This window comes from Chamaea fasciata, unplaced genomic scaffold, assembly GCF_029207755.1.
Source record: "Chamaea fasciata isolate MVZ Bird 193981 ecotype frontalis unplaced genomic scaffold, bChaFas1.0.hap1 SCAF_13, whole genome shotgun sequence".
Taxonomy (NCBI): Eukaryota; Metazoa; Chordata; class Aves; order Passeriformes; family Sylviidae; genus Chamaea; species Chamaea fasciata.
The window spans coordinates 17491397-17562204 of NW_027094098.1; the positions used below are offsets into that span (position 1 = coordinate 17491397).

General features: G+C 42.7%; 3 protein-coding genes across 11 annotated transcripts in view; 2 read left to right on the forward strand and 1 right to left on the reverse strand.

The window, feature by feature from the left end:
- Positions 1-505: 505 nt before the first annotated feature.
- Positions 506-40231, reverse strand: SHQ1 (SHQ1, H/ACA ribonucleoprotein assembly factor). 6 transcript variants are annotated; one of them, XM_066195526.1, is made up of 12 exons: positions 40152-40231; positions 37644-37826; positions 37126-37190; positions 36544-36666; positions 35619-35761; positions 34793-34905; positions 32785-32912; positions 27396-27550; positions 26099-26152; positions 24145-24268; positions 21307-21427; positions 506-1685 (listed from the first exon to the last, which is right to left on the reverse strand). In XM_066195526.1, exons 2-12 carry the CDS (start codon positions 37784-37786, stop codon positions 1037-1039), a joined length of 1818 nt encoding a protein of 605 aa, XP_066051623.1. In that variant the 5' UTR covers positions 37787-37826; positions 40152-40231; the 3' UTR covers positions 506-1036. The 6 variants fall into 6 exon arrangements, with proteins under 6 accessions (XP_066051623.1, XP_066051625.1, XP_066051624.1 ...); XM_066195528.1 differs by lacking the exon at positions 40152-40231 and adding an exon at positions 40013-40030; XM_066195527.1 differs by lacking the exon at positions 40152-40231 and adding an exon at positions 39142-39205.
- A 2196-nt stretch (positions 40232-42427) lies between these two features.
- On the forward strand, positions 42428-66166 carry GXYLT2 (glucoside xylosyltransferase 2). Of its 4 annotated transcripts, XM_066195497.1 has the most exons (9): positions 42428-42508; positions 43668-43790; positions 49327-49469; positions 50776-50965; positions 51167-51298; positions 57042-57293; positions 58716-58839; positions 61067-61239; positions 61823-66166. In XM_066195497.1, exons 3-9 carry the CDS (start codon positions 49420-49422, stop codon positions 62003-62005), a joined length of 1104 nt encoding a protein of 367 aa, XP_066051594.1. In that variant the 5' UTR covers positions 42428-42508; positions 43668-43790; positions 49327-49419; the 3' UTR covers positions 62006-66166. The 4 variants fall into 4 exon arrangements, with proteins under 4 accessions (XP_066051594.1, XP_066051596.1, XP_066051593.1 ...); XM_066195499.1 differs by lacking the exons at positions 42428-42508; positions 49327-49469 and having other exon boundaries at positions 43773-43790; positions 61823-66165; XM_066195496.1 differs by lacking the exons at positions 42428-42508; positions 43668-43790; positions 49327-49469 and adding an exon at positions 44084-44265.
- A 2478-nt stretch (positions 66167-68644) lies between these two features.
- Positions 68645-70808, forward strand: part of PPP4R2 (protein phosphatase 4 regulatory subunit 2) — a 26378-nt gene continuing 24214 nt past the window's right edge. The window contains exons 1-2 of the mRNA XM_066195207.1: positions 68645-68817; positions 69499-69580. Of these exons, the coding sequence (XP_066051304.1) occupies positions 68784-68817; positions 69499-69580 (116 nt within the window). The 5' untranslated portion in view covers positions 68645-68783. The remainder of the gene's footprint in view (positions 68818-69498; positions 69581-70808) is intronic.

The following is a 70808-nucleotide window of genomic DNA, read 5'->3' on the forward strand; positions in this document are numbered from 1 at the left end:
ATCAGATGCTCCTGCTGAGTCAGATGTGGTGGTCCAGTTCCATCTTCCCAAATCCTTCTGCAGAAATTAGCTAACAAAAGAGCAGATAATTGGGAGCAGCCCCCTGATTTCAGTAACAGAAAGTAGCTAACAAGCCGCATGAAGCTGACTGGATTATTTGAACATTTTAAAGGCAAAAAAGGGATAAATAAGTTGGGAAAGCTGTCGGGTAGACTAACAAAGCCAGGACTACCCAGGCCAGGTTTGCTCTCAGCCCTGTTCCAAGATCCCCAAACTGTGTTGTTCCTTTACTCTGGTTAACACTGCTGTGGTGGAACTGAGACCAGCAGCAGAAAAACATTAAATAATTGGGATTTCTGTTCTTTAAACAGCAACAGAAGTGTCCACACACAGAAACATTTCAAATACAGCACGAAAGAATGAATACATGACAGAACTGCTGAAAGAACTTATGGAAGAACTGCAGAAATATAAACTTCTATCTCAGACATAAAAGACACAACCATTGGATTTTGTATTGATGGCATAGAAATTTCCTTTATTTTGTACAAAAAATATAGAATTTATATCATTTAAAATAATTTACCATCACTATTTAAACTTTTAAACTTGTAACCATTATTTGAAGTGGTTTGCTATGAAGCATTTTAAGAGAACAGTATAATGTCATAAACAAGTTTTTACAAACACAATGAGGATATTTTTCAAGTAAATCCCAACAGCTAAAGAAAATTAAAATGAGTCATTTCAGTTGTATTTGATTAGGACATCATTCTATTACTGAGTAAGCTTAATGAAAACTGTTTCTAGAAATTTATTGAAATTATATGTTCTCATATTAAATATGAGACTGTTGGAGAAAAATAAGAATTAACTGTGAAAGTATCACATAGTCCTATCATTTCTATTCAAAGCACTCTTGTCCTCCAACAACAAAAAAGAAAAACATCTTTGTGCAGCACAGGACAGCTTTGGGACAGCTCATTATAGAACAAGCTGGGAGCCTGTGGGTCACACTGTGCTCCTGCACAGCCCTTTAGTCTTCATCTTCATTTGTGCTGCAGAGAAAAAGCAACGGGTTTGGCTTGGGAGACACCTCCAAGAAATTTCCCTTCCCAGCAGCATCTTCTGAAAATCTGTCAGGCTCGGGTACAGGGTTTTCTTCTTGTTCCTGTGAAATGCAGCCTGCAGTAGCCAATCCTTCAGGCTGCTCTGAAAGTCTCATTGCAGAGCGGATTTGCATTTCTAATTCTTCCACCAGTTTTCCAGGAGGAGTAGGAGATTGCAGGGAAACCTTTGATTTTCCATCACTGACCTCCAGCGCCGAAGTGTTTGCGCCCTGCCTTAATCCATTACAGTCAATAAGTGGAGCTGTCCTCTCCTCCTGGAGCACGCCTTGGAAAGAATTTATTTCCCCATCTTCGCTGCTCGAGGACTCCTGCTCATCTGAATCAGAGCCTTCTGTCTCAGATGATGAAGTGCTGCTGGATTCTTCAGAGTCACTTGTCTCCGACTCAGAGCAAAGCAGCTGTTGCTTGGAAACTGTGCCAGCAGCTTTTAACGCCTTCTCTTCCTCCTGTACCAGCACTGCTGCTGCCTCCAGCTCCTCCAGCTCCAGCCCCATGTGGGACTTACTGAGCGTGGTTTTCTGCAAGGACTCACAGAGTGCAGCCAACTTTTTTGACCTTAAACAAAGAACAAGATAAGTTACTGAACCTGACAAACAGAACTTTCCCATTCGATAACGAGAACACAAACCTTAAACGTTTCTTCCATTTGTTTGGTATGCAAACAACTTTCTTCTTCAATCATGATTGTAAAAGTGGATGTTAGAGGAAGAAAAAAAATCAGAAGGATTCATAATTGCAATTATTTAGGGTAACTTCTCCCACGAGGTTAGGCAATATCCCACTGATAGGCTTTGAGGATCCCTTTCTGAATGACCCAGCTGCTGGATGCTCCAGCAGTGCACAGAGAGGAAGAAGAGATTTCAGAACAAACCTTTTCAGGTTTGATGTCTTTAACAGCTCACTCTGCAGCACAGGGTTGGCTGGCTGAAGTTTATGTGCAGCAAAACCATTTTGGTTTCCTACCCTCCCAGATATATCTGAAGTGCATCTGAAGCAAGAGAACAGGGCTGATTAGTGATCCGTGCTCCTCCTCTCCCACCCAGCCTGGTGCACCCACCATCACAGGAGATGTTCAATAACTCTGGCTGCTTCGCCCTTCACTTGGAGTTCAGCTGAAATGTAATTCAGCAGGAGGAACAGGATCATTTAGATAAATGCCCCTAATAAAGCAGACACACCACATTGGCTTCAAATCTCTGGTCCAGCCCCATCCATTTCCTCGAGTGTTGGAAGGCAGCACGTGCTTTACCAGAAAAGGGCACCGTGGATTTATAAATAGAGACTAAAAAGCAAGAGAGTGCCTCGAAATGGAGGGGGGGGGGGGGTGTGAGGGCAGAGGGGAAAATGGGTCTAAAAACCCCAACATACATCCTGTTTCTTGTTGTGGAGTTTTGCCTCAGACTATCAATCAGCTTCTCACCACTTCCTGCAGCAGCAGGTCTGCTATAAATCCTGCAGTAACTGACTGGGTTTCATTTCCTCTGCCGGAGCTGTGAACCTGCAAGGCACGACACACTGACACTGGAGCAAGGAGCTGGGGATGTAGCACACGGCTCCTGCCAGGCAGAAGTTAAAGCGCTCCTCCTCTCACTTGAATGATTTTAAAGATCTTTATATTCTATTTCCCAGGGGGCATAATTTCTCAGTATAACATAGATGCTTCCACTTTTTTTTTCTTTTGCTCCTAAAGGAATTGTATTTTTAAGTGGGGGAAGGGAAATTCAGTGCAGCTTCTTGCAGGTTTTACAGACAGTGCCACATTTAAACGCTTTAAAAACTTTGAATACAACACACTTGACTTCCTTAGTTCAACTCACAGACTGGGAAACTGAGAAAGAACTTTCCCAGAAGTAAAGCAACAGAAAACAATTTATATTTTGAGAATTTTCAAATCTGAAGCTAAGAATTAAATGCAACATGATGCTACCAGCCTCTAATAAAAAACGGGATACCAAATTTTAAAAACGTATTAGAATCATGTTTTCTTTCCGGCAACTTTTTTCCATTTTTTTTTTTTTGTCAAGGACTTGCATTTTTCTCAAAAATTATGGGGGATTTGAGAAATTGCCAACCTAATTGGGAACAAAGCAAGCATTCTCCCTGCTCCACCAGTAGAGAGAAAGGAAAAGAAGCCAAGTGATACATGGAGAGGTTCATGGAGCCTTGCAGGTAGGTGGGAACAGAGCAAGTGGCTGCAGGGAAATCTGCTTCCTGAGCACACTGGGGAGAGGCTGATTTATACCCCGAGTCACCAGAGTTTATATCCCTTTCAGAAAGCATTTTGCTTTGCTTTTCAAACAGCCTCTTTCCTTCCTTCTAACTCTGGCTGTGCACGTGCCTCCTTCCCCTGTGAGAGCTGCTCAGAACATGAAGGTTCAATTCCTTTTCCTCTCCTGTTCCCAGGCTGCCCACAGCCACAGGAGCTCCAAAGGTGGGTGTGCCCTGTCACAGAACCCTGCTTTGGCCCATTTACGTGGTTCCCTTGAATTTCACTGACACCATGAGCAGCTCACCACACACCCTCTGGCACAACAATTTCCCCCCAGTTCCCACTGCCTGTCTCATTCCCCCCGCCCCCCCATTTCACTGCTGCCATTATGGCAGAAAAGTAAATTTCAAAGTCCTGTTTCTCCCCACACTTTTATTATATCTGTCAATTTGTTTCCTAATTCTATTTCTTGGGGTTTTTTTTTTCTATTTTTGCCTATTTTTTCTACCTTTTCATGCCTATTTTCCCTGCTCCAGACTCTCAGCCCTTTAAATTCTCTCTCCACCTCCTTCACTACTCTCTTATAATGCAGTTTGTATAGTAAGATACAGAAACGTATCACAGAACTGCATCAAGTATTAAGGAGTTGTATGATCTAATGTGCTTTTTAGGCATTAATTAATACTTTGCTGGGTCCAGGTTACCTAATGCCAAATGTTAAGGAAGAAAATACACACTGATAAACTTGACTCAACACACATTATGCTACTAAATTCAAAGTACTGACAGATAAAAGAATGATCTCCCTAAAGCAATTAAGTTGGTTTTTTAGCTCTTGGCCACATCAGGTATTTGATGTCCCTGCTCATTGCAGGGGGGTTGGACTAGATGGCCTTTAAAGGTCCCTTCCAACCCCAAATATTCTGACTCTACAAAAAAGTCTTGTTTCAGTTCCCAGTAGGTCAAGTGCTTCTTCCCAACTTTCACTGTGCTCATCCAGTCTCTATCAAAATCTACAGAGCAAAACTTTTCAATATGAGACAAAACTGTCACCCCTTAACGATTTCATATACAAACCCAAAAAACTTCATTCCCCAACTCTGCAACCTTGTATTTAAAGAAAACAACAACAAAGAATACTTGAAGAACGGAGTTGTTTCTATTCTGCCCCCGTGCAAGGGACTAAGAGAATTACAATTAGCCATCAGTTCATCTCCTCTAAGGCAATTATCTAATTTGAAGGAGAACCAAGTTTCAGGAGAGCATTTTACATCAGCTTTAAGAACACTCCCTAGACAAAAAAACAAGCCAAACAGACTAAAAACCAGCATGGAAATGCTTTCAAAGGCAGACTGTTGGTCTCTGAGCTGATGGTTTCCCAAGGTGAAAGATAAGCAACAATTCAGGAAAACAAAAATGAGACACCAGAAACAAGAACTTGTGGATGAGAGACCTGCAGTAAACAGGCCCTGCTGTTTCCAGAATCTTTCGAGTAGTGTTTGAGAGATTAGACAGCAAATACTTTAATTTTTCAAGTATGATTAATGGAATCCATGATTACTTTAAGACATGCTCATTCAGTATGCACATTTGTGGTAATGATATCTTATTATTATGGTAATAGTGTTCTTACATAAACATGCATAATAGGTTTTAAAGGTGCTACACATGATAATTATTAGTTATCACGATGTCAGTTGCTTAAGGAAAATGTTTAATTACAGGTTAAATTGATCAGATGCATGTTTTGTTTAATGCATAGCTTTGAGGAACAGATAAGAGAAGCAGCTCGGGGCTTGTCCATGTAGTCTGGAATTAAAATTCCAAGACAGAACTACAGTAATCCTTGTCTAGGCACACAGGAGAGTTTCTTCAGGTGCTAGAAGAAGAAGAAAAAAATCTTGTTCTACAGATCTTAGATTATAAAGGAGTGAAACTGGGCTGAAAAGAACAAAGAATCAAAGGAGATTTAGCCAATAAAGGGAGATGGATAGAACTCTGAGAAAAATAAAAAGAGGATTATGGCAACAGGAAAGGGAAATCATTAGAGGTTTACAGCAAAGGCCACCTGTGACAACATAAAGAGAAGAGATGGGGATGGGACTGGCTGCAGGACTGGGACACGAGTGACAACCAGGGTGGGAGCAGAGCAGGACACAACTCCAGGTAAAGCCAAACTCCCACAAGCTCCAGTTCTGTTCTCTGTTCCAGGGAGTACAGAGAGCACCAGGACCTGAGGAGTCAAGATAGCTGTTATCTCCAGAACATGGAGCTATGAGGAGAACTCTCACTGCAGACAGACATCAGGGATTTGATTGTTTCCAAGGAACATTTCACGTAAGCTGGAAGGGAGAACAAAAATCAACCCAGCCACTGACAGTAAAAAACAAATGCAGGACTTGGGTGAGGGGGGTACATCCAAACACAAAATCCTCTCATTTTTCCCAAATGATGAAGAAAAAAAATTAATATACTTCTGTAACACTATGTCTATCAGTCAGCACTACATAAGGAAAAAGGTTTAAAGAAAGGGTGTCAATAGCTCAGACCTTCCCATCTGCCTGGTACTTCCCATATACGCAGTACTCTTGTTTTAGCAGTTGTGTTAAAAAAGACCAAACAACTCAAAGAGAACTTGAAAATACAAAAATCAGCAGTCTGCTCTTCATTCTGAATGATGGTGGCACTGCATACTCAATCATGGCAGAGGAATTACAGATCTAAAACACTCTGCAAATTATTTGTAAACATGGGAGTGAATGTCACTGCCCAGAGCAGCTGTGACTGCCCCTGGATCCCTGGCAGTGTCCAAGGCCAGGCTGGACAGGGCTTGGAAAACTGTGGAAGGTGTCACTGGTTCAAACTGGCTGATCTTTAAGGTCCCTTCCAACCTAAACCATTCCATGGTTCTATGAAAGATTCACACTGGCAGCACAGCCTCCCAAAGCTGGAGTCAGTAACATCCTGCTGTGGAATGGAAAGTGACTTTTCCTGCACAGGCACAAGCTCCAGCTTGCTTTTGTTGCTGTAAACAATAGAAGGATTATTTCGACTGGCTCATCAATTTGGCTTTGCATTCACAGCTGTATACAAACATCCCCTGTTCTGAGTACTCTGTGTAAACAAGGTGTAAGACATGGCACAACGCTGCAGAGTCTCCCTGGTCTCTCCCCTGGCTCAGTCCTGGCCAAGTGATGGCTCAGAGCTGCCAGGGCACATCAAGCTGCTCCTGCCCCAGCAGGAGAGGAAAGGAACCAAGCACAGGCCCCTCAGTATCACAAACACTGACAGCAGCTCTGCTGGCCAGCCTGGTGTTTGAATAGGACCTAACTGATCTAGGAATTAACTAAAAATTATGTTGCTTGCATGTGGTTAGGGCCCACTCAGTGCTCCAGTGGGAATCAGTCCTCCGTGCTGGCAGGACTCAGCTCCACAGGGCTGACAAGCCCTGTTTGAGAGTGTGAAACACTTTACATTAATTATCTTTAGGCCTTGCAGGCAAGATAAACAAGTCTCAGAGGCAGCAGAGCCGTCAAGCGCAGACGTGCCTTTGGAGCGGCTCCGTGTCCCTGCCAGCAGCTCCTGGGGATGGATCCACACACACAGCCCAGCAGCCTGCTGTGCCCCCAGCAGGCCTGACACACACTGAAAGGGCACTTAGTTAACTTATCTCCACCCAGCAGGAGCTCTGGACACGCAGGATCCATCTCATAGCAAAGCTGCTGCATTAAGCTTCCGGTCTGCTGCATCACAAGAGCCTTAATTTTATATCTCTAACATACAAAAAGTTACAAAGTTTAAAGGGAAAGCATCAGGCTATATTTACATTACCTTTCTCCACAAAGCTTGGCAAAACTCAGACTTGAGAGAAAGTTTCACAGACAGCCTCTTTCTTTGATAAAACAGATAAGATACCAAGCAATACAACCAGACCAGTATCCCCACTTTAAATGTGTTCCAAATTACATACCTGGCAGCACTGCTTACAATTTCCCCCAATTATTCATTTAGCCAGAGGCACTGCGAGTATTAAGACAATTCTAGAGTTAATATTATCTCAGACATCACCAGATATTATCCCAGAGTCTCAGCAGTTCAGATACAGAGCATGTGCAAATTTATTATCTGCAAGACATTGAAATGTCAGTTAAACTATAAGGAAAAATGAAATTTTCTGTCTTGCCACCAGACTGGTTGAGGACAGGCTGCAATAGGACATCACTGGTGCTTCTGCAGGGTCTGTCACTAGTGAACAAAAGGGCGCCTGCAAAGGGACAGGCTCTCCACACCCTCCCAATGGTCTCATCTTCTCCCTGCCCACAGTGGTTCTTGTTGGATTCCATCACTGCCCTCCAGCCCAAGCCTCATCTGCCCAGACATCAGGGTATGAAGAGACACTGTTCAACATCCAGTCTCCCGATAATGCCAAATGAACTTCCCGCAGGAACTCTGTCACAATCCTGATGGAAATTAATATCCCCATGGCAGTAAGTCTACAGCCTAAGTTCTCTCAAAGCAGAAGGCTCAACAAGTTACAGCCAAACACAAAAGTAGAAGATAAGAAAGTGAGCTCACACAAGAATGACACAGCTGACAAAGCACCCAACTAGTCCCTCAAGAAGAAAACAAACTGTTCTTTGCTCTAAAATTCAGATGCAGCTTCTGTCTAGTCCAGAACAGCTACTGGAGCAACCAAATTGGTGATCCTTGGGGAAAGCTTGAAGCTGATAACTGAGATTATCACCCTGGTCACCAATCAGCATGTTCTGAGAGCCAGGGTTGGAGGATAAAGCAGGAAGGAAATGCACACTCTCAAATGGCTGTAACAGAACGTAAACTTCAGCGGTTTAGCCCAAAAGTAGCACGATTCCTTCAGAAAGGCAACCAACAATGAGAAACATCCCTCCATACCTGACATGCACTTTCAGGCAGCTTGAAAGAAAAAAAAAATTGAATTCTTATGATATAGAATTGACAGACAATTTGATTTTAATAAAATATTCAAGACATGAAAGAGTCTCGGTTTGATCAGCCCTGACTGGTAAGACACAGGAGCAATAACGATGATGGTGTTGAATACTAAAGCAGAATTCATTAATGCAGAAACAGCTCGAGTCAACAGGCACAAAATTGCATAAATGGTCCAACAATGAGGTTAGATCACAAAACCCCTCCAGTTCAGGCAAACAACCCTTACAAATGGACATTTAGGTGCAATAATAAGAAAGTCATCACTCTAAAGGCACCATCCATTTGCCCAAACCACTCTTTAAAAAGTCATGGGTTACAAGAGAACTTGAGCCTCAGAATCTGCCCGGAGACAAGAGAGTAAGGCTCAATTACACCTTTTAGAGTGTGTTTTATAGCATCTCACATATTTCCCCATTTAGTATTTCACTTTCAAGGTTATTTATAATGAGTGCTTCAATTATACACTAGTCAGTGACCTCCAATCATTGTGAAATAGCTTTGAAAAAGCAAGTTCAGGATCAGGGAACAGAAATACTCCAAAGGAAGTTCTGAAGGAAATTCAGAGCAGAAAGTAATCTTGGAAAGTGTTAATAGTGCCACCCACTTTGCCTGTCATGCACACTGCTGACACGTGCATGGCTTACAAACCATGACAACAACTAACTTTACACTGGTTTTATTGCTCAAGTACCTTACTACACATTTTTTACATCAACTCTCCACAAGTTTGGGCAATCCGTGCACAGATTTTATTTCATCCAGATCTGGGAACACAACCATTCCTTTTAAGTGCTAAAACTTAAAGCACAACAATACTGCCATGAAGTTTGAGGCATGAACTGAAAAACACACAAAGCACCTGAACCCTTTCATGGCAGCAAAAGGCCCTCACGCAGAAGAGCATAGAAAATATTTTATAATCATCAGAAAGATAAATCAGTAACATCTACTAAGCTTTTTCCAGCCTTTATTAGCTGGTTGGCTCATCATACCCTGCCTGACTTAGGGGATCTGAAAGAATCACAGAAGAGGTCGTACAATTAACAGAGATAAAAACAAACAGCACCATCCAACAGTTTCATGTGCTCAGTTTATTATACACTTTTATAGTAAGAGGGAGAAGCCATAAATAACTCCATTAAAATCTCATTAGCTCTGATCAATGAGTACAGAAGATAATGGAAGAATGTTAGTGAAGGAAAAACAGGACCATTTTCTTCAGGACTTAGGTAAAAATTGACCTAAACTTTAACTAATTTTCTACCTTATCTGCAACAAAAGACAGATGAGTGTAAACACAACAGCAAAAACACAGCATTTGTTCACAGGAATTAGTCCTGGATTAATCACTGTTTTCATAGGAAAGAAACAAACCATCTCCCCAACACATCAGAGACTACTTAATCTCTAAACTTCAAGTCAGTACTAAAAAGAAATAAGTGCGCAATCTGTGCAAGATCTTTTACGCAACTGCAGGTATGGAATTCATGCTTTCTGTCTCTCAAGATGATGGACTCTGATTTTTAGCCTAAATAACCGAGATTTACACAGTTACACTGTCCATGTCCGCACTGACCGTTAATGATTTCCTTTCTAACAACTCCTGGAAACAGCAGGCAACTTCATCAAATTTAAGAGCAACTAGAATTTAAAGATCTCTGAATTCCTGAATATTTCATGAAAATAAGCAGAGGGATGAACAATGAGCCTCCTGGGACAAGGGTGGCAGGACACAGCAATTGTGTCTTGACTTGGTGGAGGCCAGGGCAGGCACCCACCAGCCAATCCATGCTAATTCCAGCTGTGGATATGCCTCGTGCCTGGTGGAGGTGCCAAAGGATGTGGGGAAGGGACAAAGAGCACAAGGCTTGGGTTGGGAAGTTTATGAAGTAATTTTTTCTCCTTTCCTCACAGACACCAGAAAAAGAGACTGGAAAAGCATTCCCTGCACAGCAAATCTTCACTGCAAACAGGAAAACCACACTGGAAAATGAGCACTGGGTTCAAAAAAGTCGGGAAAATGCATCTCACTGTGAACAAGATGCCCCCACTTCAAATGGAGAGGAGGAGAACACCAAGAGACTTCTCTGGGCATGAGAAACTCCCCCCTTCTGTGCAGGTGACAAAACACAGCCCTGCCCCATAAACAACCGCTGATGGGGAGAATCCAGCAGGCTTAAGGGCAACATAAAACGCTTTAATCTTGGAATTCTGGCTTTCAAAGGGCATTAGGTGGATTCTGAAACCAAGAGAGTGATGTACTTACACTGCAATCCAACTGGCAGTCTTGTAAACATGAACTGCTATCTACATAGCTTAAAGTATTACAGTTTGTTAACCATAAATCAAATATAAAACGTAGCACCATCATTTCAATTTAAGTGACTTCTTTTATGTTAATAAGTCTGAATGTTTCAAGTGACTTTCCCCCCATATTTATTCTGAAATTCCACAGTGCTTCTTTCATAATGAATCTAAATACTGCATGAGCTGAACTTCACATTTATAAATATTTTAAAAAAAGATGAAGCTTTCCAATATAACATCTTACTTTCATTACTTGGTCTTTTTGATAAGTTGAAACCAAACAGATCATGGATTATAAAAGAAATCAAGTACAGCTTACTTATGTAGATGATATTATGAAAATATTCATAAGAGAAAACAGACTTGGAATTAATATTGGACTATAAAAAGAAACTGAAGAGTATTTATATGTTTTAAGAACAGTTTAACGGAGCTCTGTTGCCAAAATAGCTCCAGTAAGTTGCAGCCAGTCCAAACATCTAATAATGGCACAGCTTCCAAAGTCATAGATGATGAACACAAATAATGAAAGATGAACAGATAACTCACCCTAAAACAGATGCAGAGTGAGATTTTTATAAAATGATAGTAATACTGGCTGTGTTACAGAAATGGAACACTGACAACTGTTCAGTATTAGCCCAATCTCCCTCAAGTTTCTGTGCTGCCATCACCCAGAACTTGGTCTTCACCATCACTGCTGGTGATCTAGGAGAAAGCTCTTCTCATGCTGCAAATCTGCCAATTTGTGTGACAGTATGGGAATGAAAAGTACTCACACAGCAGGGCAGAAAATGTCAATTTTAGTGTCAGGATAATGCCAGCAAAGTCCTGTATTAGAGAAATAACAACAATGGCAGGGAACAGGCTTAAAGGCACAACTACAAACATTACTCCAACGTGATCCTTCCCCTTTACAATGGAATTTATCCACCAAACAACACAGTGGGGTTGATCAGAGTTTAATTCTTCCACTGCTCCATCAACTGTGACTGACACCCAGAACACTTGAGGGGAAAACACCACCTGCAGCCTTCTCATTCTCAGTCCATCCTCAACTAACAGTCTAAACAGGAAAAAATACCAAACCCCAGCATCTTGCAAACTCCTGGCAGGAAAGCAGATTTTTGCAAGGGCCTGAAGAGAACAGCCTGCTGCCAGCTCCTCCCACATCCCCTGCTGTGTTTGGGCACCTGTTCCCAGCTGCTCTGGGGCACCACTGAACAAGGGGATGGTTTGAAACTGCAGCAGGGTCCAGTTAGGTTAGATAAATGAACAGTTTTTAACAATGAGGGTGATGAAACACTGGAAAAGGTTGCCCTGAGAAGCTGTGGCTGCCCCATCCCTGGAAATATTCAAGGCCAGGTTGGGCAGGGCTTGGAACAACCTGACTGAGTTGAAGATGTCCCAGCTCATTGCAGGAGGGTTGAACTGGGTGGCTGTGAAGGTCCCTCCCAACCCAAACTGTTCCGTGATTCTATGATCATAGAAATTATATTATTATTATTATTATTATTATTATTATTATTATTATTAAGGTAGCTAGCTGCTGAGCAGGCTGGAAACAAAGCAGGGAGATGTTCCCAGCCTGGAGCTCAGCTTCCCCCTTGGACCAGAGCTGCACATTGCACCTACTCAGAAAGGCAACACTGCACGAGCTCATCCTTCCCCTCATCAAACCAGAAATCCACTCAGCTGAGCTGTGCTGCCTGAAAAAAGACATGACACAGGTCACTGACCCTTCTGCAGGCACACAGGAGCTGCCTCCCAACAACTTTGGAAAATCAAAGCAGTAGCCTGAGGGGGGGGAAAAAAGGCTTTCTTCTTTGCCTTCTCTGCCCACAGCAAGGTGCATTCAGACACAGCCTGAAGGAATCTGAGCTATAGAAAAGTGATGGAATAAATAGGAAAAAACAACAGAGGGCAGGAGAGCAAAAACATCAAAGGGAACTGCAGCAAGCAGCTGGAAGGAGAGATTAAATCCCTTGTTAAAAATCCATGTTTCTACAGGGCTTGCTAAAACATACATGAGGGGGAATTTCTGGTATTATACACACCTGTCTATCACCTTTCTGAGCCCTCAGGGCAGTGTTCTGCCTTAAGGCTCTTCAGTCAGTGTACTGTATTAGTTGGGTATTGTTATTTACAAGTGCTCTGTGTGCACCTCCTGCTTTACAGACACCTGAAGTGACAGCTCAGGCTTTAAACAAGATGCAGGACCTAAGGAGAGACAGTGGCAGCAAACAAACAGAAATTGTATTAAAAACATGCATCAAAACACTGAAAGAAAAGACACAGAATGTGCCTGCAAATTATTCGTTACTATTTTTACATCCAAGAACTGTGATCTAAGCTGTAAGAGCAGATGATTTGGGATGAAAATAAATAAATTAGGGAGTTTTACCTACAGTCAACATACTCTTTGATGAACTGGTAAAGTCCTACCTAAGTTTTGAGGAAAATGATTTTGTAGCATAGTAAGTTGCTCAGAATCTCCAATACTTTCTGCATCAGACCCAGAGCTTTGGGTTTGAACTAAAAGGTGTTTACCTGAGCTGTGCAATTCTGATAGAAACAAGTAAGACTCTACAGAATTACCCAACAACACAGGGAGAATGAGTCAACTTAATTACTTTTCACTAGGAAAACGTGAAAGCTTATTGCTGTCTGAATTTTTCCTGTTCAAATAGACCATGTGATTTATATTTTTACAACTCAATGGCTAAAACCTGAAATTGCTGTCCCATATACTTGTAGACAAGTCCTAATCAACCTTTAATTTTCTTACCAAAGCACTCCTGAGTTTATTTGTTGTCTTGGCTTAACACAGGTCACTCAGCCATTTACACTCATGAAGTATTTTAGCCCCTAATCCACTCCATTTTTCAACATCTTTTTGAACAAGCACTAGAATCAGTGTTTTAACACAGTCTTACAAATGATGCATTTTAAGGTCATGCCACTTCCTTCTTCTAAATGATACTACTCTGCTTCTTCAGCTGAAGTGCACTCACCCTCTCACCTGCTCAGGGTCAAACTGTTCTCAAGCATCACCCAGCCTATTTTTCTGAAGCTGTTGCCCTCAAGTCTCTTTCATTCTCCAATCCATAACTGTGCTCTACAAGCTTTTACAGAGTGTCATTTTACACTCGCTTGGATTAAAATGCACATTGTTCAAATGAGCACTTGTGGCCAGTCTGGGGCAGCCTGTGCAATTCATTTTATACCTTTAAATAAATAACATTTAATGCTGCCAAAAAACCAAATTCTAACAGGATATATTATGTATTTTCTTACAGATTTTCAAATATTCATTAAATTAATTTCAAAGACCATCTGAAGTAGCCACTCTCATCATTGGTAAGAGCAGCTGGGACAGCTCAAAGTTAATTCAGCACTCCAGGCCACCAAGGAAGTGAACGGGAAGCAAAGCCAGCACAGCACGAGTACTCCAGGCAGGCAGCAAACAGTGCTGCACACTCAACTGCCTGCCAGCAGCAGTAATGCCAGCTTGTAAAACCTGCTAAGAAGGAATTACAATAATTGGGGATTGTAGTCCTGAGCTACAATAATTAGGGATTGTAGTCCTGAGCTCCTGCAACAAGTCCTCACAGGACAGTCAGGGTGCAGCCTGAGGAACCCCAGCTGCCTCACCGTGTTCCAGGTGTGACCACGAGCAGCACCAAGGCTTTGGGGTTTGTCCATGTACCTGCATGGCTCTTATCAAAGCAAAACAGCAAAGGAAAGAATAGCCTTCAAATTAAAAATCTTCTAAACAGGAGGTTTTTTGTTTTGCAGGGAGTGGGGGCAGAGAATTACGTGGCTTCAGTGCATCCACAATGACATTACCATTAAAAAGCTAGATTCAAAAATATAATCCTCTCACTACAAAACAGATCAAGTTAAGGGGTTTTGTGATGGGGTTGTTGCACTACCTGATAAGTGAACACAACTGGCTACAGCAGAACATAAGCTAAAAACACATGCTAATGGCAAAGCTGCTTTCAAAGCAGCACCATGAAAGCAATTTGGCTTTTCTCTGCACCACACACTCTGAAAACTGGAGTTTTTATCCAACCTAAAACTACTGGAGCCTCCACTAAAGTCAGGCTGACAGGGGCAGCAATGAAGGTAAAGTCAAACCCAGGCAGAGCAGGGAACAGCTGCCCACGACCCTGTAACACACGTCAAACACAGCACCAGGAGGGGCATTTTCCCTCACGCCTCAACTGGATGAAGTGCTTTAAACGTGCTGTACAAATCAGATTAATCCCACAGAGCCAAGAGGCAGGATTTTCATCCAGAATATATTACTGCTTATGCCTTTGTTCTTTGGAATCACGGCTGCTGGATCCAGGAGGTTAACAGCTGAAAATTAGCATATTTCTCTAACATTTGAGAATGCTTTAAAGCACCAATTCATTTTTATTATGTGTTAACACATTCCCTCTTCCCCCCATCACAAACCAAAGATTTATTAAACTAACATTAGCAGTGCACCATTTGAGAACCTTTCAGGGCAGTTTTGTTCCTGAATGCTCTTATCTGAACTCAGTATTTTCACAGTAGAGGTGCTGAGGCTACAAGAGTAACTCCATTCACTCCTCATTTAGTAGGACAGTCCTGAGTTTCAAAGGTTACAATTAAACCCCATCCTAGGAACATGAAAATGCCATAAAGGTGAAATCAGACTTCATGAGTATAGGCAGGTTTAGATGGGATATTGAGAAGAAATTCCTCCCTGTGAGGGTGGCACAGTCTCCCAGAGAGGCTGTGGCTGTCCCCGGATCCCTGGAAGGGTCCAAGGCCAGGCTGGAAGGGGCTTGGAGCAGCCTGGGACAGTGGAAGGTGTCCCTGCCATGGCAGGGGTGGAATGGGAAAACCTTTAAGGACCCTTCCAGCCCAAACCATTCTATTAATCTATGACTATCAACCCTACAAGCAGCCAAAAAGCAAATACCAAAAGACTTTTAAAAGCCTGGCTTGTGTCTTTTCAAGTATTATGAGCTTTTCAAAACCCCAAAACACTTAAGAAAACAAAAATGCCGAGAAGAAACAGCTGCAAGAGCGGTACAATCAAGATCTTTTCTACATACTTTGAAACAGTTATCAAAGTTTTTCAGATTTTAGCAAGTAGTAACCAAATCAAATTTCTTCAGTTTGCAGATAAATGATCCATTTCACAAATTATTTTAACATGCCATTGGAATGTATGTTAAAATTCTATTTACATTCCTTGAAAGATGTATTTGCCTACAGAAGCTCAAGGGTATTTATATGTTACAAAGTATTTTCCCAAATCTACCAAAAGCCTGAGGTAAAACCAATGCAATGGACTGAAACTACAATACTTAAATTTAAGTTCTTTACTCACTTGTGCACTTTAGGATCTGCTGTGACACAGGCAGTAAAAGCCCTGTATCTCACAAATCTTTTTTTCCCCACCAAGTCCTGGACTCCTTCATGCCTTTGCAGCATCAGGCCTTAAACATTTCAGGGCAACATTACACTGTATTGATTAAACAAGGGAGTCAGAAAACCTGGGGAAAAGAAAAGGGGGCCTGAACAATCACAGTCGATCTCATCACCTCCGTGACATGCTGTGAATGTAATTAATCCTACAGTTATTTAGGAGAAATTCACATCCTACACATCAAGCAGTAACTCCCTGCTGGCTTCAGACTGGGTAATTACAGTGTAACAAGGACAAGGCTTCGATTGTAAGGAAGAGATGAAAAGGAGAACAGACCTATGAGGCCAACCCACCTTTCAGGGGCTGTCTCACCTCCAAACCATGAGAAGCAAATATGACACGCTCAGGAGTATCTGATTTTAATTTAGTTAGTTCCAATAAAGACAGCAGCTTCTACAGAGACTGTACAAATGCCACCAGGAATCCTGATTTTTACTTTAAATCAAGGAGTCCATGCTTGAACTGGCTTGTTACACCTACAGTCACCAAAATTAGCAACATCACATTTGTCTCAGGGTGCAGAGCACGTATTTGTGAGGGATAACAAATCAAGTTGCAGATACAGTTCCACAGAACACAGCAAGGCAATTTAACAGCTCAGCTGTCCTAGCTCACAGCTCTCCTTCACTGCACATCTCGAAGCTACTACAAAACACAACATAAACAATGATCTTTAGAATTTTACGCTAAGTTAAAAAAGTAGAAAAACAGTGATAATGAAAAATATACATGGGATCAAACATTGTCCTGCACACCTCAAACCCATTAAACAATAAAACTATGAGAAGCAAACAACTGTACAACAGGCAGGCTGGATGGATGGAAGAGTAACCCGGTCTTGTGGAAGTGTCCCTTTCCATGGCAAAAGGTTGGAACTGAATGATCTGTACAGTCCCTTCCAATCCAAACCATTCTGTGATTCTAGACTGAGAGCACTAAACCCTGGAAAACAGCCAGGAACACTCACAGCTTCACCTCCAATTCAGGAACACAGAAAATACACATTTACAAATATTAGAAGTGGTACATGTTTAAAGCTAAATATGCATGCAAATATTAGGTAAAAATACTTTAAACTGCCATGGGCTGGAACTGTTCCCTTAAGCAGAGATGCAGAACTGCCTGTACTGCCTGCCTGGCCAAGGACTGGAGGAAGCTGTTCAGCCTCCCACCCATGTCATGGCCAGCAGGCACATATGTACAACAGCAGCCAAAATCCACCATGTGAATAGAGCCTGGCACAAAGAGGAACACAAAACACTGGAGAAAGACATCAGGCCACACAAAGGAACCTCAGCACAGCAAGAGACACTGGGTAAACGATTCTGACTTCTCTAAAGGACACAGCTCTTGTGGGGTCACAGACAGACTCCTGACAGGAGGCAGAAAAAGCTCTCCTGCAGTAAATGCACACCTGGATTACCCTGTCTCAGCTGCCCACATTGCAGCCATCAACCCACAAGTGGTTTCCCCAAAATCCTTCTCCTCTCCCCTCATCCCCTTCTGCTAAAGGCAGGTGTGAAAGACGGAGAAAACCCCAGACTTAGAACACAAATTCAGCTCTAATTTCACCTCGGAGAGGCTGCCATATGTATCAGAGTGGCTTGTAAAAGCTCGGACCTAAAGAACAAAAGCATGCAAACCAGGCAAATTAAATTTAATTTTATTATGGAAATGAAAGCAATAACAGAAGTGACAGCAGGGTGGATGATAAGCTCACTTAGCAGGGGGATCAAATGAAGTGATGACATGTCATTATGACCTCAGGGGTTAAAGATGCAATTTTCCATCTGGCTGCATCTGGCTTTTCAACAGAAATGTTGACACCACCTGCTGAGATTTACCACAAGCTGCCTCCATAGGTCTTTGTCAAGCTTTTGTTACCCAGGTTAACATTTACTTTTCCCTCTTTTCTGATAGGTTTGGCTGAGCAACATGCTCCCTTTTCTTCAAAACCTAACAACACTTAAAAGGATTTACATGCCACTTTACACAATGGATGGAATTATTAATAGTCACTTCACAAGCAGCTTAAGGGAAATACTAGGAACCTAGAAAGCAGGTGAAACTGTCTTTAAGATTGCAAGCAGAAAGATGGAATTTTAGCTACACTTGCTAATATCTTCCATTGTCTAACACATTTGGGAATCTACTTTTCTCTTAGTAACAGGCACCTAAATAAAGCAATTTTTCTGAAAGAAAAAAAAACAACCCAAACCCTTAGAATTCCAGACCTAGCTTGTACTCCCCATCTCCAACTATTAGCCACCTGTGTTTTATTCAGCATCTTCATCATTTCCAATTCCGGATACACTGTGCTTAAAATAAATCAGCTTTTGCCAGCCCAGTGACACATTCACTTATTCATCTAATTTACCCACAGCCAAACTATGATCTCAAACCAAATTTGTAATCAGCTATTGACACACTGCTGGCTACAAGGATTTTGTTTCCACATGGAATACTTAAAAGTTAGTACCTACAGGGGTGTTTCTCTTCATCTGGAGTGGGGCTGTGTGCTCGCTCTCACTGGATTTATCCATTACGGTTTTTGCCTGTGTCAAACTTTCTTCCCAAACCCAGAGGTCTGTGCCAGCACAGGTGAGCTGAAGAGCTTGTTTCCAGCCGGTTTTAAAGTGCCCAGATTCTTCACTAAAAAGAACCTGCAGCCTGTTTTAACTGTTTAAACAGAGGCCCCAGCCTCCACCAGGAGTTTGTTGCTTACAGGGAAAGGAGAAAAGGAAAACACTCCATGGATTTTGAGAGTATCCTCAGCCACAAAAAGACAGGGGGAAATGGAGACAAAGGAAGTTAATGAAGCCTGTATGGAGCAAATAACAGTTAAGAAACAAAACAGGGAAGTATCCAGACTGACTGGTGATGGAAAGAACTACAACACTGAAAGACCACCACAGTAACACCTAAAAATACCTTCCCCTCCCAAAACTCTTCCACCACAATGGCAATTATAGACTCACAGAATGGTAATTCTATAATCACCCTTCCCTCTGAGTGGGAAGGGACCTTAAAGCTCATCTCAATCCACCTCCCTGCCATGGGCAGGGACACCTTCCACTATCCCAGGTTGCTCCAAGCCCAGTCCAACCCAGCCTCGGACACTTCAGGGAACCAGGGGCAGCCACAGCCTCTCTGGGAGGCTGTGCCAGTGCTTCAGAGGGAATTACTAGAGGGATGTCACATTTTTTCCCCTGGAAGGGAAAATGCAGCACCTTCCTCTGCAGGTGCCTCACCTTGGGGAGCTGGGACCCCTTGCCTTGAACAGACAAATCACCACCTTGTCAAGATAGGTCCTGAATGACAAGTGAGCTTAGCTGTTCCCTTCAACACAAAGGAACAAAACCAAGTGTTCCCATTCCCTTTGCACTTGCTGAACTTCAAACACTGCAGAACTGCACAGCAATGACTGCAGCATATGCTTAAATGCTGTCCTGATTCAGGCCTAAAAATAGGACTGGGTTCTGCAGCTCCTCTCTCTCTCTCTCTTGCTCTCCTAATGACAGACAGCCATTGTGCCGTGTCACTCTGACAATAAGATAGCTTAATTGCCCTCTTTCCAGCAGCTGTCAGTTCTGCTTAACTGGGACATAATGTGAGAGTCTGGGAGGAAATGTGTTAATCTATCAGTCACTTATAGCTACTGTGCATTTTCCTGGGCTGGGTTTAAAGAAAACTGGGTTTTATGACTGACTTGCTAGACATTATATTCATTGATATGGGCAGCAGAGGTATTACTGCTTAATGACTCATTTCTTTGTGAAAGACCCATGAAATAACTTTCTCCTTTATTTACTGCACTTTTTCTACCCAACTTCAACCTGAATTTCCCACACGTTCAAGGTGTGGTTGAAAAAGGCCTCCTCAAATATGACTGTAAAATGAACTGGCTGTTTCAGGAATTAAGCAGGATTGATGAATCAAAATGTTTGGAAACCTCTGTAATTGTTTTAAAGTGTTTTATATATTGTTACCTATAGGAACAGAGTCACTGAAAGCACACAGAGACTAAGAATCAACATCTAGAAACCAGCATGAACAGCTATGAGCTGAGGGCCTTTAATTCTCCAAGAAATACTCCTAAGGTCACACCTAAACATAACAGCCTGCGCAGGCTGCTGCAATTCTGTCTCATTCCCCCTTCTGATCACAATTATTACCAAATTCCCTCTCTATCCCGTTCAGGTCTTGTGCACTTGAGATATTTTATCCCCCACAGCTTCCTGTGAAATACAAAGGCTATTTTAGCCACTGGTTTAGGAGGCTGCATTGCTGTATTAACAAATAAAACAATGACATTTTTTGTGTGTCTATTAGTCATGCCTGTTCCAACTCACACCTTTTGTGGGCTTTCAGAGAAGGCTGTGAAGATATAAAAAGGAAGGAAAAATACAAAAGCTGTATGAAAACCAGAATAAATCTGACAAGAACAATATAAAGCTTAGTAATATTTGAACATGCAGCTTGCTTTAATCATTTAATCCACTTCCCACTGTTTTCCTACTGACACTTTTGGTTTTAAGCCATTAAAACATGGTGGTATTCCAACCAAACTCTGGAAATGAGCCATGCTCACTCCATGAAAAGAGCACAGGTGAGACACAAGTGCAGGGGTTTTGTCTGGAGGTGGCAGAGTCCCTCTTTTCTCTCAAGTAATGGAAGCCAAAGCTTCCCACAGTGCTAGGGAGAGCTGCAGGAGCACAGAGCACATGGGGATTTGTGACACTTGTTCTGGTGTTAATAATCAATTGATGCAACTGCTACAGCCCATAAATCAATGCTCCATGCAGCTGGGAATGCTTTGCATGTGCTGTCAGTTTTGATCTGGAAGCTCCTTCCAGCCTTTATCCTGAAGTTACTTAAGTGCTACATAAACATTTCTCTTCCTAGGAAAGATCACAATAGAATGAGAATTCCCCAGAGGTTTTTCCCCCCTAAACCCCTATTAATATATTAATGAAAATTCACATTTTTATTTAAAATCCAGTCCCTCCCTCCCTTCTCCAGTGGTGTCACTGTATTAAAAAAAAAAATGCACTGAATGTCTTTGCTTCTGTGTCAAGAATTGCTGGACAGACAGTTACGAAATGAAAAAACCCATATTCTCACATATAGGAGACAGAATTTATTTTACTGATATTTATTCACAGATGAAGTATGCCAAAAACATCTCCCACATCAGTAACTACTGAAGAACTTACTTGACTTTCTGGATCCAGATGCAATAGTCTGTAATGAAGAGATCATTGAGGATGTAGGCAGGGTCACTCTCCATAAAAATCTTGTGGATGTCCAGCAGACACTTCAGAACTGCAGCTCTCCCTGCAGGAAACAGGGTTTTGTTTTTGTGCTTCACAAGAAATCGCAGCAGATGATCTTTATCATCTCACACCTGACGCTTTAATAACCACAGTATCCACAACCACCTTGGGAACTGGGGTTGATTCCCAGGCTGGGAACAGCAGCACTGTAACTCTGTCCTTCAGCATCCACATCCCTGGGGAAGGGGAGCCTCTGGATTCAGCAGGAATCTCTGCAAGACCAAAGGCTGCAGGCCCAGCCAGGCGTGTAATTCTCCACAGCTGAAGCTGCCCCTTCCCCCAGCACTTCCTCTGCTCCCAGCTCTGCTGCCCCAACTTTGGCACAGACAGGCAGGGAATTGTGTTTAAAAAGAAACAAACTAAGCTGAGAAGTAGCTCACAAATAACAACTTATGCCCCATGATCTCCCTTAAGAGGAGCATTTTTCCCTTTATGCCTACACAAATACCAGTGCTGGGAAATAATAAGGTTGGGAGCACACAGCTCACAGCAGGGCCAAGCACATGGAACTGAGTGAGGCAATGTAATGATTACCTAACAGCAGATGAGGGCCTGGAGTTAGGGAGAATTTTTCCTACTCCTGCTAGTCACAGAATAGGTTGGCAAAATGAAAGAAAAAACTCACTTCAGGTTCAGGAAGGAGCCATTTGACACACAGTCAATAAATACAGTAAAAGATTAAAAATGTGTTCTTAGTCCACAACCAGAAAACTTTCTGTTGCCAGTGTGACTTTCCCCTTCATATGCAGGATTCCAATTAGTTGGAATCTCCCTCCTTAGTTTTCTGAAGACAGTTGCTAAAGGGTTAAGTGTTGGAACACTAAAAAAAAATTATTTTCACCATTTAATGGTGGGGAAAAAAACCCCCCACATTCAAATGAAAACAGCCACCACTGCAAATGGAACCTAATAACCCTCTCCCAAGAGGCTGGCTCCTCCTAGGCTATGAAACCTGAACAGGGATGAAATTACATTTTACAGATTTAGAGGAGAGGAGAGGGAAAAAAAAAAAGAAACAAAAAAGATCAGAACTCCCCCTGCCGTTCAAGCACAAAATTTTTTTGCTTATTTGTAAGTAATTCCATGCTGAAAAAATACAGTCAGAAGAGGAAAGTTAAGGGTGAGAAAGATGGCAATAAGGAGGAGGAACAGGGAGAGCAAAAAGCCATGGCAAACAGAACAGAAAAAACCCACTTGGTTTTGGAAACCAAGTCAGCAAAGAAAACCTAAACCCCCAAATATAACTAATTACTTTTAAACTGTATCCCCATCAATGCTTGTCAAACATCACTATTTTGACTAAAAAGAAGTGTGCTCTTTTACAAAGAAATGATGCGAGGAATTAAAATTTTGCTGATTTTTTCAGGTTCCAGCTGTCAAGCTGTCAGCCCAAACCATTTCCAACATCCATTCCTGTAACTCATCTGCCACGTAACAATGTGCATCAGTGAATATTACACTAATTCACAACTAAAAATGTCTTTCTTCATAAATTAAAAGTTTAGGATTGTAGTGGCTTAATGGGTCTCTAATGAGAGGCTGCAAATCTTGCCAGATTTGAAACAGGGAATCCTGCATCAGGCAACCTATCAAATGTCTGCTTTTAGAACATGAGCCCATGGGATTTAACAGTTTTTGCATAGTTACAGCTCTGCTTTGCACTGATCAATAAATAAACTGCTTTTTATGTGCAGATACTACTTCCTGATTAATTAAAAAACCCCACAAGTTGTGTTTAAAAGTACAAATAAAGCTTCTAGTGTGTGTAACAGGAAAGTCAGAGAACTTTGTTTCTGTAGATCACAGGATCCTTCTGCAGTTCCTTGCTGAGAAAGCTGCCAGACAAGAGCCTGAAACCTGAATTTTACAGACTATTTCAAAATGAGGATGAAATTTGACCCCAGCTCCGTATGTGCCATTTGATATGAAAAACTGATTTTACACCATTGTGAAATTCTACCAGCTTTCATCCTGTGTATTTGGAAGGAAAGGTTAAGTAATTCTTCTCTGGTTTACATTCTTTTTCCCCACAGACTTCTGTGTGTTTTTCCACATTTTCAAGGGGCAGCATTCATCTGAAGATAAACTGAACTTTGCTGTTATTTTCTCTTTTTAATGGAACAGTATTCTGAGACACAAGAACAGAACGCCACAAACTTTTAAATTGAAACATCCTGGTAATAACTTACCCAGTCAGGCAATATTTCACGGGATCACTGAATGTTCACTGCAACATCATTTTGTATCATGACATTAAAAGAAAAGCAAGTTTCTTACCTCTCATGCACTGTCCCCCTCAGAAAAAAACCCCATAGGCTGTCAGCACTGCATCACTGCAGTTTTGTTATCAGAATTTTCTTTTTCACACTTATGAACAGCAACATAAGGCAGTGCAGATAAGTGAGGAGGGACAGCATCCATCTTCCCCTTAAAACTTCACTCCCTGACTGTTCTAATGTCAATGGGATTTTCAATCAGCAAGTTTTTGGCAGCAGTAAAGATTAATATTGCCATTTATGTGGGTTTTTAATCCTGCAACTCGCAAACATTTAAAATAAACCACTGAAGCACTGCTCCTCAGAGATCCTTCTGTCCAAAAATTGAATCTAATGCTTTTCTCAAGGAAGTAACTCATGCTAAATGGAAAAGTTGCAGGTAACTTTAACAAGCCAAGGTATAAAGATGGCTGTGTACAACTTCCAGTCCCTGAACACTCACCCAGCTGCAGAATCTTGACTGTGTCATTGAAGGCACGTGTCACCAGCTCAAAATGCCTGTACAGGGGATAGCACAGCACTCTTCTTCCAAAAGATACCAGGACATCATGGACGCTGGAGAAACTCTGTGTGAATCAGTAAAAGATCTGAATTAGTCTGTGTGCTTGTTTGTTTTCCCTTAAGGAAAAAAGCCATAGTAGAATGGGGTAGGAGGAAAAAGCACATTTTGATTTATTATGCCTCTAAAAATCTGTATTTGAATAGATATGGAAATGTACATGTTAAACAGAAACAAGGCTGCACATTGAGTTTGCATCGCAAGATAACAGAAGTCCTGTACATTTTAGTGGTTTGGATTAAAAAAAGAACGTAGAGAACATGGGAATAAAACATCACACTCAAGACTTTGCCATCCTTTAGATTAAAGCAATAAATTACATCTGTCCCACATTATTATATATATTAAGGAGAAGCTATAAAAAGCCTTTTAAGAATAAAGAAAAATTAAATCCATATGATATTAACCAAATACATGTGTACATATAAGATCTTTAAAAAATGATACATGACTCTGCTTTTCATGAAAATTGTAGATATCCAAGACAGGGATAAATATACCTGCCTGGGGAGAACAGTTCATTGTCCTTCTTCATGAGTGAGGAACACCTTTAATTTACTCAGGCCAGAGGCATTAAGGAGTTATTAAATAATTTCTTAAGAGTGATTTCCCTTCCAGCTTTCACTTTTCAAGACAAAATGCTCCATTAATTAATTAATTTAAAAAAACCCCCTATTTCATCTTGAACTCTCCATCTATTAAAATTAATAAAAGCACTTTGCTGACAGCCAGCACTTCTTTGCATTCTGTGACTACCAACGCCCATTGTTCATTTTAATGGATCACCAGCAAGCATTTAAATCATTTATGGTTTGTGATTTAATATTTAGAGGCTAAGGTGTGTACATGGCATGGCCAGCAAAACGGGAGTCAGCTCCAACAAACCAGAGCTGAGGCAATTTTTTTTTTTGTACAGAATGATGAAAGACAAACCATTAGGGCTGGGAGTTAACAGAGATAGTTACTAACAGCTTGGTGCCAGGATTCTGAGTTTTCTAGGTGTGAAATACACTGTTGGCACAGGCTGCACAAAGAACTGCTCTGTCACAGGGTAAACACATGCAGAAAACTCCTCCACTATGTTAGATCATGGATCTGAAAAAAAAAAATCATGAATTAAGGCAATCAGGGCATTTTAACTTGCCCTTTGTAACCTGCTATTGCAGAACTCCAAAGAAAACTTGCTGTCACAGAACAAGCTGTAACTGAATATTAACATTCAACACTACAGGAAAAGTTTGAAGGACTGGACCCAAAAATCCTGTCCAATTTCAGTTTTGATCCTGCAAAGTGAGACTTGGCTCAGTCATTTCAGGACTGATCTGGGACAGTCCTTTCCACCTTCCTGCATTTTAAGAACTAATGGATTTCAGGCCAGGTCAGGTCTTTCCACCTCCAGCTCTGTAACAATTTCTTTACACAGGCCTGAGTGCTTTCAGTGAACACTCAATGTGGAGAGAATGGAATTCAGGGTTTCCTCTAATCTCTGTTGGTTCCAAAGGGTCAGCAGCAACTAAAACAGGGATGTGGCACTTGGATGTGGTTTAATAGTGAACATGGTGATTGTGCAGGTAATGACTGGACCTGAGGCTCTTAAAAGTCTTTTCCAACCTTTATTATTCCAAGAATAAAGCTGAAAAGAAGGGGGCAGGTAAAGCAACACGTGCCCACTACATCATGGAGCCCAGAAATCAATTTCTGGTACTATTAAAAACAGGAGATACAATTAATCTTCAATACTGAAAGAGCAAACATAGCACAGAAAGAACATAAAATACCAAAAAAACCCCCAAGTAATCCAGCAAAAACATAACACAAAACTTCACTTTAACCTTACCTCCAGCCAGCACAACGTTGCACTCAGCTTCCTGATGTTCCAAGATGATTCAACCTGATTTTAAGAGAAGACAGTCAAATAAGTATTATCTAATCCAACACTGCTAACAAACTATTTAAGATAACACTCTGGCAGCAATTTAAAAACCTTTGTGAATAAAAAGCAGTAATTACAACATGTGCATTGAAATGGCCACAGGACAGTGTTAAAAATTATATTGCAATGCAGATGTTAAATAACTGAGTTGGTTTCCATAGTAGGATGATCCAGCCCATGCACAAAAGCTTTAAAATGTAACAGCAATACACAGAGAAATGGTATTTTAGTGGAATTTTGTCCCTTTAAACAAAGCAACAGAGACTTGAATCAACAAAAGCCAAGCTCAAATGCCTTGTTTCATGAAAATAGCTCAAGACTTTTGGCTTGCAGAGACAATCCTGAAGCCAGCAGTACATGTAAAATGTCATTATTCTTAATATGTGACAGATTCATAGTATTTGAGTGGAAGTGTGGTCCAGTGGGATGACTGGGGCAAAAAGCCAGAAAGCCTTGATCTATAATCCTGGCTCTAGTAAAGATTTGTGTGGCCTGAATATCTTTGTTTTCCTATTAAAAAGGAATAAAAAAAAGGGCAGGGGGGAAAGGAGAAACAACCTCAGTGTGTTTTCCACACACATCACACAGTTACTGCAATATCAATAAAGAACTGTACAACTGTGGTCCTGGCACATTTACAATTCTGTGCAGCTCTAACATGCAACACAACAACAATCTCAGATTATTCTGGTGAATCAGCAGATCTGGACATTTTGCTTGTCATTCTATAGTCAGTCTGATTAAGCCAGAATGGTTTTGATTACATGTGCCAATATTTTGGTTAAAAACATTGAAAAAACATCTCCTTGGTTCGTATCACCACAGGAGATGCAAGGCACAAAGTTGTATCTGGGATGCAATTCCAAGAGGGCAAGGTATCCCCACAGAACAAAAAAGAACAATTATTTTGTTAAATTTGCATAAACCAAGATACACAAATGAGAACTACACAGAATTGTCTGAAATCGCCACATCTTGCCTACTTCAATGCTGCTGCAGAAGAATACAAATATTTAGAAATCCTACTAATCCCCACGTGCACCGAATCTAGAGACAGAAAGTCTTTCATTTCAACTTCATCATCTATCTTTAATGCCTGGGAGTAAGTACATTTTAAAAGGTAAGTTCCCTAAATAGCAGTACAGGGTTCAGCACTAGATGGACTAAAAATTAATTTATTTTTTACTTTTTTTAAACTTACATTCTTGTCCCCTTCATTGACACGGATCTCGTAGCAATATGCCAGAAGAATATCAATTAATCCAAGATAGATGTGGTGACGGCTCCTTTTATCCAGAAGGTAAGATTTATTTGTGAACTTCCTCATCTGCTCTCTCTCTTCCTCAGAGAAGATAACTATAAAAAGTAAAAGGATAATTGATTTTGAATTTAAAGCTGGCACATTCACTTTAATAGGTGGTAATACTACTTCAACAGTGTCTTTAAAAAGGAGTGTGTAACTAATCACAAGTCACCCATCAGTCAAGAAAAAGCTGAAATCTCTCACTTTCCTTTTTAACTTTTATTAAGCTCTGGTATATTTGTGTCAATATCAAGCTCCAGCACAGCACTGCATGTACACACTGATGGTTTTGAACCTCTTCAGGTGCTGTGGATGCCTGGGTATCTTACACAGGGATAAATGCACAATCAGGATCTGAGTAAAATGAGGATTAAACCCACGTTGTATGGGACAAAAATTCAGAGGCAAGTGACAATTTAGAAATACTATGGTAGTTCTAACTCTGTTTTTTTTTGTTCATGCAAAGCAGGTCACCCCTTGAATCACAACTATAGGTGATGTATCCCTATCAGTAAATTTCTAAGTTGATTCTTCAATATAAACGTGAACCACACTTCACTTTTAAACAGCAAAGAAACTCCCAGTGAAATTCATGAAATAGAGCAGGAAAGTTTTCTTCCTTTAAATTTCAAACTCTGAAGCATCATTATGTGTACAACTGGACCATAAAAACAAAAATTCCAGCTCTATTAAATAACAACAAACAAGATGTAGACTAGACAATTCCCAAAGGTAAATATTACAAGACGTTCATTAAGTTGCTGCAAAGTGCCAGGTGTTCTAAATAAAATATCTTTCTCTGAAAAAATATTTCAATGTTAAAAATTCTATCCATTGCCTGAAGTTTTTGAACAATTAATTATCCAGGCCTGAAACTCATTATTAACATGTCCAAACCCCCACCTACTTTGTTTTCCCTGTTCAAAACTTCCAAGTACATGGTGTGAAATTATCAGAACAATTAAAATTGTAATTACATTTCTGCTGTACTAAGCCTGCACACTTCTGTACACTCACACTGCCAAATTTTAGCTAACAATCTGCACCACAATCAGTATTAATCTAATGCAAAGCAGCACTTGCTGCTACTTATCAAGTAAGTTAAATTGGCAAGTTTTTTGTAACTTTGATTTAAATTTTTGTGTATTTGCCAGTGGCAAAACCATGCCAGAGTATAAATGTGTGTTAATATATCCACTTCCAAAGGAGTCAGACATTCATCTCACCAAGTTTCTAACAGATGAGACTGCAGACATTACCTTTACATTTTAATCACCTATTTTACTTGTTTTAAGCAGGCCATTCCTCATGCTGAAAAAGAAGAGACTTAAAATTGTCCTCCAGTAGCAGAGTGTGGGTGAAGCAGAGTTTAATCTCTGAGGGAAGGATGAGGTCGGACAGCCAGAGGGTGTTTTGTTACAGCCCTACTGCTATTTTACACTGTGATAACACCACTTAAATCACTGGGAGATCTGTATCTCCAGACTACTATGACACTTGCAGCTCTCAGTGTGTTAGGGGCACTTAGATAAAATGTGCTGGACCCACACAGAGAGCTGACTCAGTGGTCAGCCAGCAAAGTACAGGTCAGGAAGCACCTCTGATAATCTGCTGGTGAGAGCAGAGCCTCAGTTTATGATCCTGTCAAGCCAAGTCTTGAATCCCAAAGGGAAAGAACTAAGCAGAACTGATCTCTCCTCTTTTTTTTTTTTTTCTTTAACTAAAATATTATGTTACAATTTTAAGGTTTTTAAATGTGTGCTTCTATCCCTGCAGGTTAAGGAATCAGCAACATCAGATGAAAGAGACCAGTCAGCAGAGAGCAGATTAGTCAGAATAAAGTTAGTTATGGATAATAATCAGCAGCAAACAAGTTTCATTTCAAGCCCTTCCTAAGCCATGACAAGATGAAAGGCAGCACTGCTCTGAATGGAGTCACCCAAAGACTTTGTGCAGGGTCAGCATCTTCCCCAGTGCTGGACAATGCCTTAAAAATACTCAATAATAATGTAAACTTCAACAAGTACCTGAAATAATAAACCTGATTTTGTGTTAAATTGCTTGAATTTGTTGCAACCTGCTGAGGTATGAGAGGTCAGTGGAATTTCCCACTTTTTTCCTGTACAGACTCTGCCCCTCAAAAGGTGGCACTGAAGTTTCAGCAAAAGCTCTTCCCCTCCTACATGGGGCCATTTTTGGAAAGCTGCAGACTGTGGCCATCCTTGAGACTCCCCAAAGCTCTGTCAGGTAGACTGTGATCAGAAGAGCCTCAGTTTTTCAGGAAATGAGCCAAAAGTCCTAAAGTCACAAATCTATCCCCCCTGCACACCCATATTCACAGTAGCTATGGTCACTCCAGTCTGGTTTGTTCATCCCACCCCTGTCTTCACAATTCTTCCATTCAAATTTTATCTCCTTCACTTATCTTTTCTTCCCTCTCAAGCCTCCACTTCTCAAACCAACATTTCCAGCACATTTCCTGCACATCACTCCTGACCTCCTTCCTCCAGGCATTCTCCACAGAATCACTGGACTTGGACAGCCTTGCCTGGCTCTCACTATTTCCTTTATACTCATTTTTCTTACTGGTCTTTAAGGAATCCACAGCTCCTGCAAGCATATCAACACCATAAATCATTCTTTCTTCCTACTGTTCTTGCTTTTAAAACCTGAGCTATTTTACAGTGGAGACTGATCATTAAGAGTTTTGCATGAATAAAAAGCAGAATTTCCTCACATAACGTAAAAACCTGCTCTGCAGCAGAGCAGTGCCAGGAAGGAACACATGATGCAAAGCCCTGAAAACTGAGCAAAGCAGGTAGACAGCACAATTGCAGAAATTTGATGAAAAATGAAAAGTAATCCATCTTAAACTTATGAATCCACCAGCAATGGCATATATTTGAGCCAAGCCTTACTGAAAGGTGTAACTTTGAAAGGAAATTGCTTCTCTTTCTATAAAGAAATAAGAAAGAGAACAGTCACTGTGAGCATGGGAGGTTACCCTGAACAAAATAAGATATCCTTGGAGCATATAAATGTTAGATTAAATACATATGTCAGCCTGAGCCTTTGAAGATTATTGTGTTGCCTAAAGAGGACTTTTTTACAGTTGTGCAGTTGGAAGTAGAATAAAAATGAACTTTTAACCAAGGTGAATGTGACTGTTAGAAAATACAAACCCTTTCATCTGGAATCTGTAAGAAGCAAGACACCAATGTAAACTTCAGCAGCAGCAGCAAGCAAGCTTTCCAAAAATCTTATCCCCTCATGGGAAAGGCTGTGTAATTAATAAGGCTTTATGGAGTATTACTTTACTTGAGTGAGACATTGTAAGTGTGAACAAAAAGAGCTGGAAGAGAATACAGAGTAAAATGTACAAAAAGAACAAAAGAAAAGACACTTGGGATGAGAAAAAATGTAAAAAGGCAAAATACACAAACAGTGCGCACAAGCTGGAGATAAAAGTAAAAAGGTCAAATAAAAATAGATTCAAAGTAAGGACAGAGAGAGATGAAAACTTTAAATGTTAACGAGATGAACCAAAAAGAGAAAAAAAAACTGGTAATGAAGCATTAGAAGAATCTGATGATTTAAAAACAAAGAGAAAATAACCAGGGATAAATATAAGAGCAGTAATCAACCAAAGAAAATCTTCAGTTAATTGCAATGTCATGCAAAAAATAAAAAGGCCATCTGTAGTTCTAATTACTTCTTGCAGCCAAAGACATTATAAAGACAAAAGTAATCAAGTTTTTTATTCCAAGAAACCAGTGAAGATAACAAGTGAAAAAACAGCAGTATAAGTCAGGAAAAGCAAGAAAAAAATAATTCTCTTTATTCAGTGTTTCTGAATAAGAAAATAAACTTTTAAAGAATCTGCTAATTTTTATGTCTCTTTCCCACCCTAAACTCACTTTTACATTTAACTTGAGGAGCAACACGTCTATTCACAAACCAATCCTTCCTTCACACAGGGCAGACAGGAATTCCTGATTAACTGCACCATTCCTCTGGCTGGAGAAAACAACATAAAACCACAGGGGTTACATCCTGCTGCTGATCAGATTCCAGGTGGAACAGCTTGGAGCCACCTCCTGCCCTTCTGCATTTCCATTCACAGGAGACCTTCTCAAATAGAACCTGCACTCCCTCTCATGGTGGTTTCCTTCACCACAACTCTGCTTTAGGAACTTCCACTTATTTCAGTCACTTACTGAAAGAGCACAAACGTTACCAAAACTGAGTTGGTTCCAAGGAAAAGGGTGGGTTTGCTGTCATGAACATCTCCCAAACTCCAGATTGCCTCCCAAGTTACTTATATTTCCTCAAGATTCACAAATCTGTAGGAGCCTCTGCACCCAGCCCCGTGAACGTGAGATTTTTTTTGATCATTCTTATTAGATATCTGTTACAATAAATGGTTTGGAGCAAAGATAATCCTTTATAAAGCCCATTTTCTGTCTAATTTCCATTAGCAGGCTTGCCAGGCTTTTGAGGGGTTTGTCTGTTGCTGCCCCCAAAACCCAATAACAGACATGCTTTTCCTCAGCACCTCAATTTGGAGGAGAAACATTCCTTATCAATAAAATCGTCCAGCAGCTCTTCAATTTATTTATATTCCCTATGCCAAGCAAACAGGACTAGTGTTTCATTTACTAAGGAGTGAATGGATAAAAACAAACAAAGGAACCCCTCATTATTGTATTTCCAAGCCTCTTGTACCTTTGTCCAATGCTTTTTAAATCAAGTGTTTATGATGGACATAATTAACAATTTCTGGCTTCAGAGGCTGAAAAGACACCAGGAATGAAGATCAGATTACATTCACAGCAAAATGCACAACATCTACCCAAATTCTATTGTTCTCCCAGAGAAAATGTGCAAGTGCAGGTATTATCAGAACTTCTGGTGAAGGGATTATCAGCATCTACTTTAGGAACATCAGATTTTCATACTACATAGGAAATGAACAAAGAACAATAGAAGAAAATGCACAATAGTAACTTGTAGTGGTTTCTGAAATCACTGTGTGCAGGGAGGCAGCCTCAGTTATCAGTTGGCAGTGCTCCCACAAGGTCAAATACTCACCCTGGAAACATCCCTTTAGCTTTCTAAATGGACAAAAAGAGTTTTCTTTGAAAAAAGATCTCCGACACCCATAAAGCAATAAATATTAAATCCATTCGAGTAATAAATTTCCTTTAAGAACAATAACCTATAACATGGCACCACAGCAATTATCATTCAAGCAACAATGTGTATATATATATATACATATTCTCACCAAATGGAGGACTGTCGTGTTCCTGATGACTTTCTCCCTGCAAGGCTGTCATCTTTTTATGAGCATCAATCCACCAGGGTTTGTACTTTAAAAGATGCTTAATAGCTTCATCTTCAAAAAAATCAGCTCTAGGGAAAACAGAAAGAACTTTCATATGCTATTTATTTCAATTCACATTATATGTGGGCACATAGTAACACATCCATAAAATACATCTCACTTGGCTCCAGGTTATTTTCCCATGTTAGAAATATGTTCTTTGACTTTGAAGCAGAAAATTATTAAAAATTCCTCAATATTCTCCTATCTTCCAGTACGTCTTCCTTACTTCCTCCACCTTTCCTGAGCCACCCAGAAGCCCAGGGAACTGATGAGCTTGCAGCATCACATGAAGCTGAACCAATTTGATTTGTTCTGAATGCAGATAAAGGAAAACACTCCAAAGGAGTCTCAGACAAATCACTTGATTTTATTGGGCAGCTCTCCCAAGACCCAGGGAACTTGTGGGGAAGAAGTTGTGCAGCTGAAGGGTAAGAGGTGAAGCAGGGATGGAGACGGACTTTAAGCAAGGACATGCAGCATCAAGGTGGAAAAAGAAGAGTTGTACATGAATTCTGGAAGACAGATCACCTCCATCTCAGCACAAAGCCACTGTGGTAAAAATCTCAGTCTAGTAATTCTGGGAGGATTTGTCCTAAAGGATTCAAGTTCTAAGTCTCCTCTTACCATCTGAGCTTTTTCTTCAAGCCAAACAATTGTATAAATACTCAGAATTGAAAAAAAAAAACCCACCCCACAGAAAATTTCTCAATACCTTCTTAGTTACCACAGAAAACCTGAACACAGAATGCAATCTGCTTCCCACTCACGGACAGATTTTGGTTTTTGTCTCCCTTCAATGTCAAAGCAACTCAGAAAAGATCAGCCAGGGTACATTTTCCTCAAGGCCACCAGAACAGTTGTTAGCCCCCATTTCTACCAGAGCTTCTGTTCCCCTCAGGAAAACAATTTTTGTTGAAGAAAGGCTGGTATCATCTGCTCTGAAACAACCAAGACACAGCCATTAAACTACATAGTACAGCTCTACCAGGCCAGAACACAGAGTCTAAAATTGAAACTTGAAATTACTGCAATTTGCATCCTATTAGAGGTTAGGAACTACCTCAGTTCTAGTGAAATGTAGTTTAAAAAAGCTCTTCTATTTTCTGTGTGTTACAGGAAGACATGAGGCTGCCTCTGAAACACCCAAGTGAGGAAAAATTCCAGGTCTGCAAAGTTACCTTCTGAAACAACTCAAAATGTGTTAAGCCTTCCTGTCCCCACAAAACACACCACACTGATTATCCCCACTGGGGACTACCCTCTTCTCCCACCAAATCCATCTGGCAGGAATCAATCTACATTAATAAATCTCATGGCTTTCCTTTATTTTACTTATCTGAACCTAACTTTACCTGAAATGCTCCAACCTGAAAGGCACAAAGAATCATTTTTACCTCACTACATGAAATGAAGCATGAAACAAACAAACTTTTGGTTTGGACATTTTCCTCATTCTGCTGTAAAACAAGTTTCACCTGATGAAGGCAAAAAGCAAAGTGGCCAAGACAAAATTTCCTAACTTCAAAACTCAAAATTCACCCCTCCTAGACAAGTGTGGCTTATTAATCCTTTTTTACAAGGCAAAAACAAAGTTCTGACTTTGTCAACCCAAAATGCCAGCAGGGATGCAAGAGATCAAGGATGAAACACCATTCTGCAGCAGCTGAGAGCAGCCCCCTTAAACACAGACTTAAGCAGTAATTAAACAGTTGAGTAAACCCAAAGCAGATAAGCAATGTTTTGTGTCAGTGTCATACTAAGAACACCCACTAAGGCCTGCTCTGATGAGACAAAACCAGACCAAAAGTAAAGCTGTCCTTTCCAAAAGTGATCTTAAATCCAAGCATTTGTGGAAAGGGGATGTGTTTCAGAGGTTCCTGGCCAGGTGAAGTCAATCAGTACTCACAGGTAATGATCAGGCTCAAACTTGGCAGCCTCAGCTGCCAAACGTTTCCTCCTCCGTTCCTGTGCAGGAGTTTGGTCTGGATCCTTAATGTCAATGACATCACTGAGCTCATCCTGCAAAGGGGAACACAATTACAGCACCAAGCCACTGGTATGGCACACAAGGTTTATTCAGGAAGGATTTAAGAAGGGATGCTTGTCAGCATGGCACTGAAATTCCTAGAAAAGCTTCAACCTCCCTTTCAAGTCTTCCAAATTCAGGCTCCACTATGCAAATAAAACATCAAAATTCCAAGGAAATGCAATTATTTGAAGCTCCTTAGAACTCGTGATATTATCAAGTCTATTCAGGCCACTTTATCATAAGGCAGGGAGGTTATTTTACATTATGATAAATTTCCAATGTTTAACAAAAGCACACAACCCCAAGACAAGATAAGAGACAAGATAAAGAATCACACACCATTTTGTGAATTTTGAGAATACTCTCACTCTCTGAAGTGGCTGTACATTAATTAATAAGCAATTGCAGTGCCCTTTTAAACATCATTAAGTTATTTCCCATTCTATTAACACTAATGGGAAATGCATTTCTTCACGAATTTCATGGTAAATAAAGCAGCATACATCTCCTAACAGAATGCAAATACTTCCTCCATAAACAGCAATCCTGCTCCAAGGCCTGTGAATACTACAATCCATACAACAGTAAGTTAGAGTTACATCACTGAGTTGCACTTTTCAAAAGCTGTCGTCTTGTGAGCCAGGAATCCTGCACCGCAAATCACCCAGAATTTCTAAGAGAGAAGAAGACAAAATGCATCCACCTGCAGCCTCTGGAACACCCCTGAGCGCAAATTCCCAAATCCATAGGGGTGCTGCAGTGCTGGAGTGCTTTCTTCATAAGGAATCTGCTCCATTTCCCAGTCAAATTCTTCTTCATTCTCGTCAGACAGCTCAGCAGAGGCAGCTGTATTTACGGCATGGGCAGAAAAAGACAATTATTACATAAATACGTAGTATTCCCTTGAAAGGTTTATTGTGCTACTGCTGTTAGCCTCTCTCATTTTACTGCAGCTTTTAAGAAATCCCACTCAACACTGGGTCATGGAGATCTGAAACCCACAGGTCCTGCTTTAAACTCCCCAACCTTCAAAAATGAACATGAGGAACACTAAATTTTAAATGCACTCCCTCAGACTGAACCACCTGTTCCACTGAATTCAACAAGATCAGCATCTGATGCTAGGAGAACCCTGACAGAACCTAAGTGATTCCATCAATAATGTAAGGCAGGGATTAAAAAAAATCAGAGACAGCCAAATATTTTTGTCTGGTAAATACTGATGTTAAGCAAGACATGCACTAGAACCTGTGGTTTTAATTAGCTTCTCATTAGAGCCAATAGTCCAGTTGTAGTTTGTAGAAAGCAGAAGATTCAACTGTGTGTGTGTTCTGCAGCCACTAGAGGGGTACAAAGACCTACAGAGCATTTGCATATTTTTAAAGCACATTTTACACACATTTTGGGGAAGTTTAAACATAACTAAACCTATTAAGTTGACATGTGCATCATCTGCAACATTTATTTCTACTCTTATCCATATTTTGATTTATTCATGCCCTTCTCATACCTTGGACTAGTTAATAATAAAAATACTGTACTTTTCTACATGTATCACTCTACAGATCTATAACTGTTTCATTACACACATGTATCATCTTGCATCAACAGGATTGATTTTGTCATACCCATCTCTTCTACCAAAGGTTTTGCTGATCTTGATTTCTTTGGTGCTAAAAGAGATGTCAGCATGTCCAGCCCTTCAAAATATTGGCCAGGAACCTCCTTGGGCAACTGAATTGTAAAAGTACCTTAAAAGAAAGCAGGGATATAATTATTGCATTAAAATATCTGAGACAGAGAAATGTGCATTCTTCCTCTATGGGAAAGGCTCAGAGGAAGTAGGACACATGCAGGTCCCATTTTATTTTGCATTGATCCCTGTGCATGTTTCTAACCTTATTTTCATAACAACTCAGGATTTTAATGATAAAACATGAAAGAGAATATTTAACTGCTTGGAGCCTCCTGAGTCACACTGTGTAAACACAAACCAACAGAAGAAAGCAAGCTTTATTTCATTTTTAATCCTTGCACCAAGCAATCCACAGAAGCTACAGTCACCAATCTGATTACTGTCTTAGTCATGCAATAAAGGTTCTGCAAGCACCGAATTTATTGTTTTATTGGGGTTTTTTGGTTTTAAAGTATAAACTGCTGGAGATAGCAACATTTTTTATGACACAGATATCAATAACATCAACCAATACCTTCATCTGTATTATAAGATGCTTTTTCTCTGCCATCCTCTACAATTCTTCCAGGAAGTGTCAATCTGCAGACAAAAAAAAAAAATGAGATGCCTCACTGAAAGACTGACTAATTCTGCAAGTTAATGTCTCAGCCTATAAAAATGTAAGGCACATTCCAAAAGCAGCACAAAGGACTTAACTACATGACTCCTCTTCACAGTAATGGAATCCATGCAGCTCAATCCCCCTGGATTCCTCCCAAGAAAAGACACACTCTGCAAAATTTACACCCAGAGAGCAGTCTGGCCATTTAAATTAAAAAGCCATTGTACAGTAAATTTAGAAAAGTATTTCTTTCAACTCCCTTTAATGTGATTTAATGCCTAGGAACAAAGAGGCCAGATCCAAAAAGCCAAATCTTTGCATGAATTGAGCTGCAGTCAACAGAATAAAAGCTGCAGAAGAAGAACAGGACCAAAATTAAGTTCATTTCCTACTATGAAGATCAATTTTTGGAAACTTTTTCCACTACTTGCCTGAGAAAGTATGGCTTAGCATAAAATTTGAAATCTTCCCCTTCAAAATAAATGTCAAACTCTGAAGCTCTGGCATAAGGCACTCTGATTTTTACTGTAAGGAAATCTGGATCCTGGCTCAGTTCAAAAGCTGGAGTTATCATGATGAATCCAGCAGGAAAAGCAAACACTGGTAGCGTGGCCCTGTAGAAACAGGAAAAGAAAGATTATTGTAGCTTCCAATTCATGAGAGCAAGAGCATTTCAAATTCCCACATAATTATCCTCCATGTGCCCCAGAAGAAAACACTGATGACAACAACATCAAAGTGTTATCAAAAACATGAAGGCACCACCTCTCTGCACCTTAACGAAACAACTGAATGTAGAGTTGGAGTACAGGAAAACACCTGGTACATTTCACGTGAAAGCCACACTAAAATTCAGTCCTAAAACTTTTCAGCTTTTTGTAACTGCTATTTTTAATTTCACACACAGCAGACCATAGACCTTTGCAGTTCTCAAGTGAACTGAGCACAAAATACTATAAAAAAATCCTAAAAACAAGTAATACTTAAAAAAATAGAGCTGTGTTTTATAATTCACACACATATTAGCCAGAATATGAGCAACAGATCTAAGGACAGTTTCGGTAACATTCCTCAGAACCATATGTATGTATATACACTAGCATGTGCACATATTTAATACAAGAAAAGGAATTTATGTAGTACTAGTCACCTAATATACAACTGTCTGACTTTTCAATAGCTTCTCGTCTCAGGTTTAATTTAGAACCCAGTTATAGATTGTTTGGGTTTTGTTCTGGTTTTGGTTTGTTTGTTTTAGAAGGTGTGTTTACAAAAGGTCTCACCATTTTGAAAACTAGCTTTTTAAACCAAAAATATTTTACCAAATAAAACCAGAACAGAATTATTATTTGGGAAATATCTACTTTTCACTCACTTGCAGTTATCATTACTAAACATGCCCCCATTCTGACAATTTCGTGAACAGCCAGAAATCATTAACCATTAACAAGGCTAAATTAACAGATCACCCTTTTTCTCATATGGGTAATCAGCCTTGTTTAGCAGGTATGAAAAAATTAAATAAATATTAATATAATGCTATTTTAATTAATAATAGTATATATATAACAATACTGTAAATTGTTTTGTATTACATAATATTATGTATAAATATATGTATAATTATACATATAATTATATATATTGTACATATCTATATAATATATATTTATATATACTATATACTATTTATATTATACATATTTATATATTATATAAATAACAATATATTAAGAATATACAATAATATAATTATTATAATATTAATGCTAATATAATTAATATTAAATAACATTCAATTATATTTAAATAAAATATTAAATACATCCCCTTTCACCATATCATCCGATTCCAGGGGCAACACTCCCACCCACTGCAGACTGAGAACCTGCCCGGTGTTTTACGGAATTGTATCTAAATAGGAAACACCTGGCTTGTAGAACACCTGTACACCTGATGCACTTTCCTGAGGATTTTCTTCTTCTCTCAACACCACAAGCACGGCTGAGAGGTACCAACAGCTCATTTGGACTCTTCGGGGATGATTTACCAGTGTGCACTTTTATTTTCCCCAGTCAGAGGTTCATAAACAAACAGCAGCCCCAAAACCAGGCCCAGCTCTCCCTGGTCCGAATTAATCACCCCAAACCCCTCTTGGGGGGGTCCTACCCAAATGCTCGATATCTCCCAGCTGAGGAACCACTGGGACACAACATTCAAACCCCGGGTTATCCCGAATATCCAGGTTCCCCGGCCTCTGCTGTGCACTAGGGAAAGGCAGAGGGAGCAGGGCCGGGGATGATGCAGGAGAGGCTCGGAGTTAAAACACAGAATCGCTGGGGTCCAGAAGGAACCGGGGAGCCCCGCAAGGCAGGGACACCTGCAGCGGGTGACACAGGAGCCCCCGGTGGGCTCGGAATGTCCTCACAGAGGGGCTCCACACCCCCCGGCCTCCCTGCTCAGTGCTCTGCCACTCGCCACGGAAAAAAGTTCTTCCTCACGTTGAGGCGAAACTTTCTGTGTTTATTTTGCGGCCACTACTCCTCGTCCTGTCGCTGCGCACCCCTGAACAGAGTCTGGTCCCGTCCTCCGACACCTCTTGGAGATATTTATGTATGTTAATGAGAGCCTCTCTGAGTTTTCTCCAGCCTAGCCAGGCCCAGCGCCCGCAGCCTCTAACGAGAGCGATGCCCCGGACCCCTCAGCACCTTTGTTCCCTCCTTGTCCTTCCTGCACTGAGGAGCCCAGAACTGGACAAACCGCCCCCCGCCGGTGCCGTCACACCGGGCCACGCGCCCACCTGCGGCCGAACCCTCCCTCAGCCACCCAGCAGCGGGCCCTGCAAGGGGAAAGAGCCCTGGGGGAAGGCGGCAGCCAGCGGGAAAATCCCGGGAATAACACCGGGAAGAGCTCCGGCCATGCCCGCCCGCGTCACTCACTCAGCCCCGCGCCGCTCCCGCCGCCGCCACTTCCCGCGCCCGCCCGCACCGGGGCGGAGCGGCGCATGCGCGCTCGGGGCGGGCCCGCCCCGCTGAAGCCGCTGCCCCTCATGGCCGCCCCTCATGGCCGCCCCTCAGCGCCGCCCGCCCCGCCCTGCGGCACCGCCCCCGCGGCTCGCTGTTTATATCGCTGCTCCTGATCGCTGTTTACATCTCCGCTCCTCTGCGGGAAACCTGCGGCGGCCTGAAGATCTGCTGTGGATTCTTGCTGCCCGTAAATTTGGCGAGGTTTCCTGGTGTTCGCAGGAGTTGTTGGGAAGGGAGTGATTAACAGTCAGTGTGGATGTGGGCGGTGTAAGTGTGTAAAGCTAGGTCGTTTGGGGTGAAAGTCATAATCCGTCATCTGGACAAGTGGAATGAATTCTTACCTGCGATTGCCTAAAGCATCTTGCACAGACTGAGCATATTCTATTTCAGCAGCTGCTTTTCATAAAGGAGTGAGGAAATTGAACTTGAGTGTGCTGGGGAGATGGTTTGTTTCTTTTCACTGGTTAATCCAGTACTAATTCCTGTGAACAAATGTGCTATTTCTGTTATGTTTACACTCATCTTGTCTTCTCCTTTGCTGCAGATAAGGTAGAAGATGAGTAAACAGAAGAGTGACCCCACGAGCACTGTCAGAGTAGGAATTCCCGATTACCTAAAGCTCTCCTAAGATACTGGATTAATGCAAACATTGACAGGGTGAACAGAGGACAGATCCTGATGGATCAAAGTAAATAGAGCATGCAGGAGAACAAGATCCGAGAGCAGAAAGGTTGGCTTAAAAGCTGTAATTTATTAAAGATATCACCTAATGTAGGCTTAATCTAATTTCTCTGCTGTTGGACCGTGAGAGGTGTTCTGGTTCTAGATAATTCTCTGCATTTTAAAATGCTGCTGCCTTTCTCTTGCTGCCCCTTCTGAAATGCATTCAAATATTTTTCCTGGAGGGAAAAAGCATAATTATGTAACCTCTTCTAAAAAAGTTTTCTTTAAAAAAAAAAAAAGTAGACAATCTTCTAGGCTAGAAATCCACTGAACACTGAATATGACATCTGCTTTTGAGAAAACTTCTTTACTCTTGTACTGAACTGAACCAGCAATTCAAGTGCTGCACAAAAATTGAATAATTTGCTTCAAAATAGATAGTTCTCCCCACTGATTTAAAATTGATGGATGGTTTTAATTTTCAGTGTCCCAGTTTTTCACATGCAGAAATTGAAGATGCATGGCATATAAAAAGCTTTTTTTTTTTTTTGTGTTAAGAAGTTAATGATATCTAATTTCAAATGCTGATTTGCTTTGGATGGAGGCCTCAGTCATGTCCTGAGAAACTTCTGATGCATTTCCAGAGAACTTCAGCACTAATTAACTTTTGGACCTTACAAAGTAATCTGTAATAAGTATATTGGACAGGAAGCTCGATTATGAACCAGTAGGCACCATCTTCTCCAGATAAGTTCAAATTTTCAGGGCAAGCCTGTTAAAGATAAAAAAGTTTCATCAGAGAATTTACTCTTGTCAAACTGCCTCAGTTATTTTTTAGAGCCTAAGAACTCCCAGCCTTTTTTTTTTTTTGTGCTAATACTTTCCTTGTAAAAGAACTATTTCCATATTGATTTTAGTGAAAAAGGGGTGCATCAGCCATTCTGCTTTTCCATCCAAGTAAGGGATGAAGTAGCATCTCTAAGGAACGGGTATTGCTTTCTTCTGTAAAGTACATACTGATTTTTTTCAGAACTGTAATGAAAAAGTTTTCTTTGGAAATGTACAAAGACTGCGTCTTTCTGATGAAGGGAATTTGGCTGGTATATATTTAATAAAACCCAGAAGAATTAAAATGCATAATCCAAAAAGGTTTGGGCAAGTAATTAGGACAACTTCCTGTTTGCTTGAGAAATAGAAACATGAAGCTTTGCAATTGATAAGCACAAATGGCTCTACATCGCTAATAACGAGTAAATCTGGCAACCTTGGAAATGGTAATCCAAAACAAAATTACTAAGAGGGCTTAATTGACACATCTAGAGAAGAAAGTGATTGTATTGATGATACAAAAATCACACATTTGAGCAGCCTGATGCTTTCAGCACTGGTACTCTTTTTCATTGAGTACAAAGTTTGGTAGGGTTTTATTATAGTGCACATATTCTCGGGAAAGAGCATATGTTTATGCATTGTGGTTTTTCTGTAGCTTCTCATTTAGTATTGCTATTTTCTCTTAGCATGAAGTAATTTACATTTTCGTGTCTGGCCACAATCCGAGTTGGATGAAACTCTTGAAACAGTAGTTGTTCATTGCATTTGCACTGACGGTAAGGGAAAGTACATTTTGGGATACCATTGGTGAAGGCACGTGGTGTGAGCAGTGTAAAATGGACCGGCTGTACAGTTCCAGGGCCAAATGAATGCCAGTGTCACTTCCAGTGGCTCCATCAGGAACACATGAGGTTCCTCCACTACTAAACCTGCGAGGCTCCACTTTCCCTGCTCTCCCCTTTCCAACACTGGTGTCTCCATTCTTTGCACAGCTTGTACTCCAGCTCCATGGGGCAGCAAGAATCCTTGTATTTCCATCATTCTGTGCATTTCAAGGTCGTAAATCAGATTATGACCCCAAGCAGGATTTACTTCTGTGAAGTTCAGTGTTGTGTGATTCCTGCTGATGTTCCCCAGCAGACTGGCTCGGATGGGTCACATGGGGACAAAGCCACCCACAAGTGAGTGAGCGCCTTGTTCCTTCACAGTTCTACAAGTATTGCATTTGATCATTTACCTGCCTTCGGTGCAGATGGAATGAGGGGCGTGTACTGTCTGCAGGTGATAAGCTGGGGCTGCAAGGCGGAGGGAGGCTCGGGCTTCCCTGCCGGCACTGGCAGAGGAAACGCGCTGCCATGCCCCTCAGTTTAGGAAGGGCATTGAGTGCTGTGTCCAGCTCTGGCCCCTCAGTTTAGGAAGGGCATTGAGTGCTGTATCCAGCTCTGGCCCCTCAGTTTAGGAAGGGCATTGAGTGCTGTATCCAGCTCTGGCCCCTCAGTTTAGGAAGAATGTTGAGACCCCTTGAGCGTGTCCAGAGGAGGCACCGAGGCTGGTGAGGGGCTGGGAACACAAACCCTGTGAGGAACGGCTGAGGGAGCTGGGGATGTTTATCCTGCAGAAAAGGAGACTCGGGGGTGACCTTATCACTCTCCACAACTCCCTGAAAGGTGGCCGTGCTCAGGTGGGGCTTGGTCTCTTTCTCCAGGCAGCAACTGACAGAACGAGAGGACACAGTCTCAAGCTGTGCCAAGGGAAATACAGGTTGGATATTAAGGAAAAGTTTTTTACAGAAATGGTGATAAAGTACTGGAATAGTCTGCCCAGGGGGGTGGTGGAGTCACCATCCCTGGATGTGTTTATGAAAAGACTGGATGTGGCACTCGGTGCCATAGTCTAGTTGAAATGTTCGGGCATGACTTGGACTTGATCTTGTAGGTCTCTTGCAACCTGGTGATTCTGTGATTCTGTCGAGACGAGCTTCCCCTTTTTCTCCTGATCACCTCGCTGTACACACTCACGCTCTTCCAGCACTGCCCACCGGTGAAACCAAAGCTACCTGTGAGTACCCGCGGTCCGTGCCTGGCCCTCCTGGCTGTACGCGAGCACCCGGACCGTGGCACAGCCCGGTGTCCCGGCGTGCCCGGGCGCTCTGGGGCCGGGCAGCTACTCCAGGCAGTACGGTAGGCGCGGCCCGCCCCGCCCCGTCCCGCCCCGCTCGGGCCGGGCTGTGCGGCCACGTCCCCGCTCGGGCCGGGCTGTGGGGATGCGGCCGGCGGGACGCGGCCGTGCGGCGCTGCTGGCCCGGCCGTGCCGCGGGGCGCTCCGGGCCATGCGGCCGTGCTGAGCCGGCCATGCGGCGGCCCTGCAAGGTGGCGGCGGCCCTGCTGTGCCTGGCCGTGCTGCTGCTGCTCTATCTGCTGGCGGGCAGCGCGGCCCCGCCGCCCGCGCCCTCCGCCGCCGCCCGCCGCCCGCCGCGCCTCGGCCGGAGCCCCCCGAGGAGGAGCCCCGCGGGCGGCGGCAGCGCCAGCGCCAGGTAACCGGGGCAGCTCCATCCCGCGGCCCCTGCCCTCGGGAATCCCCCGGCCCTCGGGAATCCCCCGGCTGCTCTGCCCGTGCCCAGCCCCACGCGTGACCCGCCCGCCCCGCGCGTCCCCTCGGCGGTGTCGCTTTGGTGCCGGTGCGTCAGGAACTCCTCTCTCCCTGATGTTCTTCCCCCGCTGGTGATCGGTGATGGAAGACTTCTGTGCGAGCTGCTGAGGTTCACAAGTACAAACTTTTCCCTGCGTGTTTCCCCTGGCAGCGCAGTTGCTAGAGATGCCCCGAAAGGTTTTTCCCTTGTGCCCGAGCTGGGTGTTCCCTCCTCTGCGGGAGCAGCTTCTGAAGTAGCGGCTTTTCCATGAGTTCTGGCCTTGTTTGGGAGGTGCCGTGGGCGCTGTGGTACCCGCCGTCCGGAACAGGGGGCTGCTGTCACCTCGGGAGCTGCGCTTTGCGGGTTTTCCAGGGAAAAGGGAAGGCGGCACGTCATTGCCCTGTGCTGCCAGTGGGCTCCAAACTGCGGAGGCACTGGCAAATTACAAGCTTTCGAGCTTTTTGTTTTGAAGGTTTTTTTATATGTAAATCAATTTAGCAGAACTTTAAAGGTGATTTAATTCGTGGTGTGGTGTGTTTCCTTTCCCAGCACCTTACAGGCAGGGTATTTTTTAAAAAACTAATTAGTTGAGAAAGGGCAGCTTTCAGTGGGTGGAGGACTTGTTTTCCCCTTTGCATTCCAATTATGTTATGGTCAGTGTGACCTCATATATCTAATTAACTTGGTATGTCTTTGTGTCTCTGATTCGTGATTTCACAGAGATGTTCTGAATGAAAGACTATTCCTGTTTCTTGAGCTCTTACTCCTTAACTTATTAAAGCAGTTGGTTTCCCCCCAGCATTGTTACCCCACTGAATGCAGGAGATGTTTTCTGGGGCTGCGAGTGGGCCACGGACAGAATTCAAATGCTGGTATTAAAGCAGGATTATTTCCATTAGCAACTGTACCTCCTGAAGTCATTTTTCTTTAAGGCATATCTCTGTGATTATCATGGAAATCAAGAAGAACACTGAAGGAGGGAGCCCGGGAAGTATGGAACTGCCAGCGAGTGTAAACAACCATTCCACTTCAATGCGCTTTTCAGTGGCATCTTCATGTTTCACAATCTGACGTTATCTAACTTTTTGATTATTTGTTGACTTTGCAAGTCCTTTTTACAAGGTCTGCAACACAACAGCAAAAAAAAAAAAAAAGAAAGAGGAATTTAGTATTCAAAGTGTGCGTTTTCTTCAGAATTTTGTTTGTGGGGCTTGGTAGTTGTTTTTTTCCCTCGTCATCCTGCACCATTGGCCCCAGCAGGGGCTTGTATAACTGAGAAGCACAATTCTGTGGGTCCTGTTCAGCCACTTGATGAAAGGTTGTGTGTGATGTTAGTTACTACTAAAATTTATTCAGGCGAGGGGATCCATAAAATAAGAATTTTTGTGGGGAGAGTGTGACTTGAGTGGTTCAAAGTGGAGGTGATGCTTGCCTGGTTGGAAAGACATCAGGTGGTGGGTTGTGCTGGGCTTAAAAGGCCTGATCCAGGCTAAACTGAAAGCAGTGTGGGGGGCTTGAATTTGGATTGTAAGAAACAGGCCATGATTATCATTTCAGTTCTTCCTTATGAGCAGAGGAACATTATTTTTTTTATTTGATGCAAGAGATCCCACCTTATCTAACTGATTCATGCAGGATAATAACAAATCTGATTAGGACTGTTTAAGATCTTGTGAGGTGATCACAGTGTACATGCTTGTATGAGACTGCAGAATTGATGAACAGAACTTTAGTGAAGTTCTGTCTGTGTGAACATAAAACGTTTCAATTCAGTTTTGTCAGGTGGGTTTGTCAGAGGATGCAAGTTTTGGGCTCAGCTCAAAGGTGTGACTTAGGATTTGTGTTTGCTTCATGAGAATCAGCATCTTATAGGGAAGATGAATTGTATTTTGACTGGGATTTGTAATACTGCTTTCTGTAGCCACATAATATCAGAAGACATTATTAGGTTTTAAGTTTTAAGAAGTGTAGATTTCTTTTAACCTAAGAAGCTACACATAAAGCTTAATGTAGGCACATGCCATTAGCTGGCTGGTGCTTCACAAATGTTAGTGATTACATTCATGTGTCCTGCTTTGGTCATTAGATAATTTTGACAAATCTGGGTAGGTTTCTGGTTAGCTTTGAAAACTTGACTTTTGTGGTGGTTTTACTGCTCATTCCTATTGGAAGTAGCAAGTCCTATGCCTTGGGTAAGACTTTTTTATATAAAGAATTTTAAATATGTGCCAAACCCATGTGTGCAAAGTATCAAAAAGAAGGAGGATTGTTTTACATTTGAAAGGCAGATGTGACCATACTCTCTCTTAAACCAGCATGGCGAGGCTGGGGAAGTGAACCTTGGCCAGCACATTTAGTTCCCTGAAAGTAATTTTTCAATGCAAAACATCCCTTGCGTGGCAACCTGTCAAGATACATTTTCTTTCTGTGCAGCCTGTGTGCAGCACATGCAAGTTTGGCTTCAGTTTGATAATAACATGCTGAAACTCCAAGTATTTCATGCTTGTTTCATAAAAGGAGAGAGAAACCATTCTGGTTTTGAGTGGCTTTTTTCCTTTTCTCTGAGTGGTAGGAGAAGGTTGAGACGTCAGCCATTTTTGGGTTGACAGCAGCTACAGCTGGTTTTGTGCAACTGCTGCAAAGTGAGAAAGGTCGATTTAAAAACATTTGTATTTCAAAGTGTGCAAGAAAATGTGTTTCACATCATGGAGCTGTTGTTGGGACGTTTGCTCAGGGGTGGCTGTCAGGGAAGGAGCCTGTTCAGTGAATCACCACTTTTGATACAATGCCCAAATCTACCCTTGTTTGTGCTGCAAAAGTAAATGAGATCATAATGGGAAGAAGGTTTCTGAAATTAACAACTATATTGCATTTTGTGTCTGCATGCATTATCTTTCAGGAATAAATTTGAAGGCTTGAATAGATTAGCAGGCTGTGTAATGAGGTGGGAACACATTATTTTGAATGGATTTGGATTGATTTAGACAGGTTTTGGGTTAATTATGTTTGAGACACTTTGGCTGTGACTAATAAGAAAATTACATGTAATCTAAACTGTAAGACCTAGGAATGCACACTGTTGTGCTTGAGCACTCAGGCTGCTCCTGCTGTGTCTGTGCCTTTCTGAAAAAAAATTTCAGTATTCAGTAAATAAAATATGAGTGAGCAACTGGATGGGTGTTGCTCTGTATTGTTGGAAGGTCTTTGCTGTAAACATTTTATTGTGCTCCATCTCATCGAGTTCAGTCTTCAGCCACTCCAGAGGGATGTGTTCTGCAAGTATTTTGTGATGCTTTCTGGAGTGCCTAATCTCAGTTTGTGTATTTTTTCTTGTCAAACACATTAAACTTTAGGGCCCAGGTCTCTGCATTGCTTTCAGTGTGTTTAAACATTTAATTTAGGTTATAAAATCCAGCTACAGGCTGTTCATAACAGACAAATTGAACTATAAAGGAACGAATGTAAATGTTAGGAAGAATTTGCTAATGATACTAATTGCATCACTCTGTGGATCTACGGGCTTTTTAATGTCTTGGGAGTCTCTTGAGGTAGGAGATTCTTAGAGCTGTAACAGCTGTTCCCATTTTAGAGGTAGGACAACTTGGCTGTGTCCGGCACATCTTTAAGGGATGTCCTTTCACCCAGCTGTTGTTCCTCGCTGCCCCTTCCATTCTCCTTGCCCTGTATGAGGTGCATGCATGAACAGGGCAGGGGAGCTGGGATGTTCCTTGCCATCATCTGCTTGTTTGCCCTCCAGGCAGTTTGACTTCGCCTATTCTGCACCTGCCCCTTCTCAGGCTTCTGGATAATTGTTGTTTTTTAAAGGTTAAGTTAAAATTGCGGGCAGATGCATCCTGCTGTGGCACTGTTTTATCTCCCATTGCAGATCACCTTTGTTTTTACTGTCCCTCCAAGTTTCTTTACATACTTACAAAGAAGATGCAAAATGTTGTGTCCCAGAATTCTTCTGTACATCACTGCTGCTTCTCTCACTGGTTATTGCCCTCAGTGTTCCAGTATGACTGATGTAGTTCAAATAGCTCCTTTTTCTGGGACTTTTTTTCCAGTTCAGGCCACCCCAGGCTCTTGAACCCCCTGCACTGTAGGTAATTCCTCACCTCTCAGGCTCAGCTTTGTCCTTCACGGTGTCTGTGTTGGATGTGTGTTGTTATCCCAACTCCCCTGGGCTTTCCAGGCATTCTGCTTTCACCAGGGGTTGCTTCTGCTCAGTCTGTCCTTTGGAAGTGTTGGCTACACTTACTGGATTTTTCACTGCACAACAGCTGCATAATACAGAGCTCACCATGGCTAAAACTGCCCAGGAGAGCTGAGTGCTTTGGTGTGGGGTTTTGAAATATTGCAATAAAAGTGCAGGGTTTAGTCCCTCTCCCAGCAAATTCTATTGCCAGAAACTGCATCAAAGCAGCTCCCAGCCTGTGCATGGCTTGATTTAGAGACTCAATTAAGGGGAAACGTTACACAGATAGGGAGAAGGGGGAAAAGGTGATCTGTGTGAGCAGCTAATTATTCACGTCAATAATTCAGCACTTTTTACACTAATAGGTTAGAAAGTAAATACCACTTCACATAGACGTAATATTCCATTATTTATGCACTGATGAAATTGGGGGTTAATTAAGACTAAAGCAGAAGATTTAAAACCCTTAATGAAGTGTGTTGTTTTGTATAGTCAGTGAAGTGTCAGTGCCTGGTGTTCCTTTACATAGAGGTGGGTTACTCTGAAGGGTAGAATGCTGCTCCTACACACAGCAGCAGTTCAGTGTCTGGAAAAAAGAATAATAACAGCTTAAAACTGTCATTCTTCTCTTTATTTAGAACTTCTGTTTGTGGGATTAACTCCAGTGATTAACTGTGTGTGCTGAGCAGGGCTGGGATTGATGTCCTCTGCTCAGAGCTATGTCCAGAGCAGGCAGTGATCTATGATTTGCCTTTTGAACTCTCCAGGAATGATTACTGTGCCTGGGATTTAGTTGCTTGGTGAGCTCCATCCCGTGTGATGGAGGCTAAGTGCCATCTGTGTTGGAATGTGGATACACCATGGTGCAAGCATTCCTGGAGGATGCAATTTTTACCTCTGTTGCAGACAGGTAAAAAACATTATAATAGAAAGGTATTATAAATATAAATGAAATCACACCTTGCTCTGCTAAATTAATAGCTAGGCTGTCACTTCTTTTAAGTGCAGCTAAGTAGTTTGCAAGTTTCCATTAGAAAACAACCTTGGGTATGAAGAGTTTGTTAACAAAACAACCTATTCCTGGGTGAAAAACAAGTGCACCTGCATAAATATTAGATCTGTTCCATGAGAACCCACAAAGGAAAAATGTAAACAACCTGAATCTTAGCACATACATACAAATCACCTTATGGCCAGTAAATGAAGTCGTAAGAAAACTACCAGGTGTTGCATATGAGATCTGTGAAAACTGGATAAAGTAAGTTATGTGAATAAAGAATTGACCTTTCCTGCATGAAGAAAATGGAGTCCCATATGATTTATTACAACATACCTCCACACTAAACACAGAACTAAAGACTGTTTTCAAAAGGTCTTCAACTCCCCAGGAGAACCTGATTTTTCTGGCTAGCAGGAAGCTTCATTGTGCCTCTTACTGTGCTGCCTTTATCTGGATGAAATGTATTTAGAGCCCACACAGGTGGGTGCTAAGTGAAAATCCCACAGTGTGGCCCTTGGAATATAGTCTCATTCATCTGGGATATGTGACTATATTTGTTTCCAAAAATCCCTGTTTTAGCAAAATCTCATGGATTCCATGGGTTGATATGGAGAGCAGTCCTTTGAAACTCTGCCAGTGCCTTCAGGCCAGGATTAAGGCATGCATCTTTAATAGCAAAATTAATTAACTGTTAGAACAATTTACATATGGATGGAATGTTTTTTTTTTTTTTTTTTTAAAGTAAGGATGTCTTCTTCCAGTCTAGCCATTATGGGCTTGGCAATAAGGTTGCTGGATGCAGTTGTGTGATCTGCATTGTGTTAGAAAGTTGGCTGGGTAGTTGTAACTCTGTTCTGGCTTTGTGATCTCTGCGCTGGGGAAAGACCTGTCATTTGCACAGGGCAAGATGGTGTCTCCTTTGAGGTGCTGTGAAATTGGCCTCATCTGTGTCTGTAGTGCAGTGATTTTCACAAACCCAGAAATGCAGGAATGACAGAAAACAGCCTTTTCCTTTATGCTATAATTGTATCACTATTGATCTGTACCACAGATATTGCCATGCTATTTGCTTGTTCTGTAAATATCTAACCAGAAAAAACCTCCTGATCTCTTACAAAATGATGAAGAAAAAACCACCAACCCTGATGTCTGTTGATGAGGCATTCTCTTCACCTCTACCTCAGTGATTTTTATGTCCCTGTCTCTGAATTTTCAGGAAGCCTAGAGAGCAGAAGCATCCCAAGGAACCCTCATCCCTGCAGTGCATGCATCTGGCAGTGGTGGCATGTGGGGACCGGCTGGAGGAGACGCTGATCATGCTGAAATCAGCAGTTCTCTTCAGCAACAGGAGGCTCTGCTTCCACATCTTTGCCGAGGATTCCCTCAAGCCTGAATTTGAGAAGAAGGTGAGTTTCTTTGTCGTTTGGTAAATAAGTAGATGAGTTAATTGTAAGTTGTAAATTTCTGAGAAAAATTACATTGACATCAACAAGCAGCAGCTGAGCGTGTTGTTTACTGTACAGTTATAAATTCCTTATGCATGTGGGTTTTTTTACAAAAGCTCCTATAACGTGTAGTGTCTGATTTCCTCCCATCATGTCTTTCAGTTAAAGGAGTGGCCTTCCTCATATACAAAGAAGTTTGAGTCCAACTTTTACCCAATAACCTTCTCAGTAGGAAATGCTCAGGAATGGAAAAAGTTATTCAAACCATGTGCTGCCCAGCGCCTGTTTCTTCCGGTAAGGCACCTGGATTTCTCAGTAGGTTGCTTCAGGAAAAGGTTAATTCCACAGAAAGGAAGCTTTGCTGGTGTAATATTAAAACCATTTTCAGGCTGAAACATCTGCTTAAAGATAATTTTAGTCCGTGCTTTAAGATACTGTAAAAAAACAACACAGAAATCCAGCCTGGCTTTTTCCTGGCTAACAAAGGATGTGTGTTTCTGATTTGTCTCTGGTTCCATGAGCCTCTCAGGCTCTCCAGACTCCAGAGAGAGTGTGAGAGCTCTCTCAGGGTAGATCTTTTGGAGTAGATGCTGTGTGCCTTTTCTAAATAACATTCTTGACCACATGCCCTCTTTACCCACCATTTTCCTTTCCATATGTTAGCCCTTAAATGGATCCTCTCAGCATTCCCTTTTCCTTGAGTTTTACTTCTTTTTTCCAAGGCTGTCAGAATTGTCCTTAAGGTAATCACTCCAGTGTGTTTGAAGTTGGATTTCATGCAAGAGCTTGGTGTATCCTGGACTCTTCAAGTTCACTGAAAAGTTTTGTTATGCTCAGTGTCGTAAACTTGGAGAGAAGGGAGGTGTTGATACCAATTTTGCATATCAGAAGTTGGAAGAACGTTTGCATAAAGCAATTTCTGTGGAACTGAGAACATCTATCAAAAAATATCTTGTGGGTTGCTGTTGATTGGGGTGACTCCAGTGAAGTGACAAGCTGTTCACATGATCCAGATTTCTTCATCGCTGTCTTAGGAGGAGTGGGGGGGGGACAAAGAAATCTTTCCCCTCTCAGATGGAAGCAATCAGGAGACAGCTGCATGTCCAGATACATAGCCTGTGAATACATATGTGAGAAAATATGTGCTGTCAGCAGTTCTGCTGATCTGCCATTTAAGGGTGGACTATCAACAGCACAAAGGCCAGATGGGCTGGAAGTAACTCCAACTGCAGCAGGGATCCTCTCTCTCTTGACTAAATGTTTGCATCACCTGGAAAAAAATCCCTAAGCGTTAGCTTGTTCCATGCAGAGTGTCAGGATGTCCTGGATAAACAGAAATCTCTGTTTTTCTCTGATACTTTCTGTCATTTTGGGAGACTAATTGTAGGAGTGACTTAACTTTTATTTCTCTTCACAGTTCTGATGGCAGAAAGGGGTTATGTGTTCATGCTGATTCCTTCAGGCCGGGCAGTGCTTTTACTGATGCCTTCTTGTCACTCTCACGTTGCTGAAGTTCTCCAGTAACTTCTTTTAAGGACTATTAGACTGTTGCATGTTGTGTCAGCAGAGTGAGGGGGCAGCTTGGGCTGTAGATGTTTGTTTCTGCAGGGGCAGTTGCAAGATGCTATGTGTGGTCAGGCTGAGGTTTCTGGCTTTGTGTAGGACGGGCTGTCCGAGAGGAGTTGCAGCTGACATGGAGTTGATGTGGGTATAATAAACAAGCTGTAGTCGTGGCTGAGGTGCCAAATGTCCTGTGGGACCCCTGAGCTTTTGTGCTGGAGTTCACACACTGACACAACCTTGGGTTGTTTCTGGGTAATTCCAGACATAATTTTGGATTTTTGGTGTTTGATAACTGGGTTCTGATATCCCACTTTAACTGTCTGCACACAGTGGGAGCAGAAGGTTCCAAGTGTTACTATTTAGAGAAATAGTTTGGCTTTTATTTTTAATAAATACCAACAGAATATCAGGGTTGGTTTTTTTTTTTATCCTTCCCCATACTGAGCTGCATTTTTCCCTGCAGCAGCATGAAATGTGCCTGGATTTAGGGAGGACCCCAGGAGAGCAGCAGTTATCATCTGTTTAGCTCTCAGTTGTGCAAATTGTCTTGCTCCTGATAATGCTAAGCCCGAGTGGAATGCGAGTCTTTGATTCACAAGTGCCTCTCCTGCCAAAGAAATCTCCTCTGCAGCACCAGCAGGCGTGTGAAAGTGGACAGGAGGCTCTGAGGAATGTGTTCAGGGAAAATTGAGTGAGAACCTGTCAGTGGTTTCACCCAGAGGTGAAAGTAGAGCTGTGGGATGTGACCCTGCAGTTGGCAGTACTGAACTGTTCTGTCCTGGGCAACAGGTTGAGGTGCACATTCCCAACTTACTGGCTCTACACAGGATGCTAAAATATTAAGGAAGGCTGTAGAGCATCCTGCATTTTTCAGAGGCATTCTGAGACATCTGATCACATTTGGCACTTAGATGCAGAGGATGTAGATGGAGCCTCACTGTAATCTCACTAGTCAGTCTCTTGCTGCACTCTGCTGCAGTAAAACCATCCAGGGCATTTGCAGAGACACAGGGAGGAAGATGTAGATCTTTTTGTAAGCACAGAATGAAACTTTAACATGAGACTAGGAAGGCAATGCTCTCAGCAGTCGCTGGGGACTAGTTTGTACTCCTGACATGGGTGTTAAGACAGCAGGTGAGGAACATCCTCTGGTCCCAGGGATGTTGGTCCCTCAGGGCTGGCTGCAGCTGTCTCTGTGCTGTTCTTCTGCAGCTATGAAAACAATCAGCTAAAGTATCCTGAAATGCTTAAGGGATTTTTGGCTGATTTTTGGCTGAACATTTACAGCCCTTCTCAAAACACTTAATCTACTTAAGAGCTTTTAAGATAGATTAGCAATATCCCTGTGTTACAGCTTTCCCCTTGAGGGATGCTCAAGTATCCAGCCCAGTGGGAATAGATGCCAGGGCCTTATCTAGACAAAAGTCTCTGCTGTAACTTGAGTTAATCTCTTACTACAATGAGGTTTAGTAACTCAACTGTGTGGCACTGTTACTCTAGCATCAAGCTTAGTGATTTGTCCCTAATTTTGGATAAAGCTGTGCTAAGCTGCCACATGAGCCCTCACAAACCCTTAGGTAGCCCAGCTTCACAGTACACCAGTGTGTGTTTACTCAGGAGTGTGTTATTCCTTGCCAACCTTGCTAACACAGGGAGAATCTATGGAGACAGAAGTTGTGAAATCAAATTACAGATAATTGAGTATTTAAGTGAGGTGCCAGGCTAAATATAGCCAGTTCTGTGCAGAGCTTTTTGACAGATTTACTAAGAATACTCTATATAGCTGCAAAAAAAAGAAAAAAAATCTCACTTTGAAGCTGTAAGTGCCTGCAGAGCAAGGGGAAGACAAGCAGAGCAAGCCGTGTTTCTGGCTATACCTTTCCAAAATCCCAGGCTGTCAGGTGTGTCTGCATGGTTTGCGTGAGCTCAGACCTCCAGACACAGCCTGGCAAAGCTCCTGCTCCAGCTCACTGCGTGTCACTTTTAACCTGCACTGCAGGTTCCTGCTCTCTGAGGAACTCCTACAGCTGCAGTTGGGGAAATTAAATCCCCCCCTACCCAAGGCACAGCCAGGAGAGATGTGAGCCGTTCAAACTGACATCTGCAGCTTTTAAATGAGTCTTAACACTCAACATATGAAAGTGGGAAGGGCTTGAAGGAGGTATCACAGCTCTTTTTTTAGCCAGCTGGGTGTCACTGCAGGGCAGCACCTTGGACACAGGAGAAAGAAGAATCTTTTAACCAGCAGAAAGGGGAGCATGTGAGTCCTGAGAGGAGGAATACACGGTGGGGTCAGGTGCTGGTAGGCACTGCACAGAGAACTGAAATATCTGCTTGAATCTGTAGGAAAATGATTACAGTCCATAGACTTCCACAGATTAAATTTATTTGTGTGTTGAAAGCTGCTGAAAGAATGTTTTTCTGCTGGAAGAAACAGCTGTCACTTATGCTTGGGAAGGGTGAGGAGGGTCTGTAGGCCCCTGTTAAACTTCCTTCTGAACTGGGGTAAGTTTTTCCTGCTGGAAAATGCCTCAAAAAAAAAAAAAAATCTTTAAAATCCCCCTTTAAAATCTTACATGGTCTGCAGTGTGCTGTGAATCCACAGGCAAAATCTAACAGCTTCTGCTCTGTTTGTATTCCAGTGTTACCTCCTGTCTCAGACTGAATTCAGGGTTGATTTTTCTTTTCTTAATGGCTTTTGATTTTATGTGACTTCGTATAGCAGGTACCCATGAATCAGGGCTCCTAGGTGCTGCAGAGTAATTAATACACAGTACCCAGGATATCCTTAAACTGACAACGTTTCTTCCTTTCAGACTGTCTTTCTTCTATTGATTTACTCTTGCAGTGGCTGCCTTTTTATTGGTTTGGGTTTTTAGTACTGGACTTGAGGATATTGAACATCTGCAAATATTTACTCTGAGCTCTTAGTGTATTATCGAACTATTATTTTTATTATATGTATTATTTTTGTCACTTATTCACTGATACCTCCCCAGGCAGGTTTGTGGCAATTTTGTGGGAAAATGCTGTATTGCTATAATCTTCTATCCAGCAGAGAGATCTGGATTGTGTTGAATGTGTTTACTTAGAGTTTGTTGTAAGCATAAGTTTTGCTTTAAAATGCAGAGACAGTTCCTTCTCCTCCTTGCCCTGTTCTGTAGGAAGAACATGTAGTTATCCTGTCAGAAATACAGGTCAGGGATTTGTTAAACTTGACTACATGTCAGTCTGAATCCCAAAGTGTTCAGTCAGGTGAAAAATCTCATTTAAGTCTTTACTCACGGATTTGGCATCTTAGTGGATTCCTGTTGAGCATGCTTAGAGGTGATATTTTTCACCCACTTGTTGAAAATCCTAATGTTATTCACTCTGTTTCACAGGTAATCCTCAGTCACAACACATTAGAATTTATGTAAAACCCAATTTCTTTGGTAGAATTTCTTGTAACATGCGTAAATAGGAGAGTGTGTCATTGATTTCATTGCAGTTGGATGAGAGTGTGGTTGTTGTGTTCCACATGGTGAAAATCCAAAGCCTTTTGGGTTTGCTTTTCAAAGAAACAGAGAGAGGTAAATAGGGTTTTTTGCTAGACCAAAGTAAGACAATTTTAGTCCTTCAGGAAATTTTGGACAGTTTCAGCAGATAATGAAGAAGAACAACAAAAATGCGGTTGGAAGTGGTGGTCAGCTGTAGGTAATGATCTTTATTACTTCACAAAGACTTGAAGCACCAGGTCATTTGTCCCACTGTGGATATTAATGAAGGAGTGTGTAAGGATTTGGGCAGCCACAAGGGGGAACATGGTGAGCAGGAACTTCTGAAATATCTTGGCTCTAATCTGCAGTATTCACCCTTCTGACCTGACCAAGTGTACTGTGGTTATTCCTCATGCAAAATCTGGTGACAGAGCTCAGAATACAACCTGGTATGTTTTAATGTGACACTTCTGTTTAACAACCAAATTTTGTTCTTCAGGGGGATGCACTTATATTGGCAGTCAATGGGGTTGTCTTAATTAATGTGAAACAGTTGTATATATTAATTATATATGAAGGTGAGTCTAAGTATTCTGGTCTCCTGGGTTACCCTTTCTGCCAGTGGAGAACACTGTCTGCTTCACCACTTACAGATCTTGAAAATAGCTTTGTAAATATATATTATTTACATGTAATTTCTGAACAGGTACTAAGTAGTCCTTGCAGGGATTTTCGGGAGCTCAGTGAATTGCTGCTTCATAAGAAGGTTAATCCCACCTCAGTGCTCTGGTAGCTGTTTTACTGTGTAGTTCAAAAAACCCATGGCAAACAACGAGCCAATAATCTGACAACTGTTGTTCCTCTGTGTAATTACATTTAGCCCATAAATCAATACCTCCAAATTACCAGTTTAAAGTCAAAGTGCCTCTTGCCAATAATCTTTGTGTTTTTTGTCCCTCTGGTTCGTTCCCCGTCCTGCCGCTCAAACCCCCAAGGTGATTTTGAAGGACGTGGACTCCCTGCTTTACGTGGACACTGACGTGCTGTTCCTGAGGCCCATCGATGACATCTGGCACCTGCTGAGGGAGTTCAACTCCACGCAGCTGGCTGCCATGGCCCCCGAGCACGAGGTGCCCAAGATCGGCTGGTACAGCCGCTTCGCCCGGCACCCCTACTACGGCTCCACCGGCCTCAACTCCGGCGTCATGCTGATGAATCTGACACGGATCCGCAGCACTCAGTTCAAGGTGAGAGCTGTAGTAGAGCTCCCCACACACCCAGCAGATGTTTCCGCGGAGGGGAAGTTTAAGGCTCACCTCTTGAGGTAAAGAACCCAGGAAGTTCGATACCCTGCTGAGAAGGGTTAGCTCAGGGCCAAGGAAGAATCATCTACTGGATCTTGTCACTGTTCTTCAAACCCTGTGTCTCTCTCTGTTGGCTGCAAACCAAGTTATGCCTATTAAAGCGCTGAGTATTTAAGAAATAGCACAAAAGGAAGGAAAGGCTTTTCGAGGTGTGGTGGCAAGGTGTCTGAGGTTTGCTCAGGTGCCTGTGCATGGCTTTATTTTTTGTTTTCTACAACAGTTTGTTATTTTTTCCTTATTAAACCTTTTGATTTACAAAACACCTTGGAGAAGCAGTCTCGCTAATTATTAGAGCCATTTTTCTACAGGCTGGCCCTTAGTGTGAAGCAAACCCACAGAGAACAAATGCAGCTGTTGTAGAAAGTCAGGATTGGTGTATTTTGTCACACCTTGGAAAGCTCAGTGTAAAATTGCATAAAATTCATAATACAGAGAATCAGAGAAATACAGAATATTGTAATTGGATACTTAAAGCTGTTGTGAACATGGTTATTAAAATAAATGAAGCTTCCTCAAGGCTGGAGCAGTGGTAACTTGCAACTGAAGCAGTCTGGTAGCAGTGTTAAAAATGGCTTCCCCAACTTCTTACATTTCCCTGAAAAGATACATGAAACAACAGACTCAAGGATCTTCAGTGCAGTCTCTGTGTTGTTTTTAAAATTGGAATTCTTGATGTGAATACCCAGAGAAATTGGTGATTTTTGCATCTGTTGTGAATAGACTTTTGCATCCTGCTGCTGCTAAGTGACTCTGTGAACTAGTGGAAGTGAAAAGGGAACATTTCATGACAGATCTGTGTCTTTGAGCACATATTCTGTAATCGCTAAAACTTTGCTTACCCCAAGTCATTCCTCAGGCAATGCTGGGGGTTTCCCTGCATTGCTAAGAAACAACTGGAGGAAAAAATTCCCAAACATTCCTCTTACTACCAGAATTCCCAGGGAAGATGATCTTTGGTCTGTAATTTTCCTTGCTTTTATATCTTGGTTTTCACCTTGTCCCTGCATTTTTTCCACTTTTTTACTTTTTTCCCCTCCTGTTACTTGGAATAGGAAAATAGTGAATAGCAGGAGCTGACATCAGAGCTGGGCCCAGGAGACTTTGTTTTCCTGTTTAGATAAACACGGTGAGTTCTGCTCTTACAGCCCTGTCCAGGTCTAACATTTCCTGGCAGTTTTTCATTTTTCACCTGGGTGTCCAACGTGGCTTAGCAGAACTTAGAGATTTGTGTGTGCCCACTCTGAGTCAGATACCGCAGCACTGATCATGATATTAACCCCTTGCTTCTGTTTTCCTGCCCTGCAGAACAGCTTGATACCAGGTGGCTTGACCTGGGAGGAAATGTTATATCCATTGTACCAAAAGTACAAAAATTACATCACGTGGGGAGACCAGGATTTGCTAAATATAATTTTTTACTTTAACCCAGGTAAGGAATGGTTCTCATAGTCATCATTATCTGCATTGAAAAAACATCTTGAGCTTGATTTTTTTTTAACTGCTATTTGTTATTTATAATATGCATAAATACTCTGTTATTGTGTAACTGCATCCTCAAAGGATTTATAACCTGTGAAAATATTTCTGAGGTTGCTTCAGGTAATGGGGGCTTGGACTTGTTCAATGAATATGTAAATCTGTTTTCTGGAGATTTGAGAAAATCATGAGGTATAAAATTAATGAAATGAAGGGATGAAGTTCATGTTGTGTGTGTGCTTCAGGGTGTCAGGACCAGGGCGTAGCTGCAAAAATGTTTTTGTTTCAGATATTTATCTGAATGTGGAAATGCCACACTTTCTGCAAAGCTAAGCCCTGTTTTTCTGAAATTCAGCTGACTTGTGATGCTTATGCAAATAAGTAACAAGCTAATATAGACAGAAAGTGGACACAGGCATTGGAATATCTCATCTAAAGCAGCTTCCAGCCTCTGAGCTGGGTGACCTGGCCTCAGCAGGCACCAGATGATGTCATCGATGTCCTGCTGGTGAGAAATGCAGGGATTTAAACACTGGAGCATAGCACACACTTCCCAGAGTAGCTGAGAACCTTATTTCATGCTTCTAACTGGATGCTGAGTATCCATCCCTGCTGCTTCTCCTGGTTTCCTATGACCTTGTCACCTCCAGTGATCATAAGAATAAAACAAATTTGGAATTATCTTTATTTATTCTGCTCCCTTTTCTTTTTCTGTAAGGAGTCACAGGGTAGGTAACGGGATATACCCAAATCCAGGCAAACTGCTAGAGTGAGGAGTAGCAAAGCAAAAAGCAAACATCTGTTTATTGCAGACAGATGTCAAACATCAGTGTTGCTGACACCCTAGATTACCCCCAGTCCTAGGGAAAAATAGAGTGGGAATTAATTTCCAAAAAGAAACGAATGTTATGGGAGCGTGGTCTCCTAGAGAAAGAAGATGGAGCCAGATTAGTTGTGAAGTCAGACACAAGTTGTTCACTGAGGTGTGCAGGAAAAAACAAAGGTTGCAAAAATACTTCTATATTGTGATGAGTGTTCTCTACAAAAGCCACATGTGGGGTCTCCTCTGCACCATGGTCTGTCCTTTCCTTGGAACGAGTAAAGAATTTTTTATGAATTGCATAATATCAGACTGCTCAAGAAAAGAAAATGAACTGGATACAATTAACACAGAAAACTGGGCTTTCTGGGGGTTGTTGAGACTGCCTGGGGAGGGAATTGGCCAAGACTGCTGCAGGTGCCTTTTTATAAGCGTGGGTTAAAACCACAGGGAACTCTGTTACCCCGGCCTGAGGAGCTGCTCTCTTTGCCCATCTCCAAAAACTACTCTCCCCTTCTGGAGAACTTTGCTCAAGAGGCCTTAAGGGAAGAAGAGTTCAGAAAGTTTTTCTCCTGCTTTTCAAGAAGCACACAGGAGCAGCTGCAGGCTTCCCAGGAAGCTTGGAAAGGCCAAGGGGAGAATTCAATCTTCAGTGCTTCTGCCATGCCCTGCTGGCACCAGCCCTGATTCATTGTTCCCCAGGGCCGAGGCAGAAAGGTTGCAAGGACTGGAGTGATTTATGACAAGCAGATTGCAAGCACTGTGTGCACAGAGTTTAAAAAAAAACCACCAGGAGAAAGGAAGTTATGAGCCTTTGTGAGAAATTAGGCTCATCTCTAAATAACCTAGACCTGTGAAATGAATGGATGCTGGCTCTTTGGAGGGCTGTGAATAAAATACACCACCCCTTATGCTCTGCTGTGTAACAAATTGCCATGGCCTTTGTGACAGCTTCAGCCGCAAACACTGGATGTACTTTGCAAGTTTTCCCATGCTGGCTCCAGGAGGAGTCCGGATTTTCATAACCCTCACTGCTCTGTGTGGTTCCTGTCACTCCAGAAACTCCTTGCTGTGACAGAGGGCGCTGGACAGTGCCACCTGCTGTGTACTCTCTGGTTTGATTCTTCCACTGCAGCTTTCTAAAGGGCTCCCTTGGGTTGTGCTCGATCCCAGATTTTGTCTGTTCAGGACCAATAGCTGGGGAGTGTAGTCACCCACGAGGGACGGAAGTGTCTCTGTTGGGGATACTTGCAAAAGACGTAACTGAATATTCCCCGATCAGTGCCAGGCTGGTTTAATTTGTTGGATCTCTTGTCTGACATGTCTCTTCTCCTTCCCTGTGCCCCGATGCCGTGGGCAGAGTGTCTGTACGTGTTCCCCTGCCAGTGGAACTACCGGCCCGACCACTGCATGTACGGCAGCAACTGCCGCGGAGCAGAGCGGGAGGGCGTCTCCATCCTGCACGGCAACAGAGGCGTGTACCACGATGACAAGCAGCCCACCTTCAAGGCCCTCTACGAGGTGATCCGGGATGTAAGTGCACTCCTTGTGTCCCAGGGTGGATTCCTGCTTCACTCCTGCTCTGCCAGCCATCAGGCTGGGGAGTTGTTTGTGTAAAACCCACCAGACGCGATTGAACGTGGTTATTTTGGCCTCTTGTGCTTTTGAGGTGGTTTAGACATTTCGCCTTCATGTTACAGTAATCAAAAGGCTGATAAATTTCTTTTCTGTAATACTGAAGGTAGGAGAAAGACGCTGGAGTGGAGTTTCTCACGCTGGGCCTGCAGCTCTGGTCCATAAATTCCCAGGGAATGCTTGTCCTCCCTGAGCACCTCAAGCCTGCAGGCGCATGGAGGGCAGAAGCTTGTCCCCAGACACAGGTGCCTGTGTCCACTTGGGATGTTGTGTGTGTCCAGCTCTGCTTGCCAAAACTCCCGTTTCCTTACATTAATAAAATTCCTGTCAATGCACACTCTCAGGCAGGCTGGGTGTGAAGTGATGGGTTGGTGACACTTGGCAGGTTAGGGACAAGACATTCCCTACTTGGGGAAGGTTTTCTCTTACAGATTTCACTAGTGAAAACTAAAAATTCTCTTTTTTTTTTTCTTTTCTTTAGTTTCCATTTGAAGACAATCTCTTCCAGTCCTTGTACTACCCTCTGCAGTCGAAATTTCTGGATACAGTGCACACTTTATGTGGGAGAATTCCACAAGTATTTTTGAAGCAAATTGAGAAAACTATGAAGAAGGTGTATGAAAATCGTGTCATTGTGTACTTGGGGGCCAACCACAGATACTAACTGTAGCTCTCTTCTTACACAGAAGTTTTAAGTCTTGTACTCCGTTTCATGAAGGATATAAAGGAAGAATATGAACTGTTTTACTGAAACTCAGAATTAATATACTTCAATTTTCTAATAACCCTAGAAATTACAAAAGGCAGGAAATCCTAGAAGCCTACTGAGATAGTTGCTGAGAACAGCAGAAGAATCCTTTCTTTGTGGAGTACTGTTGTGGCCTGCTTTCCCAGTCCCTTACAGTTTCAGAATGTATTCTCTGGCTTGGTAATGTGGATTGCATTAGGCACAGTCCAAGACTGTTGCCAATGAAGAGTACAAACCCAGGTACTGTTGATCCATTTTCCTCTTTAAGTGCTATTCCCTGCACAGTAACAGCAGTATTCCACTGCCAGACAGTTTTCCATCCCTGCCTTGGGAGATGGCCAGTGCTGACTCCCCTCTCCTGTATGGAAATGTATTTCTGCCTGGGAATTCCATTTCTGGGATCACAGAATCACAGAATTCTAGAATGGTTTGGGTTGGAAGGGACCATCATGGATATCTTGTTCCACATCCTGCCATGGGCAGGGACACCTTCCACTAGACCAGGTTACTCCAGCCCTGTCCAACCTGGCCTTGAACACTTCCAGGGATGGGGAAGTTGAGGTCTTTATGCTGGGATCATAATGAATAGCCTCGAAGTGAAAGAGGATACGAAATGGCTTTGATGTTTATTTAAAATACTTCATTTAGCTTAAATCTCCAAAGCATGATCATCATCTCGTGATATGCACAAAGAGCTTATTTAAATTGCAGTAGCTGAAAGGTGCTTGGGACCATTCCCTGGGGAACTGGAAGTGAGGACACTCCTACAGAGCAGCGATCCAAGAGCAGACTCACTCCTAAAGAGCAGTGATCCAGGAGCAGACTCCCAGAGGGCATTTTCTAGGTGTAAACCCCAAGGGTGTGTGTAGGAGTGCTTCAAGGAAGCAGCAGAGAAGATTATCTTACTTTTCAAGTCTGTTCAGCCGAAAACATCAGTCGTGACTCGGAGCTGCTCACTTTTGTATCTAAGGCAAAGTAGGAGTGGGGTGAGCAGGGTGAGATAATGAAGCCTTCCCCTAATGAGAGGAAAACTGGCACAGATGGGACATGCTGTACATGTGTCATACATTTGTTAGAGAGACATGGTTGGGGACTGTGGGTGAGGGAAAGGATATGTTCCCAAAGTTAAAATAGGATTTCTGAGGAATTGCAGTTCTGGGCTTTCTCCCCTATCCAGTCAGGGCTGATTCAGGGTTTCATAAGGAAACACACTCCAGGAGTCTCCCTTTTCTCTCGCATGTTTCTCTCTCCTTGTGTGGCAGTTCCTGAGAGGAGGGAAAACACGAGCTTGGTGCCATCCCAGGCTGCCAGGTAAGAGCCTGTGCAGGGGATGGAGTTCCAAGAAGCTTTTCCCAAACCCTGGAGCGTGAGAGTGTCTGTGATAGCCTGGCAGAGAGCAGGGCTGCAGGCAGCTGAGCAGGGGAGTGGTGGGACAGGGGCTTGGAGTAAGGGACAGTGGAACTGCTGAACCTCACAGCATGACAGGAACAGAAACCTTGTTTGCCCCTCTGCTGCAAATGGAAATCACAGTTTGATTAAGCAGTGTGTTCTGACTCCAGCCCTTATCTCACAGTGTTTGCCACCGGAGTGTAAATTGACATCTGAAGGACAGAGGCAGCTCGACTGTTGTGATTGAAAGCCTGGGAGCCAGAAAGTCATTTAAATGTGAGCAGAGATGCCTTTCCAACTTGCCTTAGGATTTTGTATTTCAGCTGAAGTTTCAGTTGCCAATTTAAACAAGAGTACACTACTTTCTACTTACTGAGAGAAGTTTAAAATGTAACCCAAATGAGCATGGAAGATTTCAGAACCAGAAGGCAGAGGAAAGAAGGTAAAGCTGCTGATTTAAAAAGTTTAAAATAATGTATGACAGGTAAACCTTTAGGCCAGCAGTTCTGAGAGCTTGTATAAAGTATTAGCTTGCTTTTGGTCTTTGTTTTCAAGTATCAGGGTAAAGCTGACACAGGTCTAACGAGGCTGGTGGAGCTGCATGCTGGGCAGGCCGAATTCCTGATTTCCATGGTGTCTCCAAGCCACAGAAAGCTGCCGAGCAGAGTCTTGCTGCCCAGACAGTTGCAGCCCCAGTGCTGAGGCTCTGGAGTTTCTGAGGCTGTGGTTGTGTAAGCTGTGATTCAGCAGAACCCTGCAACTACGGGCACATTCAAATGAAGGAGTGGAATTCATTACAAAACAAAGGCATTATTGCATATGAACTGATTAGAGATTAAAGCAGTGCTTTTTATGTTCACAGGAGGTGCTACATTTTGTTTCGGAAGAACTGAGTTATGTTCTCAACAGCTATTAAATATATGAAGTATTTGCTTTAACATGAAGAGTCTTGTTAATGTAATATCAGCTGGCAGGAAGAATGGGGGAGGTTCCCCCCTGCTGGGCTTTTTCTGAGGAAAAAAAGCAATAATTTGAGCTCTCCAAAGTGTTTTAAAACAATTATGTAACTTTGTTTTTTGTTGTTGTTAGAATTCTTAATTTATATTTCACTACAGCTTCCAAAACCATGTTATATTTTAGTTTTAACAGTAGTTGATTGTAATATTCATCTTACTTTGAAACCAGTTTTAATTCTTTTTTTATTTCATACTCGTGGCTAATTCCATGTTAATTAGCCTTCATTTATCTTAATAATGAGATGTGTAAATACTTACAAAGACTTTATGTCCTCATTTTCCCTTCCTCTCCTGTGTTTTAGTTATTTCCAATGGTATAATGGATAGAGCTCACCAGCATTTTGCTTACAGGGGAAGCTGGAAACTGCTCAGTGTGTGTGTGTGTGCACAGCACGAGCATGTGTGTAAAAAATGTCCCTTTCCTGTGTCACTGAACTGCTCCTGGATTTTTCTTTGACAAGTGCACTGATTGTTACAGCCCCCAAGGAGGCTGAGCAGTGCATTTCTGGGTTGAGGACAATCCTTTGGCTTACAATACAAATAAATGAAATTTTCAGCAAGCTCTGTGATTTGCTAGCGTTCTTTTAAATACGAGATTTTGTGCTGGTCTGGTTGGGATAGAGTTTTGTAGGTGTGATGTTATAGTGTGTGTACACAGGATCTGACAGCAGGGAACACAGATAAACGTTCCTCTTTTACAGTTTTACAGTAGTCAAGAGTCTGATATTGGATATAAAGAGACAAACACATTTAACTTCCCCCAAAGTGCTCATGTGTCATGCTGCAGCTCCAGTTGTGTTATGGGGAGCATAGATCAGAACCTTCTCTCAAAGGAAACTGGAGTTTTCTCTTTTACTCTTTACTGTTTCTCCATTATGTTTCACTCCTTGGAGGTCATTTAGCATCATTTCCCCTCCCTCCTTCTTGTATGCATTTTTGGACATTCTTGTATGGTCAGTGCTGTGCTGTCCTTGCTTGTGACATCTCTGTGTGGCAGAAGCTGCTGGCCTGTCTGTTCTGCCAAACCCTGGTGCTGACACTGGTGTGAGCACCCCTCCAGAGATGGGGTGGGACAGTCACCAGGATTGTCCCTGCAGAGGGTGGAAACATTCCCCCACTTGTTTGGGGCAAGTGCTGGTGTGTGCTGGGAGCAGCCCTGTCACGAGATAATTAATTGCTATCTGAGCTTCAAGAGACAGAGCAGTGTTGGGAAATTTTGCTTTCATTCTGGATCAGAATACAAACCAAACTGTCAACACTTCCTTTGAAATGAAAATGGAGACAAAACACCAAAATGAGACTCGGCATTGAAGATGAACAAAGCACTTTGTTAATTTTTTTTTTTTTTTTGGAGGCAAAATATTTTGATTTGACTTTCACATTTCTGTAAATGTACCTTAATTGCTGCTGTTATTTTGTGAAAGCTACACTATAGCCCAAAGTGTGTATGTATAGTTCTGGTGATTAATACTGAAATAACGACACAGACATGACACGGCTCTTTATTTTAAAGACCTGTTCTTGTAGAAGTATCTTTTCCTGAATCCTCCTGAAATTGTCAATTCCCTCCTGTGAGGGTTAGAACTGGGCACAACAGGTGCCTTCTCAAGGTTCACACCTTCAAGGAAAGATCTCCTTCCCATTCTGCTCCAGGCTTCCAAAGGGCACCGTGGTTCATCACACCCGAGGCTCCAGGTGAGAAAACAAGGCTGGTTTTAATCTTGACTGGTCCTGTAGTTTGTGCAGTGATGTCAGGAAGTTCCTGTCCCAGGGATTTACTGGCAGGAAGGTGTGAAATACAGCTTGGAAAGAAAACTCTGCCGGCCAGTTTGCCACGGGCTCTTGGATTAATAGGAGACAATCTGTGGGGACTTGCTGGGGTCAGTGGCTGACCCAGGTAAAGCCTGGAATGTGTCACATCTGTCTCTTCCTTGGGGTTTTTTATCTCCTCTGGGTAATCTTTCAAAAGAAACACCAGCTCCCACAAATACCATTTTTCTGTTTTCAGCCTCTTTTTTTAAGGCACTGTGTGTGAGCTGTTGTCATCTTTCAATACTCCCAAGTCTTCCAGATTTTTTAAAAGCACAATAAAGATTTTTAGTCATTTTCTCAGAGGAGAAACATAATTTGTCTCGAGGTGGCTGTGATATACTTAAAAGAAAAAAAAAAAACAACTTTCCTTCTTTGGATGGTTCAGAGATCCATGATTTTTAGTGTCAAGTTATTGTACCATACTCAGGTTTCTGCAGCTATAAATTTAAACAAACCAAACAAAATCTCCGTGCTCCTTTTGTAAATCCTTTGATGTGTATCGATGTACAATATTTTCTGAAGACCTAAGTGGGTCTTGAAATATAAGATTGTTCTAATTTTCTTATTGTTCTCACTGGATTCTGCTGCATCTCCCTTGCTTGAATGCTGTATTGAATTGCTGCAGATTGTTTTAAAGCACAGCAATCAATTTTGGTTCAAACTGGGTGGAAATACCTTACAAATTGCTGTCACACATCAGTGAAGGGAAACTGCTTTAAGTCAAACTGGGTCAGGGATCTCTAGATACCTTAATCTAAGGTTCATTACTGAGAACAGAAGTAGCTGCTGGTCTTAAACCACAAACAATCTTAATTATTGATCCATGCCCAGGGGTTGGACAGCCTATAACTCTCAAAAAGTATGCTTTTAAATCTAAAACGTAAATCTTAACGAGGCTTTGTGTAAGTTTAGTGCAAGGAAAAAAAAACCCCACCCTGGATTGTAAAACAATTTCTCATTGTTCTTTAGTTAGATGTTTACAACGCCACATCTTCCCCAACAAGGTGATTATTCTTGTTGTTGGTCTCAATGAATACTCTGCAAGCAGGCTGGGAACTGACACAAAATGAAATCATCCTGTGTACATTTTTATTACAAGGTGTGTCAAATACCTTACAAGGAGTAATTATCATTTGTTTCATTAAGGAAGAAGCTCAGGTGTGATTGCCTCACCCGTTCGCCTGAGATCACACAACAAGCCGATGATGAAACTACCTACAAGTTTTTTGTGTTCTAGGATTACGTTTAAATGTTTCAGCTTTGAAAATGGAAGGAAAGAGTGATTTGAAATCTTTCCCAGTTCGCAGAGGGGGCTGGGCTAGAGCCCCTTACCTGCTCTGTGCCTCGCCCCGGGGCCTTGGCCGGGAAGGAGTGACGGGTCTGCCGGGGCTTCACGTCCCCTCCTCAGAGCCAAGTGCTGGCACAGGGTGAGCCAGGGATCATCCCAGGAGCACAGGGAATGTGTGCCAGGGCGGGAGAGGCGGGAGGAGAGTCTCCTGGAGGAGTCTGAGGGGAGACATCGCTGGCATCTTCAACAACCTCACGAGGGGAAGCGGAGGGGGCAGGTACCGATCTCTTCCCTCTAGTGACGGGACTCTGAGGGAGTGGCATGAAGCTCTCGGGGAGGTTTGGGCGGTGTTTTAAAAGATTCGTCCTCCAGGAGGGTGGTGGGACACTGGCCAGGCTCCCCAGGGGATGGTCAGGACCCCAGGACTGCCAGAGCTCCAGGAGCATCTGGACAATGGGATGCGCAGGGTGGGATTGTTGGGGTGTCTGTGCAGGGTCAGGAGCTGGACTGGATGGTGGGCCCCTTCCAACTGGGGATCTTCTGTGATCTTCTTGAGAATAAAAAGACAGGCAGGTCCTTGCACAAACAGGGACCTGGGGTGAGAGAGGCGAGCAGGGGCGGGATCAGTCTCAACCTGAAAGCGGGAAGGAAAGAACAAGAGCCCTCTGAGGGGCCGGGGCGTGAAGGGGGGAAGGCTCCGCGTTCCCTCCTCCGGGGATCTGCATGGCGGGGCCGGCGTGAGGAGGAGGAGGAGGATAACCCGCGGCCGGAATTGAAGACTAGAGCCGCCCTCAGACCCTCCCTGCGGGTCAGTCGGGAGGAGGCTGTGGCCGAGCCTTTCCTTCTGCCGAGCCATTCCTTCTCCTGAGCCTTCCCTGCGGCCGAGCCTTTCCTTCTGCCGAGCCATTCTTTCTCCTGAGCCTTCCCTGCGGCCGAGCGTTTCCCGCCGCCTCTCCCGCCCCTCCCTCACGGCCGCCATTGACCCCGCCCCTGCCGCGGGACCGCCCCCTGGCCCCGCCCATCGGTCACGCCCCCGGCGGGCGGGGCCGCGGGGCCGCGCACGGGCACGGCGCGGGCGCCATGTTGGAGCGTCGCTGAGCGCGGGGTCTTGCTGTGAGCGCGGCCCGGTCTGCGCGGGACTGGGGCGGGGGAGCCGCGCCGAGCCGCGGGGGAATCGCCCGGGCGGATCATGGACGTCGAGAGGCTGCAGGAGGCGCTGAAAGGTGGCGGCGAGGCTGGCGGCGGGGGGTGGGCGAGCGGTGTCGCCGCGCTGAGGGGAAGGCTGAGGTCCCTCAGCCCCTGTGGGGGGAGCGCCCCTCGCTGAGGGTGACGGGTCCCCGCGTTGTGGGGAGGGGGCTGCTCGTTGGGGGGGGGTCCCGCAGGGTGGGGAGAGGCCGGGGGTCCTTGTGGGGAAGCGGAGGGCAGAGCCCCCGGTCTCCCTACCCAACGACCCTCGGGGTGCGTGAGGGGGGATCAGGGACTCTCGGGTGTCCCCGGCTGCCGCCCTGGGCTCCCCGGTCTGGCCGCCCCTTCCCCCGCATCCCGGCCCCTTCCCCCGCATCCTGGCCCAGCCCGGACCTGTCCCCTTCTCCCTCCCCATTCCTCTCTGTTCTGGGCTCAGCTTGAGGAAATCGGCCTCTTTCTGTGCCGTAGCTGCTCAGAAGAAGTTGCAAATCAACTTTTGCTACTCTGGTGCGTGCGGTTTCTCCACAGGAAAAATAATAAGTGTTTCCCAGGACTGGGAAGCTGGTGGAGTTCATGGGAACAGCCGGAGCATTGTAAAAGCTCAACAGTGTTTGTGTGGGAGCTGTACTGATAATTGAAGCAAATAGCTAATTATTGTGAATTTTTGTTCTGTCCCATCTTCTTTTACCATTCTTTTTGTGTCGTTCTCATGCCAACAGATTTTGAGAAGAGAGGGAAGAAGGAAGTGTGTCCAATACTGGATCAGTTTCTTTGTCATGTTGCTAAGACTGGAGAGACGATGTAAGTGTGACTGTTTTGGTGGTCCTCAGTTGTGACTTAAAACAATTCTTGCATTTTACGTCAATGAGATTTTACCAGGATTAGGTTTTTTTTTTTTTTTTTTTTTTTTTTTTTTTTGCCTGCAGGTTGCTTCAGTGAGCAAAATAAGCTTTCCTTAGTTCCCGTTTAATTTTGTGCGGGTTAATTTAGTTTGCTGATAGTTTGATCTAACGAGGTGACACTTCTCATACAGGCTTTGCTCTGGGGTGTCTGTCAGGTCTTACTGATCCTGCTCAGCACAATAAAAAAAACCTGTTGCTTTCCCTGGATTTTTTAGGAGAGATTCAGGTTTTGTGAGTGGCAAGTTCAGCCGCTGCTGCGATGCGTGCTACACGCTATTGTATAATTGTGTTATTTCCATAAAGATACCGGCGGCTCGGATTGTTTCTTTCCGGACTCTGTAACCATCCTGTGATTGTGTCTGGGCTGGTGAGGAGGGGACAACCCGGCGGGGCTTTTTGCGGGCGAGACGTGTGGGCAGCGCTGCGAGTCCCGGCGTTTCTCCGCTGGTGCGGGAGTTTCCCCCGTGCCGCCCTTTCCATGCCGGTTTCCCGGCGGGTTTCCCGGAGGTTTCCCGGAGGTTTCCCGGGAGGGCTCGGCGGGAGCCGCGCTCCTTCCCGGGATCGCGGCCGGTGACTTCCTCAGTGATCACTATTTGGCAGGAAGGGGAAAGGCTTCCCCGGCTGCACTGCCGAGTGTGGCTCACTATCTGGCGCCCGGGCTGGCTCCTTGTTTTTGAGGCCTAGTGCCAGACTCCGGCCCCAGCAGGGGAGATGCGCTTTTACGGGTGTTTTGTCACCAACCACTGACCGCACGGGCTTTGTTTGAGTTTCTACAGTCCCTCGAACTTGTAAGAGCTTTTGTAGGTTTTGGTGGTTTTCTTTTTTTTTTCTTTCTTTTTTTTTTTTGTTTCTTTGGTGGCTTGCTAGTGCAGCTTGGATTAATGGTTTAGAAAGAAAAACAAGTTCTGAAATGTACTTTGCTCTTTGAATAGAAGGCTCATGCTCAGCAGACATACAGAGCTGTAATGCTTCATATTTTGGTTTAGTGCCTATTATACAGAAAAAATAAAATACACCACAGAAAGCCCATACTAAAATATGTTTAAAATATTTTTCCCATTCTGAGATATTTGTTCAGATTGTTTTTACTGTTTCTGCCACTATCAGGTATATTCCAAAGTCATTTT

What these genes read in the sequence shown, in the direction of transcription:
- GXYLT2 (XM_066195496.1), top strand. Translation starts at nt 44,084, where the DNA reads ATGCGGCGGCCCTGCAAGGTGGCGGCGGCCCTGCTGTGCCTGGCCGTG. An exon ending in TCCGCAGCACTCAGTTCAAG is followed by an intron (nt 57,294 to 58,715) that starts GTGAGAGCTGTA and finishes CCTGCCCTGCAG; the next exon opens with AACAGCTTGATACCAGGTGG. An exon ending in AATTTTTTACTTTAACCCAG is followed by an intron (nt 58,840 to 61,066) that starts GTAAGGAATGGT and finishes TGCCGTGGGCAG; the next exon opens with AGTGTCTGTACGTGTTCCCC.
- SHQ1 (XM_066195526.1), bottom strand. Translation starts at nt 37,786, where the DNA reads ATGATAACTCCAGCTTTTGAACTGAGCCAGGATCCAGATTTCCTTACA. An exon ending in TCAATGAAGGGGACAAGAAT is followed by an intron (nt 26,153 to 27,395) that starts GTAAGTTTAAAA and finishes TCTTAAAATCAG; the next exon opens with GTTGAATCATCTTGGAACAT. An exon ending in ATCTGGATCCAGAAAGTCAA is followed by an intron (nt 1,686 to 21,306) that starts GTAAGTTCTTCA and finishes TCTTTGTTTAAG; the next exon opens with GTCAAAAAAGTTGGCTGCAC.